The sequence below is a fragment of the Sarcophilus harrisii genome, chromosome 1 (assembly GCF_902635505.1).
Source record: "Sarcophilus harrisii chromosome 1, mSarHar1.11, whole genome shotgun sequence".
In the NCBI taxonomy this organism is placed as follows: Eukaryota; Metazoa; Chordata; class Mammalia; order Dasyuromorphia; family Dasyuridae; genus Sarcophilus; species Sarcophilus harrisii.
Genome location: NC_045426.1, coordinates 191,428,025 through 191,500,113, shown reverse-complemented (window position 1 = coordinate 191,500,113; position 72,089 = coordinate 191,428,025).

Genomic DNA, 72,089 nt, shown 5'->3' with positions numbered 1-72,089 from the left:
TTTCTTCATATTTTTTCATATTCTTCAACCAAAACAACATATCACAAAAGATTGAATGAAGCAACAGAGAATTCAGTTGTCTACTATTAAGCAAGGCATTAAAAACACTTGCAAAATTGTATAAAACAATGCTATTCTTCTCACTGAATTTTCTGTTTGGGAAAAATATAATTATATTTCAATAGAAGTATGTTATTTATGTTTACTTACAATAGATTATCATTGTCTTAAAAGAAAAATTAATATTTCCAAAATTTAGTTTTAATTTCTAATACAGTGGATATCTAATATAATAGATAACAATAGATATCTTCCACATAAATACAAGCTAAACTTTGGGGTCCTTGACAGTTTTTAAGAGTATAAAGGGGGGTTGGCGCCAATAAGTTTGAGAACTACTAATATACAAGAATCAAACTTCCTTTCTTTCTTTGAATATAAGTCTGAGAAATGAAATGTCAGCATGTTTAATTTCTAAATGAAGATATATAAGATGATAATCACTTTACCACTTAGAATAAAAAAGATCTCAATATACCACAAATGTCAATAGAATATTTGATTTCAAGATAGAAGGGGTTGCAAAGATCATCCTTCAGTCCAAAAAATTACAGATGAAAAAACTGAGATTAAGAGACTTATGACACACATTCATTAAATGGTGGAGGTGAACTTGAGCCCATGTACTCTCATTTTAAATCCTGTGGGTTTTTTCCCCAGCACCACACTAGCTTCCTTTACTTGAATGGCATGGAATGTCTATGGTTTTTCAATTGCCTATATGCATTAACCTTGTTGCAGCACTATAACCTGCCCTTGCTGTATTGAAAAGGGGTGTGATCTTAGAATAGGGAATGAGGTGAAGCAAGATAGGTGGGACTTTCCTACAATAGTGGGCCCTGAAAGTCCATCCCTAATCAGGTGGGTCTCCAGGGCAAAAGTTCCTATGTTAATAGGACTTTCCTATGTTAATAACAAGTCCAACTCTTTCAAATGATTACAGATCACTCTTTTACAGTCTAGGACTCAGGGGTCCTCAGACTACAACCTGCCAGCCAGATGCGACAGCTGAGAACGTTTATCCCCCTCACCCAGGGCTATGAAGTTTCTTTATTTGTTTATTTCTTTATTTGGCCCACAAAACAAAGTTTTTGTTTTTACTATAGTCCGGCCCTCCAACAGTCTGAGGGACAGTGAACTGGCCCCCTATTTAAAAAGTTTGAGGACCCCTGGTAGGCCATGTTTTCTCTCAATGCAGTAGCACTGGGAGAAAAGAGTAGAGATGCTATCCATTTCTTAAAAAAATACTTTGCATTCGTGAGGGTAACCTCAATATCCTTGCAAAGTATAGAGCAAGAAAAATATTTCTCTGCTCCACACAACCCTTCTGTATCCTATCAGAATGAACCCTCAGGTGCTTATTTCCCATGCGGCCCCTACTATCAGAATATTCATTGAATATTATGGAGTAACCAACAATTGACCAGAATGTCTAGAACTGAAATAGCTGACATCCTTTACAAGGTTTTCATAGGTATCATTCCACTTTGTTTTCCATTTTATTCTCAACAATTTATGAGGAAACTGAAAGTATTGTCATACTTTTTTGCCATAGTAGAAACAAAAAGGGGTTAAATGCCTTAACAAAGGTCATCATACAGGTTAATAACTTTCAAGTTCTTTGACTTTGAGCCCAATGTTCATTTCACTATACTGTGTTGTTTTTTATATGCTTGGCAAATATTTATCTAAAATACTTGGTCTTTTCAACCTTTCAAAACTTCAAAAGATTGTTGATTTTAACCATGTGAGCACTCCCCCAACACACACATACACACACACATACACACACACACACACACACGATAACTATTCTATGATTTAGTTGCTGTGTATAACTCTGAGTTGATAATCATTAGATTGTGAGTCCCTTGAGTGCAGAGACTGCCTTTACCTCTTTTTCTATCCCAGGACTAAGCACAGTGTCTGGCATATAGTAGGTAAATAATTACTGATTGACTGAAAGAGTTTGTTCATCCACTGACCAATGTTATAATGATGAATTTCTCCAAACTTAGCGAGACTTGTCTTTATTCTGGATACTAGAAACACAGTCCTCCACTGGTCTGCTCTTTAAAGCTTTTCCAGAATAGCTTCATTCTGCTAGCATAGTCTTTGAGAGATTAGATTCCCTTCCACTCCACTGATGAGACTTTTGGACAGGTGGCTAGTGCAGTTTCAATCATAATGCTTGTTGCAATTTCAGAAGTAGCTCCACATTTCAAGTCTTGAAATGGTGTTTTCTCCCATTCTGGACATTTTAAGCAAAGTCTTGGGAATTCAGCTTGAGAAAAACAAAACAATTGTCCCAAAGTAGACTGCTTCCATTTTACTGCCAAATCTTTGTGAAGTAATTACAAGCCCTATTCAAGTGCCAACAAAACTTTAATAGTGCCCTGGGAAGACTCCTTCTATCATGAATAACATTCCTTGCCTTGATTATAATTGCAGTAAAGTATTTAAACTATCTACCTTACCTTCTTATTATCTTGAATTTTTTTTCAAGATTACTTAGAATTCTATTCATGAACAAGACCAATAATTAGAAAGGAGCTATTTCTACTAGATAGATAGATAGATAGATAAATAGATGTGATCTGACTGCAGCATGAATGGTGACAAGAAGGTGCTACTAAACACAGAAGAAATTTAGAAGAGTTGTGCAAGTTGGGGAGACTCAAGTCATCTTTGTTTTCTGTCTGGACCACATAAATGAATAAGGTCATCATGACTCTTCTCAAGATAAAAACCATGCAGTAAATCATTTCACCTTCATCCAAAAATGAGATAAGACAGAAAGTTGGAGGAAAGGAGGAACAGTCGTACTTCTTTTTATAAAGGAGAGGAAAAAATGGTAGATCAGAAACAACCTCCAGAGAGATCTAGGGAAATTTGGGGCATCATAGGAATGAATTAAGATTTTCATAGGATAGATTTCCCTGTAGGACATTCAAATAAAATAAATATTGTGGGATATAGAAAATTAAATTCAGAGTCCCTGTATCATAGGAACACTGATAAAATACTCCTTTCTCCCTAACATTGCTTACTCTCACAGTGACCATTCCATCTTCTCTTCCTATCATACAATTCCTTGATGGCTGAATAAATTATGGTATATGAATGTTATAGAATATTATTGTTATGTAAGATACGACCAGCAGGATGATTTCAGAGAGGCTTAGAGAGACTTACATGAACTAATGCTAAGAGAAATGAGCAGAACCAGGAGTTCATTGTACACAGCAACAACAAGATTAAACAATGATCAATTCTGATATCCATGGCTCTTTCCACCAACGAGATGATTCAGGCCAGTTCCAATGGACTTGTGATGGAGAGAGTCATCTGCATCCAGAGAGAAGAACTGAGTATGGACCACAACATAGCATTTTTACTTTTTCTGTTATTGTTTGCTTGCATTTTATTTTTTTTCTCAGTTTTTTTTTCCTTCTTGATCAGAATTTTCTTGTTCAGCAAGATAATTGTATAAATAGATATACATATATTGGATTTAACATATATTTTAACATATTTAACATGTGTTGGACTACCTGCCACCTAGGAGAGGGGGTGGGGGGAAGAAGGGGAAAATTTGGAACACAAGGTTTTGAAAGAGTAAGTGTTGAAAAATTACCCATGCATATGTTTTGTAAATAAAAAACTTTAATAATAATTTTTTAAAAGAAAGAAAGTTCATTCAGTCCATATCTACTGCTCAATCAAAATTCTGATAGCTATTGTCTGTCTCCAGGACACACTTTTTTTAAAAATGAGATCAGTAGTTTGCTCACATTCTTTCTCTTTCTCAACTCCTGCCATTATACTAGGAAACTTCAACATACATACTGATACTTCTTCAAACATCCTAACCACATAATTACTCAACTTACATGTTTCCTACAACTCATTCTTCCACCTCACCTATGCCACACAGATATTCAGGTATTCCTGGATTATCTAAGGCATGGGTTATGATCTACATATGAATCCTGGTCAACAAGGGGACAGAATAGGGTTTGGGGAGAAGGACAGGTAGAATGACAATAGAATATAACCTTATAAGGGAATTTCAGAGTTCATGAAAATGGATGTAGTAGGTTTATGGGTGCTAATCAGATCAAGAATATAAGACTATGACTACCATTCTCTGACAACTGTGACATATAGTTAGAAAGCCTATATATATATGACATATGTATAAATTTCACACATACACGTGCACACACACATACACACAAACACACACTAACTTAAAACTCAAATGAATTTGTATCTGAGTAAAAGTTTTTGAAAGAAGGCAAGGACATTGTCCTCTACCTACCTCCCTTGTAGTCAGTGGTACCTTTATGATATATCTATAGCAAAACCTCATAGCTTGGTCTATTATTTTAGCTGGTGAAAAAATTCTTTTCTTTCTCTACATAAAGAAGGTGGAAGCAAAGGCAAATGATAGAACCTAGGAAGTAGGTTCTATTATTACCCCCATTTTTCAGAAGAGGAAAATAAGACAAAGAAGTTAAATGAGTTGCCCAGGATCATACATAATAAATTTCTGAGGTTGCATTTGAACTTAGGTATTCCTGATTCTAGGCCCAGTGCTCTATCCACTGCTATTTAACTGCCCCAAAAGAAAAAGAAACACTTAGCAAAGGGAAATGATAAAGATTACACAAGTTGGGAGGGTGGGGGGAATAGTTGTTTAATTTTTTAAGGTTTTTCTTCCATTTCCTCTGTCAAGGAGAATAATCTTTGGACTGGAAAAAAGCAAAACAAAAATGCTTTATAGGGAATTTAAGTCAAAGGTAAGTAGAAAGATAACAAGGACGTGTATAATCTATTAGATAGTTTACTATCTCAGGAAGGGAGAAAGGAAGGGAAGGAGGAAAAGAATTTAGAACTCATAATTGGGGGAAATGTTAAAATTGATTTCATATGTAATTGGAGAAAAATAAAATGTTATTTTTTAAAGGAAGAAAGAGATCAGCTGTTTTGCCAAAAGAGTGAAAGTCTAAAGTCCAGATAGACAGCCATCTCAGGTTACTGATAAATCTGGAAAATGTGATTACTTGATCATTGTAAATGGTCTTTGAAAAATTATGTTAGAGAATGGGAGAAATACTCTTAATTTGAAAAACGGTAAATGCTATCACAATTTTCAAAAAGATGATAGAGCTAAATCTGCAAACTATCAGCTAGCAAGTTTGACTTATATTTCTGACAAAAATCTGGAATGTATTTTTAAACATCTAGAAAAAGAGTCTGTCATCAGGAAGACCAGGATAGCATCATCAAGAATAGGACCTATAATAAATACATTTCCTTCTCGTTTTTTGATAGGGTAGCTACACTGATGGAATGATGTAGCTAAAATTCATTTAGATTTTGACAGAATTTACAGAAATTTCTCATATTGTTCTGGGGATGAGGATGGAGGAATATGGACTAAAGGAAATTACTTAGAATGGATTCACACTGAACCAGAAGAGTCATCATTAAGCAATCATTGTCAACTTGGAAGTCAGTCTTTATGGAGTGTCCCAGGAATCTTACTTCAAACACTTTTATATGTTGCATGAGTATGAAGAATTTACATAACACAAAATTCATAAGGATAGCTAATATCTTTGATGGAGATGGAGATTGATCATGAAGCTCCATGATGGAGAAAGTCTAGTTCATAGCATCCAGCCAAGCACTAGCCAAGCCCAGCTAGGTTAAGTGAGGTTATAAGTTCCTTCCATCTTCAAAATCTGCTTTCTCCATGCTTTTAATAAGCACAGAAATAGCACACAGAACAAACTTTATTGTCCTTGGTTCCACTTTTATTCAACAATAATCCTGAGGTTATATGTTACTGAACTGACTGACCCTGAGAAGCATGAGATATAGCTACATTCCCCTGCCTGCCCTTAATTCTCAGGGTATATATAGGCTAGATTCTTTATTGACATAGCAAAATATGGTACTGTTGTCAAGAACAGAGATAGCATGGGTCTACTTATATACGTCCCTATTGTTATCTTTCTGAATAATAACAATATCTGGAATTCACTTCTCAAATTAATTTAATTAATGATGAGACAAGATTATCTCTTGCTCCCCATTTCTGTATATCCAAATTGAAACCTTTCAACTCTTTGGTCATATCTTGTTTGTAGGTTGATTCCTTGATATAGAGCCCAGGCCTATGTGGCAAAAGTTATCTTGTATAGAGTAGGTCCCTTTCAGGAATATATTAGGAATATTTCCAAACAAGCAAAACATTTAGAGATGTATTTTTCCTGAACTTATTTCTTGTACTGGAAATTGTGGGTAGGAATCACCTGAATGGGAGATTTGTTTTTAAACACAATTAAGTAAGCTTTCTTAAATTTTAGTATTGAAGAAGGTGTTTATATAGGTAAGTGTTTATATGAATACAAAGGAATTTTTTTGAATGGGATGCTCCTCTGGAATTCCAAGGAACTATTTAAATCTTTCATAATTTGAGGCTGTTCTAACAAGCAAACTTGGGGCTGTAATTAATTAGCCATCCAGTTCAACACTGGATGATGACAAAGTCAGAATCTAAAAATACCTCAACTAGCTAGAATATGGAGCCAAGTCTAATGAGATAAAATTTTAAAAATGAATATAAAGTCTCATATTTGGATATGAGAGAGGAACTTATATAGCTAGATAATGGTTCATCTGAAAAAGATCTGGGAGTTTTAGTGGACTAAAATTTCAATGAGTTAAGACTGCAATATGGCAATAAAGTGGTGATTACTAAATTTTTAAATATAGGTTGAAATAAGAGGCCATCAAGCTCCCTTCCAATTCTGAAATTTTGTGATTTTGCAGGCTTTTATGTGCATTTACACACTCTCCTCCTCATGCCCAGAAAGGATTTTTTCTATACATCTAACAATGAATATTATTTGCTTCATTTAAGACCCAGTTCAATTCAATTTAGCAAACATTGATTAAACACCTTAAGTTTGGAGTATAACATCATAAAATCATGTAATTTCAGAGCTGAAGGAGACACCAAAGATCCGTCTAGTCCACGTATACCTGAACAAGAATCTTCTCTACAACATACCTGGAAAGCAATCAATCATTAGCTTTTGCTTAAAGATCTCTAAGGAAGAAAAAAATCTAATCCATCCAGTGGCAGCCTATTTCACTTTTGAATTATATAATTACTAGAAAGTTTTCTCTTACATAAAACCTAAATTCTCCTCTTTTGTAATTTATACCCATTGCTTCTGGTTCTGATTCTGAGGACAAATAGGCTGTCTAATCTCTCTTTTTTGTGATAACCCTTTAAATGTGTGGAGATAGCCATCATGTCCACCAGAACTGTCTCATCACTGGGATAAACATTCCCCAGTTTTTTCAATCAATTTCCATATGGCATGAATTTGAGGTCTTCCACCATTCTGGTTATCTTCTTTTGAATAGTTTCCAGTTTATTAGTGTCCTTCCTAATATTTAACATTAAAATGAAATACATTCTATGCTCCAAATATAGTGTGACCAGAACATAGTACAAAGGGATTGTTATATTCCTAAACTTGGTCAGCATAATGCCCAGCACATAGTAAACATTTATTAAATACTTGATATTTTATGTATTATATATATAGATCAATTGATAGATTGATCTCTCTAAATATAACCTAAGATTGTATTGTTTTTTTTTTCAGTTTCCATATCACAATATTGATTCACATTATGTTTGTATTTCGCTAAAATTCTCAGGTGTTTTTCAGATCTCTAATCAAGCCTTCTTTACTTTGTACTTATGAAACTGACTTTTTTAATCTAAGCGTAAGACTTTGCATTTATCTCCAATAAATTTGATTTGATTTGATTTGATTTAGCTTAGTGTTTTGAACCATCAATATCTTTGTAAATTCTGACTGTCATAGTGTTAGCTTTTGTTAGTTAATAGTTGGCCTATTATAGGGGTTTTTGAGATAATAAAATAAATTATATAGTTATAAAAATGTTTTGTTAGTTAGTTAGTTTAGTTAGTTTTTTGCCATCTCTAAATCTGATAAGTATCCCATCTAATAAGCATAGTTCTATTTGAATCATTTTCAAAAATGTTCAAAAGCACAGGATCAAGAACAGATCTTAGTAGCACTCAACTGAATACCTCAGTTCAAGTTATCTTTAAACACTTAAAGGCTATTTTTTTGATCCAGTTATTTCATTAGATCTGAGGCCACTCTGCTATTTTTTGGATTATAGAATTCTGATAGCTTTGGGCAAGTGCTCATTGTGAATTGTGATATAATAATTTAAAGAAAAGTTCTCAATTTGTGTACCTAAAATTTAGGTTCATTATATATGTAGTATTTCTCTAATCCACAATCTAGTAACTTCATTGAAAAATAAGTAAGTTTTGTTTGACTTTACCTATCCTTGGCAGAGAAAACAGAAGCAAAATTAATAATCTTTTCCTTTTTAAATCATCAGTTATTACTGTCTCATCTACCCCAAGAAGCAATCCAATTTTTTATCTGATCTTCCTCTTAATCTTCAATAAAGTTTTTTGCTCATTCTAGCTTTAGCTATCCTGCCACTGACCCTGCAATTTATACAGAACACTTCACTTGTTCCTTATAAAGTGAAGTCATTTTGGGAAAATACATTTGCTATCCAATAGATAATCTCTCTGGGGACAATTAAGAGCTGACAATTTCTAACAATTGAGTGTCATTTTATCTGTCTTTTAACAATGTTCTTCAAACAGCTGTAAACATTTCACTTCACATCAACCATCTAGTAAGGATGGCATTTTTTTCCCTAAGAGTTTACAAAGTTTAATTCCATCTACTTATGGGACTTTGACAAAGTAATTGAATTAGATTATGATGAACACAAAACTCTTTTGTACATACCCAATGTATCTATGAAAAGATCATTAATTTTGGAACCTGCATACCCAAGTCTGTGTTCTGGATCTCTAATTTATTACATAATCTTGGACAAACCCTTAGCCTATGTGTCTTGGTTTCTCAATCTGTAAAATAAAGATCATTCCTGACCTATTATAGGGGTTTTTGAGATAATAAAATAAATTATATAGTTATAAAAATGTTTTGTAAAGCAAAGTATGTTTTTCAAATGGCTATGTCCCAATTAGTAAATAACAATTTCCCTGAATTACTCAGATTGGCATTAGAAACCGTGACCATATTTAACTGCTTATAACTTCAGATAGTACAAAATAGATAAATGTGACCACTCCAAGGAATTCACTATTTGCACTAATCAAGACTAATCAATCAATTAAAAACTCTTTATTATAAGCTAGGTATTAGACTAGGTGCTGGAAATCTACAAGAAGGTCAGCTCTCAAAGAGTTTGTATTCAAATATCAAAACAATATACATATAGAAAGGCATGAACAGAAGACAGGAGACAGATATAAGGTAACTTTGAGAGAGATGGCATTAACTGCAGGAAAGATCTCATGTAGAAAATGGCACTTGAACGAACCATGAGATTTTAGGAAGTAGGGATAAGGAGGCATATCATTCCTAGAGAACAGTTGGCACAAAGGCTGTATAGTACAAAGACTGGAGATGGAATGTCACATGTGAAAAGTGATAAAATCAATGTGATGAACTATAGGGCAAGTATGATGGAGCAGGGTGTAATCATTCTGGAAAGGAAGGATATGTCCAGATTGTGAAGAGTTTAAAGCACCAAGCAGAGGGGCTTAGATTTGGTCCTAGAAGTGATGGGGAGCTACTGGAGCATGCAAAGTAGTAGGGTGACGTAGTCAGATATGAACTTCAGGAAAATCACTCTGGAGATTATGGGTCCAACTGATTTTATTGTTCCATTCCAATTAAGACATAGTTGTTTTCTTTATGTACACTAAGAGCCTCTCTAATAGCAACCCTTGACATATCTCCTCCCCACAAAGAGGCAAAGAATCAGGAATATCAGTAGAGTCAAAATACTACAATTAAGGATTTGGGATCCTTGTAGTCTCTTCAGTCTGTCTATTTAGATATTTATTAGCCAGTAGATAAAGAAAACAGACAAAATGATTGATTTTGTCAATCCACTTATTTTATACCAAGTTGATGGGACCAAAAGTTGTTGTTATTCTTTGATAAAGGAATTCAATACCATAGAAAGCAAATTTTCTCAGTTCTACTCAATTTAATCTTCTACTACTACTCAATTCTGAATCTTTTTCAAAATATGATAAATTATATACATAAACAGATGAGGCAAAAATGCTTTTTTGCTTCTGTTTCCAGGACAGTCACCTTTATCATTAGGTTGATGATATATGTAAATAAAGCCTTAGTGTAAATGATTCATTTTTGAGTATACTATATTTACCTCTGGAAGAAAGAAAAAGAAAAGAAAAGAAAGAGAGAGAGGAAGGAAGGAAGGAAGGAAGGAAGGAAGGAAGGAAGGAAGGAAGGAAGGAAGGAAGGAAGGAAGGAAGGAAGGAAGGAAGGAAGGAAGGAAGGAAGGAAGGAAGGAAGGGTTTGCTGTTATAATGGTACACAGAGGCCATCCAGTCCAACCTATACTTGAAAAAAATTTCCTTTACAACAAACCAACAACAATATACCAGCCTTTGTGTAAAGACCCTTAATAATTACAAACCTACTTTAGATTAGTTCTTGTTTTTAAAAAATATTTCCTCAAAATTAAATTTTTCTATCCTTTTGAGCTCCCATCCTTTTTAGTTCTAAAGTTTTCTCTAAAAAATTCTCTCTAGTTTTGATAAAAAAGAATCCATATTGGCACTGGTTTGGAACTAAAATGATGGCTCTTCAAAATTTTGATTTCTGCCTCTGTGATTTTTCTGAACAAATTGAAAGTGTTCAATGAGATTTTGAAAGGACTATTGTTTGAGAGCATTCAGTAATGATGGAAGAATGTTTCGTTTAATCCCTAAATGAGCTTAGAGTTATAAATTATAATTAATACCACTTGGATCCTGGCCAGTCTAAAAGGCCACAATTTTAGGGTATGAAAAAATAATTAAGAGATTTAATTGCAAAAGGAAAAAAGGGATAAATTCTGTCTGAAAAAAAGGAACTAATTTTCTTCTTATTTTTGGACAGTGACTGTGTTTATTTTGTGGGCTTAATCAGAATACCAAGACCACATGATAGAATCTTTTTTGGAGATAGTAAAAGATTTTTAATATAAGGAAATGAATTCATTTTGGCAAGTTTTTTCTTTTCTAAAAAGAAATATCATTATAAATATAAAATTAACAGTCCACCATCACAATCATCCACAATCACAAATCATCTCCTGTAAATTCCTGTGGAATAAGTACAGGTGCCCTTTCCCATCCTGATGCCCCTTTTGTCTGAGTGAAATAACTACATGACCTCATTTTACTTACACTTCAGTTGAACTTGATAATGAAATCTACACACTAGAATGATCAATTGTAGTTGGGGTTGTTTTTTTTTTTTTTTTCCTGGCCTCATTCAACATCAAAAGCTTACTTTCAAATGCTGACTCTGTAAAACCATTAAGAAACACTTAAACTAATCTGAGTATTTCTTTAAGCATGTCCTCCCATTCTGATTCTACATCATTTTAAAAAACAATAAGAAATTTTGAACTCAAATTTTGGGGACAATATTTTCTCTCTGGTTATTTCACACTTAATTTTTGCCAATAATGATTGAGAGGTTAGTTATTTTTAGCTAGTCAGAATTAGCTATTACAATTCATAGATTTAAAGTCAGTCAATAAGCATTTATTAAGCACCTACTATTAAGCACAGTGCCAAGCACTGTGTTAAACACAAAAAAGGACAAAAGACTGTTCTTAAGGAGCTCCATCCAAAGTGGGGAAGATAACATGAAAACAATTAAGTTGCACACCTGGCTCTGACCTAGTTTTTTTCACCTCCAGCCATCCCCAGGTTAGAAATCAATACAGCAAAATTCTGTTAATAATGCAAACAAGTTATGTTGTTTAGTCATGTCCAATTCTTCGTGATCCCATTTGGGGTTTTCTTGGCAAAAATACTGGAATGGTTTGCCATTTCCTTCTCATTTTATAGATGAGAAAACTGGGTTTGAGTGACTTGCTAAATGTGTCACAGGTAGTATGTATCTGAGAAAAGGTTTGAACTCAGGAAGATGATGAGGCTTCCTGATTCCAAGCCTAATACTCTATCCAATGTAAAACCTAACTGCCCACAAACAATAGGAAAAATACATTGGAAGAAATTAATAGAGGGAAAGTACTAGGTCAAGAAAGACTTCTTGTAGAAGGTGAGATTTTGGTTGGGACTTGAAGGAAGTCAGAGAAGCCAGAAGGTGGGGATGAGGAGGAAGAATATCCCATGTATGGAAGACTGCCTGTGAAAAAGCCTGAAGATGAGAGGTATAGTCACTTGTTCTAGAACCCTGGAAAGATGGCAGCAGCTCAGGTTATGAAGGGGGAATGTGTCATTTACTATGTTGTAGGCATTGTACCAACTGCTTGGCAAATATAATTAGCAATAGCCCTGTGAAATAAGTGCTAAAATTACCTCCATTTTACACTTGAAAAAACTAAGGCAGATAGTATTAAATAAAAGGTTTTAAATGCCAGATAGAAGATATTATATTTGATTCCAGAGGTGATAGGGAGCCACTAGAATTTATTGAGAGGGAGAGGATAACATAGTCAGACCTGTACTTTCAGAAGCCTAGTTCAATAGCTGAATGGTAGATGGATTGGAGTGAAGAGAGATTTATAGTAGAGAGAGCAAGACTACTGCAATAATTCAGGCATGAAGTCATGAGGGCTAATCCCCCACGGTGGGGGTGGCAATGTCAGAAGAGAGAAGGCTAAAATTATCACCTCCTTTTTTTGGAGATGAGCAAACTAAGGTGCAGGGAGGTTAGGGATTTACTGGAGATCACACAGAAGCAGGATTTGAGTACAAACCCTCTGACTCCAAAGTTAGGAATTTTTTCTCCTATTTTTTAGTCTATTAGGGCTTCTTTTGTCAGAATTAAGCAAAAGCATGGGAATACAAACAAAAGAGGCCCTAATAGGCTGACTCAGAATTCTTAGTTTAAGACCTGGGCCTGGAAACAAAGCTCTAGTGCCTGGCAATTAACTCTTTTTTATTTATATATTAAATATTTGCTATTTATAGATGTATATATCACTAATGTAGCTCATTAGAGATTAACTTGTTTTATTAAAGGGAAGAGGAGGATTCATAGATGAGTTGGGGAAAATACTTTATAAACCTTGATATATTCCATATCATCACTTCTTCCTTATCAAATCAAATTTATGTTTATTAATAAGACAGGAACAGGAAATGGGATTTCATAAGGATAGGGAGCTCTCAATCTTTTGATATTAACATTTTCTCTCTAATTTATTTTTCTTGGGTTTCCTGGAGCACTGAGAAATTAAATAATTTGTCCAATGTGTGTCAGGGTCAGGAGTTGGATGCAGGACTTCCTGGATTTGAAGCTAGCTATCTTGGACTAGTAATTAGAGAACCAGTCTTAGATTCAGGAAAACCTGAGTTCAAATCCATCCTCAGGCACTGACTAGCTTGTGACCTTGGGCAAGTCACTTAACCCTGTTTGCCTCAGTTTCCTGGAGAAGGTAAGAGCAAACCTCTTGAATCTCTTTGCCAAGTAGGACATGACTGAGCAACAGCTCTATTCAATATAGCTTGTTGCCTTAACTAGATATTTAAATTTTGAAATAAATCAGACTTTCAAATTATATATTTAAATTTACTGCTCAGTCTTCTCTATCTCTACAAAGGAGATAAAGCTAAATGAAATTATTCTTTGTTATTTGCCTATCATAAAAATAAATAAATAATAACTACTTGCCCTGGTTACAAAATTTCAGATAAGTCATATGAAATAGTTACACAATTATCCCTCCCACATTGCAACTTTCTCCATCACAGTTTTGATATATCATAGGTTAACATTAGAAATTGAATGGGAATTTGGGGGGGAGTTTTGCAGAAGTTGCAGAGGACACACTAAGGCTAGCAGACAACAGAGAAAAAATTTAGAAACTCAAAAATGCATAAAATATAGGTGTACTTTTGTATAACATCAACATATTTTATCTTTTAGTACTACAATAATTCAGATTTTTTCTCTGGAACAAAAATATTTTATGTAAGTTTTTCCAAATTGTGAGGTTTTGATATCTCCGCCCCCCCATGATGTAGAAGGGATAATTGCACTTATTTCTTTCATTAAATCAGTGTGATTTGGGAATCATTTTTTTCCTCCTCTCTCTCTTCCATCTGATAGAAAATATGGGAAAGGATTTTGGGAAGATGGTACAGTAGGTCAGAAAATTCCAAGCTCTCTGGATTTCCCCCACAAAGAAGGGAAAATTGCACCACAGGATGAACATAGAGCAGTTAAAAACAAATAAGAATTGGGACATAACTGTGGTGCTCCTAGAACAATTTGAGATGATCTGAAAAAAAGATAGCAGGATAGAGGTTTGGCCAGTGATAAGTGTAAACACCTCCAGGCTAGTTCCACTGAAATGATAAGCAGTGAGCACTGGGGCTAACTGGGTTAGGAGGTAGCTTCAGGTCCAGCCACAGTAATTTTCATCTCCCAGACACTGTGAGGAGTCTGTGTCTGAGTCTAGGAAAATTGAGGGAACCTTTGCTGATAAGGAATGCCTGGCTCAGCTGCTGGCAGGCCCAGTACTATCAATCAGTCCTGGACAAGAAGGTACCAGCATATGTGGTATATGTGCAGAAACGGGGGGCAAAAACATTGCTGTTTGTGGGTACTTACAGAAGGGAAGAGTTCTTAGGTTCCAATTCCTAGCTAGAGAGAACTGATGAAGAACCTGAGACCAGAAGCACCATTCCCCCCACCCCCACCCCATTACCATCACCACCACCACCATGACCACAAGACTACAAGCAATTACACTAACAAGCTCTTATAAAAAAAAAAAAAAAAAAAAAAAAAAAAAAAAAGATAGGCAAAGGAGAAAGAATTATAGAAAGTTACTATGGTAATGGGGAAAATCAGCGTTCATCTTCAGAGGAAAATATTGAAGTAAAAAATAAAAAAATATCCTACTCCAAAGAGTAATTTTAAATGGTCATCTGCCCAAAAAGAGTTCAAAAAAGGACTAAAAGAAGACATTAAAAATCAAATGAGAGGGGCAGCTAGGGGGTGTAGTGGATAGAACACCAGCTCTGAAGTCAGGAGGATCTGAGTTCAAATCTGACCTCAGACACTTAACACTTCCTAACTGTGTGACCCTGGGCAAAATCACTTAACCCCAATTGCCTCAGCAAAATTTTAAAAAAAAATGAGAGGGAAGGAAGGAAGGAAGGAAGGAAGGAAGGAAGGAAGGAAGGAAGGAAGGAAGGAAGGAAGGAAGGAAGGAAGGAAGGAAGGAAGGTAAGGGAGGGAGGAAGGAAGGGAAGGGAGAGAGGGAGGGAGGGAGGGAAGGGAGAGAGGGAGGAAGGGAAGGGAGAGAGAGAAGGGAGAGAGGGAGGAAGGGAAGGGAGGAAGGGAGGAAGGAAGAGAGGGAAGGAAGGAGGGAGGGAAGGAAGGAGGGAGGGAAGGAAGGAGGGAGGGAAGGGAGGGAGGGAGGGAGGGAGGGAGGAAGAAAGCAAGGAAAACAAGATTATGAAAAGAAAGTCAACCAACTTGAAAAGGAGATCCAGAGTTTTAAAAAACAAAATGATTCCTTGAAAACTAGAATTGGGTAAGGGGAAGCCAGCAAACCTATGAGAGACCAAGAAATAATAAAACAATATATAAAGAATGAAAAAAAACAGAAAAGAATGTAAGAGATCTTATAAGAAAAACAACAAATCTGGAGAGCAGATTAAGAAGAGAAAACTGTCAGGATTTGGTTGCAAAAAACTCTAAATTTAATAGAAAATTTGTTATATACGATCCAAGAAAAATATAAAGTAAACATCAAAGACCATTTCAAGATTTTTAATAAGGATAAACTGTTTATGTTTTATACCTGAAAATGTAAATCCTATGTGTAAGATTATTATTAGTAATTGGGTTGTTCAATAAAAAGGAAGGGATCCTGGGGGAAGGAGAAAAGAATAGATTAAATCTTAGGTTAAGTAATAGCGAGGAAAGGGAGTAGGTAGAAATAAAGCATAAGAATCAGTAGGAATAAGAAAAAAGAGATATTCACAAACATAATAACAATGATCAGTAGTAGAACTTAGTAGAAAAAAAGCAGAGATAATAATCATTGATATAGGCAAAGTTAAATCTAAATTAGATTTAATTAAAAACGAAAAATAGGGAAACTACACTATTTGCTAGCCATATTTTCCCTATTTTTTTTTACTACTTACTTTTTACTATTATATTTACTATTTACTTTTTACTATTAATTAATAGTATTTTAAAACAATTTAAAATAATGAGAAAATACAAGGTTGGAATATCACTATGGAGTAGGACATGATGAGTTGGTAAATTTAGAAAAATATGGAAAGGCTTGGACTTATGAAGAATGATGCTATCAACCTTCAGACATCAGAGGACAAACAATCATAGTACCTGTACATAAGGTACATAATATCTTACCTGAAAATGAATGTACCTTTGTATATATGTGTATGATTATAGATATTCATGTATATGTAACGTGTATATATATGTGTGTGTAAGTATATGTAAATTTATATCTGCATTTAATTGAAGCTTCCTTGGGGAATGTAGAGAGTAGGGAACAAAGGGGTAAAAAAGAATAAAGTAAAAAGGACATAGCAGAGAACAAAAGAAAACCTACAAGGAAACAAAGAAATGATAGACAGCTCTTTATATAATGTATAATATTTACTTTAAATGCTTTCTTGAAATGGTAATTTTTCTCTCATATTTTTAATCCTCTCATGTTCTAGTATGCACATGTCAATGCTTTTTGTTTGTTTGTTTTTCTATTTTGAAATTTAAAAAAAAAAGAACCATGGGAAAAAGGAATATAAGGACGCAGGCAAAGTCATACTGGTAAATCCTGGGCCCCTAAAAGTACCAGAGATCCCAGATTAGAGGAGACTCTGGCTCAACAGATGTCTTGGGTCCTACTTGACTGTTTCCAACACTACCACCCCCAGTCTATTTTTCCCTAGGCACTGTTATATTGAAGTCTGTGGGTAAAAAGGTGAATGATTAATAAGAACTTTCTAGCAACACCAATTTAAGCTAAAATGGTAAATGCTTTTAAAGCTAGTTGACATGTGAAAATGTGTAAACATCCCTGAGCGCTCAATAATGTAATAAATGCTGCTGAAATCTATGAAGGAACTGGATAACTATTTCAAATTAGGACAGGGATATGGAAATAAAAAAAAAAAACTTAGTGTGAAAAAAATATCTCTCAAAGAACTCTGATTAATTCATCCTTTAACAAATATTATGTGCCTACTGCTAGGTATTGTTAAAAACATAAAGTTTATATATACCTTGAAGCTGCATTCATGGGGTTTTTAATCAATAGAATGAGAAACCCAGCAAAGATTACCATGATAAATAATATTTCATTATGGAAAAATATAAAAACAAAGCATTATGAGAATTCTATGGGAGAAACACCATTACTGACTAGAGAAACTAAATCATGGCAAGCTTTTCTGGGTAGGGCTTTCAGGTCCATGAAATGGTTTCTTTCCACCAATTTTATACAGAGCAGGAATACCTCTCTTTACTTGAGTACAAAAAAGACCAAAGAAATACATGCATGTTCTCTTGAAAGTAATTACATTAAGAAGATTACTTTAGAGCTGCCAGCTCAGAAAAGTCAATAGCAAGTAAAAATGTAGACAAATATTTTAAAAGCTATTTTATGTGATCTTGTTAATTCAACTATGCTTTCTCTTAATTTTTATTTCTATTACAGAAGAAGCTTTATTTATATGGTGTAAGTTCTATCCCCTAGCTCAAAATCTGCAGCATTATGCTCTTACACAATTGGCACAGGAGTAAAAGGCAAAGTATTTCTATGATAATAAATATGAATTACAGTGCTTTATTTGTGTTGGAGTTTTTTTCATTTTTAAAGTATTTTTATAAATATTAACCTATTAGTACATAGAAAATCACTTTAAAATGAGGAAAGAGAAGTTGAAAGTTGGTTAAATGATTTTCTCCACAAAGGGCGTTGGTGTCTAAGTTTGGACTTTAGATCTCTTTAACATGAACAGTTCAGAGATTCAACCTGTGTAAATACCTACAAGGTCAAATACTCATCAGTTGCTTTTATAATAATAACAAACTCACTCTTAGGAAGTTTCTTCTGCCAGAGTTCTAGATACTGAGGACCTGTTGGCATTAATAATTAACAATTTTAAAAGACTCCAGTTCAGAAAATGTTTGACAATCCTGCTTAAATTTCAGGCTAGCCAGAAACTGGTTAGAGGTTCTAATGTGTAAAGAGTGGGCTATGAATATGGAAATTAGGTTAGAAATTCTCCCATGGTAGAATTGTCCCAGTTCTCTCCCAGTTTTAGATAATTCCAAAGAAGTGAAAGAATCATCTATATGATGAAATCCATATTCTTGTGCTTCCTACAGATAAGTACCAACAATAAAATTAAATCTGAGCAATCCCCTCAAAAAACTCATGAAATTTGGCCAAACATCTGGAAGGTAATACTAGTTTGAGCTATAATTGGCAACTCAGACTATACCTTTCTATTAAGATTTTGGGACATTTGCTTGTCTTCTCCATCACTTAGCCACAAATGCTTTCTAAATGAACACTTTTTGCAGTAAATCAATGACAGTACTAGGAAATAAAAGATAACCCATGAAAAAGAACTTGTGTATCTAAAGCCTGATTTATTGGAATGAATTGTTAATGGCAAGCAAGCTGCAATTTTGACCTTAGATAGGCAAAAACATAGCTGGTAGGGAGTCTGAGAGAGCTTCATGCTTATGATATATTCCTCTAGGTCTGGAGGCAATCTTTGGTTCGGGGACTGCTCACGATCCCTACAAGTATTCATAATGAGAATGCATATTCTCAAAGATCCCAAAGATGTGGCCTTTCCTTATATATAGCATAAGTATCTTTCCTCCTCAAATTTGCTATTTTGTTCCTATTAATTTTCCCCTCTTCCAGCATCTATATTTTGTGGCTCATGGAGATGGAAGCCAATATTAAAATTTAGCTTTAAGAACAGGCCATAGCCTTTTTGTAGTGACAAAAAACTAGAAACTGAGAGGATGCCCATCAATTAGAGAAGGGCTAAAAAACTTATGGTGTATGAATTTTATGGAATATTATTGTTTTATAAGAAACAATCAGCAGGATGATTTCAGAGAGCCCCAGAGAGACTTACATGAACTGATGCTGAGTGAAATAAGCAGAACCAGGAGATCATTATACATGGCAACAGCAAAACTATACAATGATCACTGCTGATGGATGTGGCTCTTGTCAACAATGAGGTGATTCAGACCAGTTCCAGTGATCCTGTGATGAAGAAACTCAGAGAGAGGACAGTAGGAACTGAGAATGTGGACCACAACATAGTATTTTTACTCTTTTTGTTGTTGTTTGCTTGCATTTTGTTTTCTTTCTCATTTTTCCCTTTTTGATCTGATTTTTCTTGTTTATGGAAATATGTGTAGAGGAATTGCACATGTTTAACATATAGTGTATCAGTTGCCAACTGGGGAAGTGAAGGGAAGGGAGGGAAAAATTAGAACATAGGGTTTGTAGGGATGAATGTCAAAAATTATCCATGTGTAAATTTTGCAAATAAAAAGCTTTAATTTTTAAAAGAATAAAAAATAAAAAAGATAGGTCATGATCCCAGATCTATAAAAAAGATATTATTTCTGCCTGCAGGCTCTAGGTATAAAGGAATATTTTCAGATTGGTGTTTTACCTAGGAGTGCATAGTTTTTGCCAACAATAGGAACACAGAGAAAACAGATCAGTCAGAAATTCAAGATAAAGAGGTTGAAGGAGAAACCATTTGCTGTGGCATTATTTTAAACTATGGTGAGAGAATAAAAAAATACAGATGAATGGATGGATATATACATCTGTGTGTTTCCCTATTTTCATACATTCATTCCCTTTTCTGATGAAAAATCTTACAAAAAATGCACAGTATCTGGAACACAGTAGGCATTTAAATATTTATTCATTGATTGGTACAAGATATTCATGAATACAATACATAGCAAAAAAATCTATATGCTTTTTATCAATGCTGGTAAAACATGTTTGTTGATCAGTCCTTCAGTCATGTCTGACTCTTCATGAGTCATGCTAGACCTTTCTATCCTGCATTATCTCTTGAAGTCTGTCTAAGTTCATGTTCATTGTTTCCATGACACTATCTATCCATCTCATCCTCTGTTGGTTCCTTTTCCTTTTGCCTCTAATTTTTCCCAACATCAGGATCTTTTCCATTGAATCTTGAATTCTCATTATATGGCCAAAGTAAATAAGCTTCAGATTCAGTAGTTGACCTTCCAGTAAATATTCTAAATTATTTTCTTTAAGTATTGTCTGATTTGATCTTCTTCCTGTCTAAGAGATCTTCTCTAGAACCAATTAAAAAAATTTTTATAGTCCAACTCTCAAAGCCACACACTGCTACTGAAAAAAACATAGCTTTGACTATAAGGACCTTTATCAGCAAGATGATGTCTTTGCTTTTTGATATGCTGTCCAGATTTGCCATAGCTTTCTTTCCAAACAGCAAGTCTTTTAATTTCATAGCTGTAGTTACAGCCTAAAGTGATCTTTTAGTCCAAGAACATAAAATTTGACGCTGTTTCCATTTCTTCTCCCTCTATTTGCCAGGAAGTGATTGGACCAATCATCAAGATCTTAATTTTTTTAAATGTTAAGTTTCAAACCAGTTTTTATATTCTTCTCTTTCACCCTCATCAAGAAGCTTCTTAATCTTCTTTCCTTTTTTGATTTTTTAATTTTTTTTTATTTTTTTTTATTTCCTTCACAAGCTAATTGTACAATATTTCAGAGTCTGATTCTTTTTGTACAGCAAAATAACGTTTTGGTCATGTATACTTATTGTGTATCTAATTTATATTTTAATGTATTTAACATCTACTGGTCATCCTGCCATCTAGGGGAGGGGTGGGGGGGGTAAGAGGTGAAAAATTGGAACAAAAGGTTTGGCAATTGTTAATGCTGTAAAGTTACCCATGCATATATCCTGTAAATAAAAGGCTATTAAAGGAAAAAAAATCTTCTTTCCTTTTTGCTATCAGATTGGTATCATTTGCATGTCTGAGATTGTTGATCTTTCTCCAAGCTTTTGATTCATGCAGCATGATATTTTACATGATGGACTCTGCATATAAGTTAAATAAATAAGGTGACCACATACAGGCTAGTTATATTCCTTTTCTAATATTAAACCAATCAGTCGTTCCATGTTCAATTCTAACTGTTGCTTTTTGGCCCACATATCTATAAGTAAAAGGAGTGATTAGTCTTGCTTTTATCATCCTTTGGATTTGAACTAGTTTGACAGAAAGCAAAGAAAGATTTTTTTACACAATCCAGTAAGCACAGAAGTTTTTGGTTTATGCTATTTTTTTGCATGCAGAAATAGGGAAGTGGTGAAGGATTATCTGGCAAGCATAAAGAAAATAAAAAGAGACTCCTTAACTGGGACAAAATTTCAGATAACAGATTGATAGACTGGATAAATAAATGGATAGTTTCCATCTTCCCAACCCTCTTGATGAAGTGACAAAATATAAGGGGCAATAACAGAGACGAAATAGTATAACATTTTGCCCCTTTCTAAATCTTTTTCCTTTTACAAAAATAGATGTATATTTTTTAGAAAAAGAAGAAAAAGCTCAATCAAGAATGAACTCTGGAATACTTGGATGACTTTCGGTTATACATGTGTTACCTAAAAAATAAGGGAAGCAGCTGTATGAATGGCTGAAGAATATGGAAGTTCTTCTGGGTCTTAGTACCCCTGACCAAATTTTAAAGCCTAAGCTCTCCACCAGGCAGCTATGAATGGCTGGTCTGTGTAAACTACTAACCCTGGTCATGCCTTGATCTTATTCTGTGCCCACCCCCCAGAACAGGAACTACATAACTTCCACATAGGCAAATGTAGGCAAGTTCCTCAACACCTCTGGCAAAAAGCTTTTCCTCAAAGTCACTGGACAGGTCGGAGCAGTAATACCCATACCAAACAATGAATCTTTTGAGGGGCGATGCAGAGTCTTTATAGCAAGGCTTTTCTTCTTGTTGTTCTGCTTAGCTTTATTCTTCTTAATGAAGTTAGCCATGGGGCCTGCTGTCTCTTCTACTCTCAGAGCAGTTGATCTAAGTCCTCTTCAAATTTATTTACAGGTGAAAGGATTAGGAAACACAGACAATGAGATATAAAGTTGAATGTTTCAGATTTTGAAATGGCTCATTTATACATTGCAAAAGATGTGCTGGCTCCTTGACTAGCTAGAACTGTTTTAAGAGAATGTAAAGAAGTGATTTTTTGAAAAGACATCAAGATCCTTGATCAACTAGAAAGAATTATAAGATCTTAGCTTTGAATAAAGACAAGAGATACCATAAAGGAAACATTAGGAGCAGAGGTTTTCAAGCTTTCTGTGTATGATGGAAAGTGTATGGACTCCTCAGAATAATGTTTCCAAATGTATAAAATAAAATATATATAATTACAAAGGAAATCAAAGAATAATGAAAATAAAGATACAATTTTTTTTTCCTATCTAACTTCACAAATCCCCTGAAGTCTATCTGTGTGCCCCTTGGGAATCATTAGGCCCTCAGATCAAAAAACCCTGATTTGATTTAGTCACTGACTGAGAGGAGCCCCGTGGATCTATATAAAAAGGCAAGTCAGTCAGCTCTGGAGAAATTCAATTATGGCAGTCAAGAAATAAACTGGAACAACAACTCAGATCCGCAAATTTTCACTTTCACCTCTTGGAGAATTCCTTGTAGAGGTAGGGGAAGGAGAAAGAAGAGAATAAGGAAGAGGGGAGAGAGTGAGTGAGAGAAAGAAACAGACAGACAGAGGCAGAGAGACAATTAGAGACAGAGACACAGAGAGAGTGAGAGTATTCCTTTTTTCTCTTTCTTCTTCCTTGGAAGTGGTTTCTTACAATAATCATATAGGTTTATCATTGCTATAGACAAATAGAAGAGACTGGGTTTAAAAGAAATGGGGCTGAGAATCCTAGAGGACACAGGTGTGAGTCCAGTGAGTTGGCAAAAAGAGTTGAGAGTGATAGCCAGAGATAAAACTTTGCTCAAAATATAGGAGAAAAAGTCAAGAGTCCTTCTGAAGGGAGGGCATTGACTGCAGGCATTTTGGCAAGAGCACAGCAGTAGCTGAATCCAGAACCATGTTCCCTGAACTTAAGACTAAAGTTAGTAAAAACTGTAACCAATCAGTAAAGCAACATTCAGTAGAGACTGTAAAACTAAAATAAGCAGGAATAATGTGCAACTCAGCAGCATCAAAGGTATAGTCGCTCTTTCTGCCACAAGGTGCCATTCCCCAAAGTGAAGTATCTCATTCCCTTGTTACATTTTTTCATGAGGTAAATGCAAAAAGGTGAAGAGCAAATTAGAAGGCTAAGTTCTTACTCCATAACTACCAGAGTTCGTGCTTCTGAGAGCTGGCTGGCTTGAGTTTTTTTTTTTTTTTTTTTTTTTAACTAAAGGCTCAAGGGGCATGGCTGATCCTCTGATGTCAACATTAGACATTTCCTGTCTTTTCAACTGCCTTCATCCAGCAGTCTCTTAGGTTGATTAAAGAACCCTTTATACTTCTTAGGAGAGTAAAAAAATAAAGTATAAATGGTACTTTACATTACAAAGAAAGCAACTTTGAGATATGGAAGAGTTGAAATTTATTGCCCCTGTTATTTTTCCCTCAAATTTAAGAAATTATAAGAGGTAGGTTGCTGTACTCAACTGATCATGGTTCCCTGATCAACCAATACCTTTACTGTGTATGTTTATTCTGGTTTGAATTTTGCCTCTAAGACACACTAGCCACAGAGGCTAAGCAAATATATCTTACTAATAAATTTCAGAGCAGTTGCTGCACTGGAAGAAGAAAGATTCTCACTGGAAGCTCCTTATATCCCACTAAATCATTGGTTCAATCTAAAAATTCATAGATAGATAGACAGACAGATAGATAGATAGATAGATAGATGGATAGATAAACAGACAACTGTTGATAGATAATCAGATAATTCATTTTTTATTTCTAAGAATTAGGATAGTACAAGTGTATATTTTAACTGATATCCTGGTTTTGTGGCCAGTCATTTTAATATATTCCAATCACAGGATCCAAGGGACCAATTAGGAGTTATTGAGTTGCCAATAGTCAGTTAACAAACATTTATTCAGTACTGACTATATGTGAAGCACTGTTCACATGGACTGAGGATAAAAAGAAAGGAAGAAGACAGTCTCTGTCCTTGAGGATCTCACAATCTAATGAAGCAGACAACATACAAGTGTGTGTAAAATCAACATATACAGAATAAATTGTCCCTCCTTCATTCTCAGTGAGGATCAATGACATCAAAAGGGTGATGTCTTGTCTTGCAAGCCAATTGGATTTAAGTGATGCAAAGTCATCAACCACATGGTCTCCTCCAGGGACGGCTGAGTCCAGTGGCAAGACCCAGGTCTCCCCTGATGCAGAGGAAGACCATAGCCTTTTTAAACCAAGGTCTTTTCCAGGTCTCAATTTGTCTGAGCCAACACTTATTCAGTGATTAAAGTCTAGATAAGACTGAGGCTAAAGAAGGCCTAATTGCCTTCTCAAAGGAATAAATAAGAAATAATTAACAGAGGAAAAACAATAAAATTAAAAGGGATTAGAAAAGACTTCTCAAAGAAAGTGGGATTTTAGCTGCTACCTGAAGGAAGACAGGGGAGCCAGAGGAGAGATGAAGATGGAAAGCATTATAGGCAAGGGAGGACAATGAGAAAAAAAAAATGGAGTGTCTTATTTGAGGAACAGCAAGGAAGCCCGTGTCACTGGATCAAAGAGTAAATTATGAAAAGACTGAAAAGGGGAAGGTGGAAGTGAGAGAGAAGTCTAGTTTATGAAAGACTTTGAATGCCAAAGAATTTTGTATTTCATTCTGGAGGTCACAGGGAGCCCCTGGAATTTATTGAGTGAGAAGGGAGAAGGCAGGGTGACATAGTCAGACTGGCAATTTAGGAAAATTTCTTGGATGGCTGAATAGATATAGAATTGAAGTAGGGTGACTGTGGCAGGTAGACCATCCAGCAGGCAATTGCAGTAGTCAAGAATGAGCTGAAGAGAACCTCTATCAGGATAGTGACAGTATCAGAGGAAAAGGGGAGTAGATTCATGAGATGCTACAAGTGTGAAGTGAACAAGCCTTGGCAACAGATTAGACCTGATGGGGTTGGGGAAGGGGGCAGGAGAGATGGTGAGGGGTGGAGAATGACTCCTAGGTGTGAGCCTGGCTGACTGGGAGAATGGTGCTATAATAATGGGGAAGTTTGGAAGGAAGGAAGGTTTAAGAGGAAATATAAATGGATTCAGTTTTGGCCATGGTGAGTTTTAAATATACACTTTAATTTTTACTAGTTAGAAGTTTCCAAGTTTGATTTCCATAGCATTCCAGTGTCAGCCAGGATTATGAGTCAATGAATTCAAACCCAAGAGAAAGTATAAACATCTTCAAATTAGATATTCACACAATTCATTATTTCTATTGTTTGTGGCAGGTTAATCCCTCTCTCACAGTCTCAGGCAGATGTCCCCTATACTCTTTCCTCTAGTTTTGGCATCATAACTCTTTTCTTACCTTGTATAGCTTTTTTCCCCCCCACAAAACATGATTTTAGATTTAGGATTAAAAGAAACTTCAGAAGACATATAGTCTTAGTTCCACTTTGTTGTGGAACTAAGATGTGGAAACTAAGATCTAGAATAACATGCTCCTGTCAACGTCATCTTTTCCATACTTGGAACCCAATAAATAGTGAGGGTTTTTCTTTATATTCTCAAATTTGTCCAGTTTGGGTAGGGGTTCATCATATGGTCATAGATGCCCCTAAATAATAATCATTTAGCAAGGGGTCAGAACACAGAAAAGGCCAGCTCCACAGGAAGCTTCTATCCAGCTGATCAGGAAGTCCTCTGATTACCTTATTACACAATTTTAAATAAAAGCCTTTGTTTCTCTAAGGCTAACAGTTGAGAGTCATTTGGAATCAATTACAAAAACCTATTTTAATTCTATATTTAGGATGCATCTTGGATCTATGATAGATAAACAAAATAGTAAATAGTCTAAGAAAAGATTGCAATTCACTTTGCCTCTAAACTATGGACTTATTGTTGAGGATCTCATGTTTAACAAAATTCTCTCTAACCATGTCAACCAGGAATATATTCCCAAGTGAGAGTACAGTGATTTAGGAGGAAATAATTTGTTACTTTAATTCTAGCCATTCTTTTTATTTTTAGTTATATATTATAATTTTAGTGTATTACATAATTCATATTAATTATATTTATGTAATACATTATATAGGACACATAATATGTTTATACTTCATTTATATTTATTAAATCGTTTATGTGTTATTTTCATAGTTATTATTTCCTGGCTGATTTTAATTGACAAGGGGCATAATGAAAAGATTGTCTCACCTCAGTTGCATTCAAATTCTTTGTAGTTTTGCTAATCTTCTTATGATGTTTTGCAGAAATCCCAGACTAACAATAAGGAGAATAATAGAAATTAAAAAGGAATTTTCTGCTCTATTTCAAATAAAAGTTTAGACAAGGAATGTCTATGTGGCAACAGAGGAATACAGAAAATCACATAGTTATCTAAGAGCTTCTCCAGTTAGTTGGTCATATTCTGAAATCACAAAAAGGATTAAATAACAAAAAACGATCCTGTGAATAGGAGAGAGTGGAAGACCAAAAGATGGCAACATGGAGAGAAAATTAGCTATTATATAGCAGAAATTTTTCCAAAGAACAAAAAGAGAGAAGCTCAGCAGGAATGCTAGCAGAGAGCAACTCAGCAGAGATATGCACTATGATCAAATTGGTAAGAAAGTAAACACTATTAATATTTGCAATAAATTAAATGTCTTTTGTTGTGAACTAATCTATCTTCTGGTTGACTAGCAAAAGGAAGAAGGAAGTCAGGAGCTATGATTGGAGTGGAAACTTCTTGACAATATTTCTTGAAACTGGGTTAGCTTTTACAAAGTCTATGTGCCTGGCTTGGGGAAAAGGAAGTACTACAGGAGCATTTTCTCTTTGCATTCAGCATAAAAGTTCTCAAATATAATTTAAATATAACAACATATAAAATTAAGGAAAGCTTTCTTATTAATTTTTAAAATAATCCATTTAGGGAATGATGGTTTTATATCATTTTAAAACCTGTCACATTTTATAGTAGTCATAGCAATTAGAGAATCTTACAAATAGATGAAATTTTAGAGATCTTCTGGTTCCAAGGCTTCTTAAACTTTTCCCTTTATGACCCTTTTTTTGCCAGAGAAATTTTTACATGGCCCTGGACAAATAGGTAAATAAGATATACAAATCAAACATTTACTAATAATAAATCACAATTTCGCAACTCCCCACATTCAGTTACATGATCCCATATGGGATTGTGACCCACAGTTTAAGAGACTTTGATATAGTATAATCATATCATATTTAAATGTTTTTCATGAATTTGGTGTTTAGTGGATAGCACAGGAAAATTAACAGACAAAATTTGAAACTCTGACCCTGCCATTTACTTGTTAGGTTAAGTTGGGCAAATACTTAATTCTGTCTGCATTTTATTTTGTCTTTCTTCAAACATAAAATTTGGTTAGGGCAGTATTTTATATAATTCATACACATCTAAATCACCAAGCTGGATGGTTTAATTTGGAAAATTTTTTATAAAAGCTGCATAGTTTGTATTGTATATACCAACTCCTTCACATTTATATCCAGATTTTTCCTTCTTGTTCAAATCTGCTCTATTCCCAATAGACTTGTATTCTATTTTTTAGAGCAAGAAAAGAGGTTGTTTTTTTTTAACCACACAAAGTTATATAGAAAAAATATAGGACTGATCAGATATTTTATCTCCCATCTTTAAATACCTATTACCAAAAATTGTGGGATATGGAATATCTGTTTGAAATTCCAAAAAATCAAAGGTTTCTGTATAAAATATAAAGTAGGAGGAATTAACCAATTATTGTAGGACCAAAAGAAAAATGTTTTTAATAATGTAGTGAGATTAATAAATCATGGGACTTCATGGGACTTCTGTTACATGACATAACATAATTAACAGGATCATCCTCTTTGTTTAGAGTTTTTAAGGGAGCCTCTGTGTTCCAATGTGTGCTCCCAAGGATCTAACAAACAATGATTTTTTTTTTCTTCTAGGCATTCCAAGAAAAGAGACATACTTACAATTAGGTACTTTATTTTAAAGCTCTCTGGATTGGTTCTAGAGTCTAGAAGAGATAAAATGATTGTACAAGTCCTTTGTGTTTTAGAAGGACCTGTTCATACTCATATTACCACACAGCTAATAAATGTTAAATGTCTGAGGCCAGATTTGAATTCAGGTTCTCCTGACTCTAGGATTGGTGCTCTATCCACTGCACCATCCAACTACCCTTGTTCCTTTCTTTCAATCAGTAAGTCAAAAAACATTTATTAAATAACTATATTACAAACAGTTCTATGGTGGATGATATTGTTTAAGAGACAAATAATAATAATTGCTAATATTATTAGATAGTCCTTACTATGTGCCAGGTACTTTGCTAAGCACTTTATAATTTTGATTTCATTTGATCCTCACAACAACCCTGGTAGGTAAGAGCTATTATTATTCCCATTTTACAGATGAGGAATGAGGCAGTGGTTCCCTGAGCTTAGAAAGATAGTGAGTATCTGAGGTTGGATTTGAATTCAGAATTTGAACTTCTGACACTGACCCCAGAATTCTATTCACTGCATTTTCTAGCTGCCTATATAACCTTAGCTACCTCTACTACACCTTTATCACATGGGCAGTTTGGTAGTGTAGTGGATAAGAGTATTAAGTCTGGAGGCCAGCAAGGTCTCAGATATTTACTAGCTACGTGACCCTGGGAAAGTCACTTAACCCTGTTTGCCTCAGTTTCCTCATGTGTAAAATGAGCTGGAGAAGAGCAATGGCAAACCACTGTATTATCTTTGCCAAGAAAACCCCAAATGGGGTCACAAAAAGTCCTGAACATAAATAAACAACAGATACAAGGCAAATTCAAAGTCACTTATCCATTATCCCTTAATGAAGTGAGGAGTGAGGAAGGAGCTTAAAGTTAATGGTAGCCCTGAGATGTACCTTGAAGAAGTCTGGAGATTCTGAGATGCAAAAGTGAAAAGGGTGTATAAACTTCAGGTGTGGGAGATGATAAATTATGAAAAGTTACCTTGAAATCTCAATTCATGTTAGTTTGTCTCTTTTTAAGAAGTCCATACATTCTAATTTTTCTTTGCTTTTTGTTTTTTTTTTTTTGTCTTCCAATAATAAAGAAAAATGTTTAAAATTCCTTAGAAATTAAAATTTGTATGCTTTCTTTTTCACCAAATAATAAAGAATCGTGGCATCTTCACAGTGCCACAATTCTCAGTTCTGTCTGAGAACTGAGATTGTGTATAGCAGCCCTATTTTATTCTGGCTACCTGAAAACCCTAATTGTATTTTTTAAAGCTATATTTTAAGAAGTGAGAGAAGGGAGCACTTTTAGTGCTATGCAGCAATCCCCAAATTTGACAAAACCTAAGCAATCAACTTTGTGTCCAATCATATTTATTTAAAAAATATAGGCTTTCTAGTGAGACCTCAAAGGAGATCTAAGTGGCTAAAGATCTGAGAATTGTATTTCTTCCAAGCTCAATAAGAGGACACTCTTAATAGAGAAATTAGATCTGGGACAGAGAGTTTTCAGTATAACAAGAGTTTAGAAAAAAAAAATCTCTCTGGAGAGGGACAAGAAGAATGATTGAGAGAACAAAGGAGCAGTAGTAGCATTAGAAGCATGGCAGGGTCAAAGAGATGAACTTTCTCAAGAGCCTTAGAAACTTCCCCATAGCTGGATCCTTTATTTCTTTCTTAGCTCATATTTTGGATTGTTAAAGAAGCTCACAAAGTGACTGCAATCCATCTTCTTGGAGAAACAACTGGAGCAATGGTGAATCTACTCCACTCTCAACTCCTTTTTGTTTCAATGTCCCAGTAACAAGCATCAAGGTTAATCACTAAGAGTTTCTTGGTCATTTAAACATAGCATCTACTAGTTATTTTTTAACTATGGTTTGCTGGACATAGACAAGGCAATTTTCACTGCATATTGAATGATTTTGCTACTGAGATTAAGAAAAGAGAAACCTGTGAATTTTAGGTTGAGCTAAATCCAAGAAGTTTCTGAAAAGTTCTTAAAAAGTATTGAGGGTATTTTGATGAAGCTCTTTCATTATCTCTAACCAAATAGAGGAATTTGCAGGGGATTTTCCCTTTTCGTTAGAGAGAAAGGAGAAGAGAAGTAAAGGATGGTCAACAACTAAATAAAAGTTACACCTGAAGCCAGCTACAGTGACACTTGTATAGCAACAGATGTTAACAATGATGCTATCTTTGGAGGAACAAAGCCACAGTTTGAGAAATGAAACTAAGGCTCTAAGACTTAACAACTCATCTAAACCTGAGAATAGTGATCTGTATTCATACCTGGCCTAAAGTAAAGTTGTGAAGTAAAGGGTTTTTTGGTTTGGTTTGGTTTTGGTTTTGTTTGTTTGAAATTTTTTTTTATTTTTTTGTTTTTAAAGCTTTTATTTTCAAATCATATGCATAGATAATTTTCAACATTTACCCTTGCAAAACCTTGTGTTCCAATTTCCCCGTCCCTTTTCCTCCCCTAGATGGTAAGTAATGCAATTTATGTTAAACATGTGCAATTTTTCTATATGTATTTCCACAAATATCATGGTGCACAAAAAACAATCAGATCAAAAAGGAAAAATTGAGAAAGAAATCAAAAAGCAAGGAAACAACAAAAAGTGAAAATTCTATGTTGTGATCCACACTGAGCTTCCACAGTCCTCTTTCTGGGTGCAGATGGTCTCTCCATCATAAGACCTTGGAATTGGCTTGAATCACCTCATTGTTGAAAAAAGCCATATCCATCAGAATTGATTATCACATAATTTTGTTACTGATGTGTACAATGTTCACTTGGTTCTACTCACTTCACTTAGCTTCAGTTCTTGTAAGTCTCTCCAGACTAAAGGTTTATTTTTGATACCTTCCCATTTCTTCTATTGTCAGTCATTAAATGTCAATAAACACTTATTTAAAGCCCTCTATGCACCAGGCACTCTACTAAGTACAGAAGATACAAATACAATTAGAAATAGACAGCTCCTACCCTCAAAGAGCTTAAAATCTAATAGGGAAAGACAACACAAAAGGAAGTTGAAAATGGAGGAAAGGGGAAAATAGCCAGCCTGGGGCATGTTAGAGAGTTCCAGAGAAGTCCCAACTCCTTGTAACCAGTAGGAAATAGAAAAACAAAAAACTGTGTTGAGATACTCCCCACCCCCATTTAAATAGAGGTCCTGGAGCCCAAGGCTTTGCCTTCCAATCTTAGGGCCCAATTAGAGGGGAGAGGATACTGATAATATGTGAGAACCAGAAATATTCAATCTTGAAAGATGATGAGAGTTCCCAAAGATAAATCTCCTATTGACCAATAAATATTTATTAAGCTCCTATTATATGTCAGATACTATGTCTAGGAATATGGAGAAAGGTTAAAAACTCTGCTTTCAAGGAGCTCAAAGTCCAAACAAGGAGGCAACATTCAAGTAGTTATGTACAAAGAAGCTATACATGAGACAAATAGGAAATAATGCATAGAGAGAAGACACTAGAATTTAAAAGGATGTAAAAAGAAAATGGAATTTTAGCTGGGATTTGAAGGACATCAGGAAAGCCAAGGAGTAGAGATGGGGAGGGAAAAAATTCCCACCATGAGGTTAGGGCCAGTGAAAATTCCTGGAGTCTTCCCCAATTGATAAATGGTCAAAGGATATGAACAGTTTTCAGATGAAAAAATTAAAGCCATCTATAATCATATGAAAATGCTATAAATCACTATTGATTGGAGATATTTAAATTAAAACAACTCTGAGGTAGCACCTCATTCCTCTCAGATTGGCTAAGATGACAGAAAAAGATAATGAGAAATATTGAAGGGAATGTGGGAAAGTTGAGACACTAATGCATTGTTGATGGCGTTGTTAAATGATCCAACCATTCTGGAGAGCAATTTGAAATTATGCCCAAAGGACTATAAAAATTATGCAAATCCTTTGATCCATCAGTGCCATTACTGAGTCTGTATCCCAAGGAAATCATAAAAGAGGGGAAAGAACCCACATGTGCACAAATGTTTGTAGCAGCTCTTTTTGTGATGGTAAAGAATTGGAAAATGAGTAAACAACCATCAATTGAGGAATGTTAGAAAGAGGAAGGAAGGAAGGAAGGAAGGAAGGAAGGAAGGAAGGAAGGAAGGAAGGAAGGAAGGAAGGAAGGAAGGAAGGAAGGAAGGAAGGAAGGAAGGAAGGAAGGAAGGAGAGGAAGGAAGGAGAGAGAAGGAAGGAAGGAAGGAAGGAAGGAAGGAAGGAAGGAAGGAAGGAAGGAAGGAAGGAAGGAAGGAAGAAGGGAGGAGGGAGGAAAGGAGGGAGGGAGGGAGAGAAGGAAGAAGGGAGGAAAGGAGGGAGAGAGGAAGGAGGGAGAGAGGAAGGAGGAAGGGAGGAAGGGAGGAAGGAGGAAGGAAGGAAGGAAGGAAGGAAGGAAGGAAGGAAGGAAAGGAGGGAGAGAAGGAAGAAGGGAGGGAGGGAGGAAAGGAGGGAGAGAGGAAGGGAGGAAAGGAGGGAGAGAGGAAGGGAGGAAAGGAGGGAGAGAGGAAGGAAGGAAAAAGAAAAGAAAAGAAAATGCCTGGAATCAGAAAATGAAGTATCTTATTCAAATAACAGCTAGGAAACCAATGTGTGTATGGGGATGGGGGGAACTAGGGACAGCATAGAGAGATAGGGGTATAAGGTGTAAAAAGACCAGAAAACTGATCCATTCTCATTCCCATCCTCCACTTGTAGGTTACACTTTGAAGACCAAACAGAGGTTTTATATTTGATTCTAGAGAGAAGGAATTACTGGAGTTTATTGAATGGTGGTGGGGTAAGGGGAGAATGGTGGCATGGTCAGATCTGAGATTTGGGTGATCACTTTAATGGATGAGTTGAAGATGGATTGGAATGAAAAGAGATTTTTGACAGACAATCCAACTCATCAGCTATTGAGATTATCCAGGCATGAGGTGACCAGAGTGATGATAGCATCTGAGGAGAAAAGGAGATATTAGAAGTATCCTCAAGCTTTTATAATTGGCTATGGGGAGTCAGAGAGAGAATAGAATATTCTCTCACTAGAGAATAACATCTATGTTTCTAACCTGGTTAACTGGAGACTTTCCATAATAGCAGAGGAATTAGAAAGAGGAGGTGGTTTGGGGACCCTCCTTTATTCTCTTGGGTGAGAATTGGATGTTACATAACTTCAGTTAGAGAAATTGCAAAGAAATGAAATTTAAATCAGAGAAATGAAACTGAGACCTAAAGGTTAGACTGACATGGAACAAAGGAAACAAAACTTAGAGGAAAGGCATATATTGGAATAAGAAACATGCTATGAGATATAATCAGGAGGGGGACTCACATTCATGTGGGGGAATAGGCATTCTGAATAGACTATAATCTCTGTAGTACCCAGTCAGTGGAGAATCAGGGTTAGGAAGGACTTGCATTTCAGGGACAATGTATAAAAAAGCATGTGTTAAAGAATTTAAGTGTGTGACTTTCCAGATACCCAATCTTACAAAATTGTAAATAAAAATCCTTTCCTGGCTTTTTCAGCAGGTCTGTAGAGTTCTTGGTAAAATGCTTATTTCTTACATTTGTGATATCACAATTCTCCTTCCTAAGCATTTATTCTATTCTCCATTGTGACTCAAATGGACATGAAATAATTCCTGTAAAACCATAAAATTTGATATAGCATTAAATATGGCTAATAATATATCAACCAGTTAATTCTTTTTAAGCACTACAATTATGATTCAAAGGGGCTGCCAAATGAACTCCTGATGATATGTAACAAGTAACTTTCTTCAGACATGACTATCTGAGTTTTAAGACATGTTTCATTAAATAAAATGTCTATTTCTAAAAATAAAACATTCTTAAAATTATAGGATAAAATACTTAACTTTTATACTTTGAAAGATTTGCTATTTCATCAATATGGGTTCTTCCTCTACCTCTGTACATCACACATCTTTCAGCTTGATTTCATCCTGTGTGTTTTCCTAGAACTTTTCATACAGAATGTACCCAATATTTCCAAGGCCTTTTTGTTATTCCTTTGATATCTTAGGGAGGGCTTTTTATTAATTAAAAACTCCTGAGAATACTAGAAATCAGACTAGAAGAAATTAAACAGACTAACATTTCAGTCTTTATTCCATAATAAATTCAAAATATATATCTGAATTAATATTGAAGGTACTATAAAAACTTAGGAGAAAAGGTGACAATATACATTTCATACCTATGAAGAGTAGATGAATTCTTAATGAAACAAGGGAAAGAATTATAAAAAATAAAATAGATCATATTATTACAAAAAAATTGAAAAGCTTTTGCACAAACAAAAGTAAACTACATGTAGAGTAAGAGTGGAAAAGATTGAAAAAACTTTAAATCAAATATCTCAGATAAGGATTTATTATCTAGTGATATTTGATATATAGACAACTTAAGAAACATTTTATAATATAATCCATAATTCTTTAATATATTCCATAATAGATAAGTGGTTAAAGGATATAAATACATAATTCTCAAAAGAACAATTGCAAACCATTAATGATCATACGAAAAAATTTTCTGTATTACTAATTAAAAAGAAATGTAAATCAAAACAGCCTTGAAGTTTGACCTTTTACCCAGAAAACTAGCAAAGAGAACACCTCACCCCAAATTTTTTCTCTAGTTTTCTCTTCATTAACCTTAGAGATGGTAAAATTTTAGAGGGGCAATTGTCTCTTCTTCCTCTTTGAATACATAACCACTTGACCTTTATTTATTCCTTTCATTTCTCCACTCTCTTCTGTTCACACTCAAAAATTACAATCAGATTTAGTTTTCTCAAAAAGGATTCTTTGAAGACTTTGATTGTAATAAAAGGTCCATGTTCTCCTGTAGGATTAGACTCATCTCTAAAGATGAATTATTCATAGTTTTTTTTTCTTTTGCCTTTTAGAGTACTGTATTCCAGTCTTTTCCTTTATTTCTTTCACATTTGCTGTGAAATCTTGTGTGATTAAGAGGGAGGTTCATTATAGTACATATATAGAAAGAAAGGGAGAAAGGGAGGGAGAGGCTTAGCACTGAAGACAAACTAGGCAAGTTTTGCCAGAAGTTTGAAGGCAGGGAATAGGTGTCTTGTGGTGGCTCAGTCCTAGAGATGGTCCTGGGTGGGGCCCCATGCAAGTCAGAAGGGGAGTAACTAGTGTCAGTATACAATGACACATGGTGCTAATTCATGTTATGAAGGCACTTAATTTTTAAAAAATCATTACCAGAACTATATAATAAACCCCCTTCTCTACCATAGTAACCACTAGTTTCCAACTGTAGTCTCCTTGATCCTTACCTGGAACCCACAGTTCTCATGAAGACTATCTTCATATTTATAAAAGTCTTTTATATAAATCATGATTTGCCTCTTCTTTCACACATTTCTTGTAGAAATATTAAAACTTAACTACAAGATATTTTGATTAGTTAAATAATGTACTTATTGACAGTGATACTAGGTTTGAATGGAACTATAGACATGTCTATAGCACAATTGAATCTGTTTTTTCCCATACAAATTGCTATTTATATAATCATTTCAATTAACTGTGCTGACCCTAGACAATCAAAACAATTAGATCAACTATATCATGAATAGTTTATTTTAATAATTTAGACATAACTTGGGTAATTAAACACTAGAACTGGTTACTGATAGAAGTTTTGGAACCTCCCTCTTAGGAATTATTGAAAAATTAGCAAAATAATCCTCTTTCCGAGACAGTTTGCCTGAAATCTGGGGGATGGAAAAGGGAACTAGCTGACTTCTGCAAATGCCTTCCAGGACCCAGATACTGCGATTACAGCTAATGCAATATAGGTGCTAGTCAACTACTCCATGTTACCTACTATTCTCCACTAGTATTTAAAAGGAGGAGCTACAGAGACTGGTTTGCCACAGGTTCACAGAGAACAGACAACCTTTCATATAACTCTATTTAAGAGCAACTCCAGGGCAAAAGACAGGCTCAGCAAGAAACCTTGGTGGGGAGAAAAAATGATTCAAACCACACCAAACCACACCAAGTGCTCAAACCAGCATTCCCCATAGCCATGAAGCTGAGTCGTTTTGTTTTGTTTTGTTTTTTTCTCAAAAATGCTACCCCTATGAGAAAGGCTGACACAGGAGACTGCCTAAAAAAATAGTCACCGCACCCTGTCCTTGGGCAACCACTGTGGCTCCCAGCCAGAGTCCCAAACAGCAGGTAGAAGTAACCATCCGAGGCAGCTAAATATAGTGAGAAGGGTAGCACACAACTTTTTTTCATGACAAGCTGGACCTTGTAGGAAGCAAAACAAGCTTCTGGAGTTGTTGCTAGATAATTTATAAACAGCTGTCAAAATGATTTGTATGGCTTCATTAACTCACAGGGGACAATGTCCAATGGCTAGAAATATCCTAACTTGATGTCTTTGTTAAAGAAGAACCTCTAGTATTCCACAAAAAGAACAGTTTGAGTGTGTATTTGTACATGCATGAGTATATTCATGCATGTGCACAAGACTTTTAAGAATTCTCATCATGTTCAATATGTTATGAATCTTTGAACAGAGACATGGAGCTGGAAAGGACTAAGCCACTTGGCTTAGCCCACTCATTTCCCAGATAAGAAAACTAAGTTCCAGGGACTTTCCTAAGGTCACATAGATAGTAAACAATAGAATTAGTATTTAAACCCAGATCCTCTTACTCTTTGCATTGCATACTGGCCATGTCCTTATTCATTTAATAGACCTACTATGTGTGGAACACTAAATTCTTGGGGAGTTATAAAGCTTATTCAGGATATTGTCCCCATCCTAATAGAGTTGACATGGGAACATAATATGAATAGTTATCCATAACTATAATTATAATTAACACAAAACTATAATAGAAAATAATATATGTATAATAAGTATCATGTGAGGTAGGGAGGAGAATGAAATAATTACCAACTAGAAAAAGGATCAGGGATACTATTCTAGAGGAGGTGAGATGCCTTCTACTTCAGCAAATTAGAAATAAGATGCTTTTTGACAAATTAAATCTTCTTTTTAATCCTCTCAGTAGGAAGAAATATGTCAGGGATGAGATGAAATATCAGTGGGAATCCAAAAATGTACATACTTGTACTGCTGATGGAGATTTTCAAACTCTGATTTAAAAAATACAAAAATGTCATCAAGATCTTATATTATTAATAGAAATGTTTTCAGTTTCCCTAATGAAATTAGTAAAGGTCTTTCATTGGTGTTTTCTTTGTCAGTTGCATGAATTAAAACTACTTATAACAACCTGTTCTCAATGCCTAAATCCTTTGGAAACAGAGGGTTGGTCAAGGTAACCAGACTATTAGTCAAAGAACAAACATTCCAAACAAGTAATTTTGTTTTCTCCAAAGGACTGAATACATCCCCACCTGTGATGCTTAATGGGCTCCAAGGGAGCTTTCTCCATATATTTAACAGAAAGATAACTAAGTGGCAAAGTCAACAACAATCAAAAAATCAGGTGCAAAGAACCAACTATTTTAAAAATAAATATTGTTTTTCCTTGTAAAGAATTAGACATACCTCCAATAACTTACTACTACATTTCTGCAACCTAAAACAAGATAAAAGTTGTGGGAGGCAGGAAGGATGCCAACCAGAAATAGATTAACTAAAACTCCATTTCCTGGCAGGAAATGGAGTTAATCTTCTCTCTGTCACCCAAGCTCAAAACTTTGGTATCAGTTTTGAATAAGCCCCCATCTTCATCCTTCTATCAGTATTTGGCACGTGGTAGGTGTTTAATAACTGCTTATTGATTGATTGCATCTAGCTATCATATATTTTGTATCTTTTCCTCTCTCTGTCTTCCTTAAACCTAATGTAACCATACTCTAGGAATTCACCATTTCATGCTGAATTACTACCATAACATTTTAGTTTCCCTGTTTCCATTCCCTCTCTGCTATAAATCAATCCTAAATGTCATTACTGCTAGGGTAATATTCTTTAAACTTTGCTTTTATCATGACACTTTTATATTAAAAAAATCCTATGAATTCTTATTGGCTACTCCATGTACAAACTTTTTCACCTTGGTCTTTAATAACCTCCATATTCTTATCCAATCCTTTGTAGTCAGTCTTCCACGTCCTGTCCTCTTCCCATCCTTCAAAATGAATGCTCATCTCCAATCGTGCTAATTTTCTCCAGATCTTTTGTTTGCTCTCCTTAACCTATCCAAATTCTAACCACTCTCAAGATCCACCTATCCCTTGAAAACCTCTCTGACTATTCAGGTCCTTTCTGATATCATGCTTTGAATTCCTATATCTCTTATAGTTTGCACTGCACACTTTAACATTTAATTACTATCCTGTTCACTAATTGCTTTATTTGTTTTAGTCTTGTCTTCCCAATAGGACTGTAAGTCTTTGAAAGCAGAAATAAGATTCTACTCATTCTGTATCATCTACCACAGTACAAAAAGCATAGAGAGCTCAAATATAATTGTTAATGAATATAAAGACAATTTATAATTAATTATTTTGCATATTTCTTGAATGGACAGAAAAACCTATTGTTTATGAATGAATAAATGAAGTGAATAGGTACTATTATAATACCTTTCTTATTTTTCCTTGATTGAACATACTTTTCAAAAGATTAGACTTGTCACCTCTTCTTAATTCCTTTAGATTTTGAATGACTCTCAGATATTTTGCCCACACAAACACCCTCCCCAAAAAAGAGAAAACAACAGACTTTTAAACCTTAAAGATAAACTAGAAAATCTGTTCTACAGTACATCAGAGATGATTTTTTTCTTCTCCAAAGAGGGGTGGTGGTGGTTAAGAGGTTCTTCTGCTGTAGGGAAAAAAATGATCCAGGAATTTCTTTTAATAATTATACTATTCAAAGGTATTGAGAAAAAATAGGAGTAGTTCACTCTCAGCTTTTAAATGATAACATTTAAAAATCGTAAGATTTGATGATGTTCTTATTTCAAATATGGAAGAAACTAGTTGATTTTCACTCATGAAAGCTGACTTACAAAAAGACAAATTGTTGTGCCACAGTTCCCTTTTATTATCCTGCCTCAGTTTCCCTAATTATCCTGCCTCAATTTTCCTAAATTGCCCTGTTTCAGTTTCCCTAGATTGTTCTGCCTCAGTTTCCCTAAATTGTCCCGCCTCAGTTCCTTGAAAGGTTCTGCCTCAATCCCCCTAGTTGCAACCCCCCTTCCTGACCTTAGGACTGAGATAATTAGAGCTGGCCCCTGGCACTCCAAAAGATAAAACTCAAGATGTCCTATCTCAGAAACCTAATTGGTATCCTTTACCTCTATCTTTTCAGACTTCCTGGCTCTAGCTGGACACCTCCTTTACTCCCAGTTTAATCAGAATTTATGGTCCTACCTCCAACCTGTCATAATCGAATTGATGGTCCCTGCCTGGAAATTCCCTTTTACCAGAGTTTGGACTCCAGCCCCCTACCTTTGTCTATCCTGACCTATGGAAACACATATTTCATTGGAAACTCACATTCGATGCTGATGCTAAGGCTGATACTGAATGCTTTGAAACATCAGCCCTGGGACCAAAATGGATCCTTTGGTCTCAGAAAATCTCTCCCTCTCAGAAACCCAAATAAAATATTAAAAACTCTCTAATCTCTATCTTGCCTCAGTTTCTCCAGCATTACAAAATCGCAATAATAAGACATTGTAACTGAAATTTTTTAAAAGATGTTTAGAATTCTTCAACTGTGTTTTTAATCATTTAAACATTGTTTAAACAGAAGCCTAATTGCCTTGAATGTCATGAAGATATGTATGCATTTATATGTGTGTGTTCATTCTCTATATATAGGCACACATATACTAAAATAGCTCCCAAATTAATTCCATATGGGACAAAAATATAAGCATCCACATTGCTTTTCAGTATAGATCATAGCTTTTGTGATTTATATTTTCTTTTTAATCCTCTTTTGCATTTCCAGACAAATACCATAGCATTTTCCAGACCATTAACATAATAAAAAAACAAAACAACAGAAAACAAAATACATAAAGTCTAAAAGGTCTTTTAAGGACATCTAGTTGAACTTTCTCTTTTGCAGATGAGAAACTCCAACATTTCATGACTTCATCCACAGGGTTAGTTAGTAGCAGAAGCAGAGTAAGCACCAGGCCCCATATGCTTTTTCCAGTTCATCATACCAGATTTGTGACTCTCAAAAGTTTTTATCTAATTTATATCCAGCTTGAAATAAGTAATTTTGGAACTAACAGAATGAGATGCTAAGTCACTAAGGACCTTCATAGTACTACAGCAATACCTACTGCATCTTTTATGCCTTTATTCTGGGAACCTCGCAGCTATGAAAAAAACTTAGTTTGAAACCAATTGTTAATGGTATGGCCAAGTAGCCAAGAACCTTTTTCCTAACAGTAGCTCCCACTGGGAGTCTTCCACTTCTCTCTAGGGGAAGAGGTAAACATCCAGTGGAAAGAATGAAGAAATGAGCAACCAAAGAAAAACTACCAGTGTAATGAATAATAGATAAATATGGAACAAAAGAATCCCAGGATATACTTAAGAAGAAAAAATAATTCTGTAACATCTTGATCTCTAGGAAAGTGAATGGAATTGTCATGAGAACTATAGGAGTCATAGAAAGATCTAATAAAAGAGCTGAACTAATAGATAAGGAATAGAACCGATAGCCATACAGAAAGAAGCTGAGAAACTTTACTAAAGAAAATTGGAACTTAAAAATTCCAATGATATTTCCAGAAATATTAGTAAAGTTTTAAAAAGATAATTAGAATACAAGAAATGTCTCCCATCAAAAATAAGTGGTATGAAAAACAGAGCACAAAAAGATAATTTCAAATCATTAGGTTTGCAGAAATACATGGCAAAAGAAAAAAATTTTGAATTCTTTATTTATAGAAATCATAAAAGAAAATTATTCAGGAGAATTCGAAACAGAAGGCACAGTGCAATGAAATAGAATTCATAGGCTATCACTAAAGAGAAAGCCTAATAATAACTCATTCAGAAATGTGACTGATAAGGTCTACAATTCCCAAGTGAAAGAAAAAAAAATATTACAATTGCTTAAGAAGAGAAGGATCAAGAAATATGAGTCATGTAAACTGTTTAATTCAGCTATGAAAAAGAAAAGATTGAACTATGACGTGCTATATAAAGTAAAGAAACATGGCATGTACCAAAAACAATTCATGTTGAAAGATTAAGCATGACGCTACAGAAGAAAAATGGATTTTTAACAGAATCAATCACTTCTTTACATCACTGTTGAAAAAAATACAGCTAGAAAGTGTCTTCAAGAAACAGGGACAACAGATAAAAGAAATTTAGCAAGTTTTAAAAGTCTGTGTGGACCAAATAAAGATCAAGCATTTAATTCTTTAAAGAGTGAGAAAATATTACTTAGCCTTTTGGTGTTCCTTTTCTTTAAGGATCAATGAGGAAACAAGAAATGCATCTTATAGAAATGGGTGTTCAAAAAACAAAAAGGAAAAAAAATTCCTCAGGAAAAAAAAGATAAGAGAAGAGTTATTTCTTATAGTTAAAGAGATAAAAATTCAAAAGTGGTGAGAAGTAGGGATCTGGTGAATTTCATTCTTCTCTGGACCAAACAAATTAAAGCTTTTAGAAATCATAATGATAATAAAAAATTATGAAGTAAGCATCAGATTAGGCTGAGACAGGAAGAATAAAAGGAAAGGTTTGAGAAGGAGGATATAATCTAAGATTTAAGGAGAGAAGATTAGGAAAGAAAAGCAAGAAAAACACAGCAAAGAGTGAAAGGAAGTTCCAGTGATCTGAATCTGGGCTTGGAAAGAGAGAAATCAGATTTTTCTAAGTAACTATATTTTATACACACACACACACACATACATATATATATATATAAGCTATAGATATTTAGGTGACACCAAGGACAACAATAATAATAACTGTTATTACTGATGGTTACAATATGTCAGGCATTGTACTAAGTGCTTTACAAATATTATTTCATTTGATCCTCACAATAGCCCTGAGAGGCAGGTGCTATTGTTATCCCTATTATACAGATGATGAGATTGACAAGGATTAAAATCTAGTCAGTATTGGAGCCTGATTTTGAATTCAGGTTTTATGAATTTTTATCCATCTCTATCATCTCTATCCATGTTTTTCTGTGTCAACCATATGGAAGAACTAAATGTAACATAAAATTAAAAGCTCTGTATAGGCTTGATGATTTCTAAGGAACCTGCAAGATCTAATTTCATGCTACAAGAACTGCTAGTCTCTATTAACTCCTATGTCTACATGGACATTTCCATATGAATTAATGCTCCTCATAACATCCTCTCATTCACTAATGTCCTATTCTGATGAACTACTCTCTTAAAGAGATGAAGCTGGGCTCTCAAAGGCTGTGTCAATAGAGAGCAAATCTTACCAGTCTGAAAAGGCTTTAAATATGACATTGGAGGGGCAGCTAGGTGGTGCAGTGGATAGAGCACCAGCCCTGAAGTCAGGAGGACCTGAGTTCAAATCTGACCTCAGACACTTAACACTTCTTAGCTATGTGACTCTAAGCAAGTCACTAAATCCCAATTACCTCAGCTAAAAAAAAAAAAAAAAAAAAGTATGCTGTTGATGAGAAATTATGTTTGTTACCTGAGAATCAACCTAGATAAATTGGAATAAATTAGCTTTTTACTAGGCTGACAGGATAATTAATATTTTAGCCACAATTTTCAAAAACTATATACCAAGTTATAGATGAGTTCCAATCTATTTGGGGGAGGGGAATCACCCATCCTAGCAGAATCCTTTCAGGTTTTAAAAAAAATCCTTGAGGTTTTAAAGTAATAGATTTTCTTACCAACTTGGGCCCATTTGTCTGTTCACAAATGTGTCCAAAATTGACTAGTAAGTGTGGATGGATAGTTAACTGCCCCCCAGCAGCTCAATATTCATTGACCTCCCTCAGAGCAAAGCTATCAAATCTCAGGATAAATGCAATAAAATCCTAGTGCAAAAGATAACTGCTAATAAATACAGTTTCTTAGTAAGATAACTAAACTCAGACCTTAAAAAGAAAAGAATTACTTTTATCCTTTTTTCTTAACAAATTGCCGATAAGCTTACTTTCTCTATGAAGCCAATTGTCTTTTTTTATTCTTATTTTTTAAAAGACCAGGTTTTGTTAATTGCCCTCATATTTATCACTGACACAATTATTTCTTCAAAAGACCATTTTTCATTTTCTTTTTTTCTTTTCTCTTCTCTTTCTTCCTAATCCCAAGTCATTAAATATTATCTTTTTTAAAAAAATTAAGATCATCAAGAAAATAAAGTCTCAGAAGGGGGGAAAAGAAGCAATGAGTTAACATACTGACTGGAGTTGACAGAGCTGCAATAAATAAGAAAATGGTAAAGATGTGTGGAGAAGGTTGTAATTGATGACAGTTCCCAGAAAGTCTAAAGGTGTTCACCAGAGAGAATAACTATTCATTATGTTGTACAGCAACTAACTTATCCTCATGCTAGCCTGTTATAATTCAGTGGGGAAATAGTTTGAATCATTATGCCATTAAAGAAAAGACTTTATTTTGGTTTTCAAAATGAGAAGTCATAAAGACAAAAATCAGACTAGATTCAAGAACCATAGTTCACTGTCAGAGAATAGATGTTACCTTAAAGGGGAATGGCAAGTCCATCATGCTTTAGAAAAAGGAAAGAATTCATGTTGTGACTGTAAACAGAATTCTCTCTAAGGAAGGCCATAGATCAGCAAGCACTAAATAGAGACCTAAGTGAAAGAGGAATTTGAATCTTGTATTTTAAAAGTAAAACAAAACAAAACAAAAAACATCCTTCTTTTTCCCCTATCCTCTTCTAAATGTAAAGTTGTGATTCCACTCCATCCAATTAATCATAAAATGGCCAATCATTTCAATTGAATCAAATAATCACCGATTAGAAAAGATCATAGGAGGTGAAACATTAGATGAAAATAGGTGACATAGGAAATATCTTGTGAGTGGTTGAAGAAAATTAGTGATGTTCTTTAGGGCAATGCATAAAACAATTTAGTGGTAAAAGAACTCCAGCCAAGGCCCTAAGAGGAAATTTCCCCAAAAAGAGGCACCAAGTGATCATATGAGCTTAGGAGAGCCATCAGAACCAGCTAGGGTCCCATTGGAGGTAGAAGCAATAATGGTGTAGCTGAGGAAATACATGTAGATGGATATGGGAAAACTATAACATGAAGACAGCAAGAGTTTTAGGAGTTGAGACCTTTGGTGGCAGATAGGATTGCTTCTAAAAAGATAGCAGTCCTTGGAACCCAACAGAGAGCAATACCTAAAGGGAACTTCATGAGATCCCTAAAAAAGGAAGAAAAGGACTTCCAGTAACCAGGACTTGCCAGCTAAGTACTTGCTTGACCACAGGTATTCTTTATTAGTTGCTTACTATTTATTTTTGCTATAAGTTTGCATAATAGTGACTCACTATTTTTACCATAAGTTTGTATAATAGCGACTCACTATTTATTTTTACTATAAGTTTGAACTCACTATGTCCAGAGATCTTTTTTGTATGCAAAAAGACAGAGTAGCCTTGAATATTCTTTATTAGTGTCTCAATATTTATTTTTACTTAAGTTTGAGGCCAATATCCCCAGAGACCTTTTTGTGTATGTAAGGAAACAGTTTCTATAACAACTGTCCTTGCTTAGTTAATAATTTTTCTAAAAGCTAATTAAATCAGAGTGATAATTAATGAAAAGTACACTAGTGGGTACTCAAGGCAACAGCCCTAGAAACCCCTCAAGATTACCCCCAAAGGTGGTGTAGTGAATAGAATGCTAAACTTAAAAGTCCAATTGATAAATGGCAAAGGATATGAACAGACAATTCTCAGATGAAGAAACTGAAACTATTTCTAGCCATATGAAAAGATGCTCCAAGTCATTATTAATCAGAGAAATGCAAATTAAGACAACTCTGAAATACCACTACACACCTGTCAGATTGGCTAGAATGACAGGAAAAGATAATGTGGAATTGTTGGTGGAATTGTGAATACATCCAACCATTCTGGAGAGCGATTTGGAACTATGCTCAAAAAATTATCAAACTGTGTAAACCCTTTGATCCAGCAATGTTACTACTGGGCTTATATCCCAAAGAAATCTTAAAGAAGGGAAAGGGACCTGTATGTGCACGAATGTTTGTGGCAGCTCTCTTGATAGTGACCAGAAACTGGAAATTGAGTGGATGCCCATCAGTTGGAGAATGGCTGAATAAAATTGTGGCATATGAATATTATGGAATATTATTGTTTGGTAAGAAATGACCAACAGGATGATTTCAGAAAGGCCTGGAGAGACTTACATGAACTGATGCTGAGTGAAATGAGCAGGACCAGGAGATCATTATATACTTCAACAACAATACTATATGATGACCAATTCTGATGGACGTGTTCCTCTTCAACAATGAGATGAACCAAATCAGTTCCAAGAGTTGTAAGGAACTGAGCCAGCTGCACCCAGTGAAAGAACTCTGGGAGATGACTATGAACCACTACATAGAATTCCCAATCCCTATATTTTTGTCTGCCTGCATTTTTGATTTCCTTCACAGGCTGATAGTACACTGTTTCAAAATCCAATTCTTTTTGTACATCAAAATAACTGTTAGGACATGTATATTTATATTATATTTAATTTATACTTTAACATATTTAACATGTATTGATCAATCTGCCATCGGGAGGAGAAGATGGGGAGGAAGGAGGAGAAAAATTGAAATAAAAGATTTGGCAATTGTCAATGCTGAAAAATTACCCATGCATATAACTTGTAAATAAAAAGCTATAATAAAAAAAAGATGAATGGGCAAGATCTCTTAATTCCTTTCCTCAAGTCACTTGTCCATATATTTAGATATCCAAGCAGATATACATATCTTATATGGGCAGCACATACCTTATAGATGTTAGATCATTCTTGGGAATAAGTAGCATACCCTGGTTTATATCTCAAATTCAAATTTTTTACAAGAGTAAAAGGCAAAATTTGGCAACCTTTAGTGATGAATTACAAAATCATCTGTTCTATTTAGCAATCATTTGCCTGGAGAATTGATGATGATATGTACTAGAAATTGGGGCAGGGAAGGAAGGAGAAGAGCTATCATTGTATAAAAGCTAGAGTGAGGAACTACTTATTTCAGGGCAGAGAGGAAAGCAAGTGATCATAACTATGATTGTTTGCACAGAACATGTTTTTTAAAATTTCTGCCCATCATGAAGAGAACTATTGAAATAGGAAATAAATATGCAGATGTAGAACCATATGCCATAAAGTCTTAAGTCACTTGGTTCTTCCATAGCTCTGAGCATTTTAAATGTTTTTGTGAGGGAAACATAAGGCCTAATAAGTGACAAAATGCTGACTAATTTCCTTGTTTTTTCCAATTAGTAGCAAAGATCATATTGTTGAGAGAATCATTGTTGATAGCCATTTTGCCTATCTGCAGATTTATTCAGATATATAAGTACAGGTTTCCAGGGCTGACACTTATCATTATAAAAATTACAGGGCTGGCAAATGATGTCCAATGTATGACTGTCATTCTTCAATTTCTGAGGTCTAATTTGGTTGAGTTTTATATGCAGCTTAAACCAGTTTGATAGAGTTTGCTATTGTTCAACAGACATCCCACTTATAGATTGACAAGTTCACTTCTTCTGTAATTGCTAGTTGTGCTCTATTGAAGGGATGGGGATAACAGTAAGAACTGGACCAATGATGTCATCTATATAAGAAAGTCAGAGATGAAAAAATTTCCTCTATTACTGCAGGTTAGCAGTTTCTCTTCAACTTACAATCTTAGAAAGCTGTCAATAGTTCTCAAAATGTGATTCAGGGATCTCAGGGAACCCTTTAAACCCCTTCAGGTAGTCTGCAAGTTCAAACTATTTTCATAATACATTAAAATATTTTCATTTCTAATATAGTAATTATCAATAGATATAACCCATATGAACAAGAGTTCTCTTGGGGAGAATCCTCAATAATTTTTAAGAACGTAAAAAGATTCTGAGATGAAATAGTTTGGGCACAGAGAGGTCATAACTTGCCCAGGCTCAGATTGTTAGTGAGAGATAAAACTTAAATTCAGATCTTCCTAACTCTGTGCAGCTCTCTATCCACTATGCTGCCTCTCATATCCTATTGAAATCCCTTTTAAATTCCCTGAAGAGATAGAATGGTACAGAGGAAATAGCTCTGAATTTGTAGATAAATAACCTAAGTTTGACTTCTAGGTCTGTCATTTACTAACTGTAAAACTGTGAGCAAATGGAGTTAATTTTTCTAGGTCTCAGTTTCCTTATCTGAAAATTTAGGTTAGTAGGTAACCTCTAAAATCATTTCTAGATCTCAATGTATGAAGATGTAAATGTTGGCACCATTCATTATGGAGCTATTCTCCTTTCTCATTGATTGAGATTGATTGGTAGGTTTTCATTAGTCAGTTACCCTGATAATAAAAAAAAGTTTTAGAAATTTGACCTTCAAACTGCGTCCCAAGAACTCAATATGAATAGTTACAGCTCCAGAGTACCTGGTTGCCTATTTTCTATCTATCATAACTTAAGAAATATAGCTAATAATTAATTAGCTTTATATGCATGGGCTAATAATTAATAATAAAATAATAATGTAGTAACAATAGTGAGCAAATAGTAAAAAGAATAGAAAAAATTTTTAAATCTCTTCAGATCTTTAATAAGGGAAATTACAATATAACAACTTAAAATCTAGCTAAGAATACATCATATTTGAACTACACTAAAATATATGTAATAATTTTTAAAATACAGGCAAAAAATTTTAAAGTCCCAAGAGCTCAATATGAATAGTTACAGCCCCAGAGAACCTACTTACCTATTTTCTTGTCTACTATAACTTAATTTCCAGTATAGAAAATAAAGCTAACAATAGTGAGCAAAAAATAGAAAGATAGAAAAATTTTTTTAAAAATCTTCGCTCCTTAATAAGGGAAATTATAATATAACAACTTAAAATCTGACAAAGAATATATCATATTTTAACTACATTAAAATATATGTAATAATTTTTAAAATACATGCAATAATTTTAAATTAAATACATTTAAATAAATATAAATAATTATGACTCTATTACTTGTATCATTCAAATGTTAGTTTTATGAGTACTAGATTTAGGGTAATCTGGATTCAAATTCTATCACTATTATTTACATCCAAATCCCCACAACTCACTTCTCCTCTAAAAGATAGAAGTAAAGAGGGAGAGCATTTTAGACATAAAAGATACCTTCTACAGAGCACTTAGAAAGATAAATTAGAGGTAGGCTTTATTTGTTTATTAGAATTTTAATTTTTTAAAAAAAATTTTCTCAATTACATATAAAAACAATTTTAAATATTCATTTTTAAAATTTTTGAGCCCAAGATTCTTTCCCTTCCTTTCCTCCCTTCCCACCCCTTGCAAAGGCAGAAAATCTGTACTAGATTATACATGTGCCATCATGCAAAACATATTTCCATATTAACCACATTGAAAAAAAAAACAGAAAAAATGTTTTGACGAAATTAGGTTTTAAAGGGCTTTCAATACTAGAGGTGTTTATATGTGATACTAGAGATAAGGGAATCATTGGAATTTATTGATCAAGGTAATGATATAGCCAGACCCACACTTTCATAATAATGCTAAATCTATGACATTTTGATTTTACCCTTGGGGAAATCTTCATAGAAACTGCAAGTTACAAAGATCAAACACTATAAAAATGATAAACCAAAAAACACATTAACCAAGTCTAACAATGAATATAGTAATTCCTATCCTTATCAACCTAGAGAATACAAAATTTAAGTATAAAAACAATATTGAAGTTCTATGAAATTGAGTCATCTGGTTCAATTAAATTGTTATGAATTAAACTGTTGTTACTAGAAGTAGGGAATCAGTCAATCAACTAGCATTTATTATGTCCCTAGGCAATGTGCTAAGTCCAAATATAATAACACAGAGAAAGAAGCAAAATAATCCCTGCCCTCAAAGATCTTGTATTCTTGTGGGAATTATATTTAACATATAGTACAAATATGAATGTTTATAGTCAGACACACATATATTATATATTTATATAAATATTAAATATTCATATATGGATTATGGATGTGATACATACAAGATTGTGGATTGTGTTACAAGATAACCTTAGAAGTTATAGGGACTAGCAACTGGAAAAGCCTCTTGTTGATGGTGACATAAGAAATGAGTTCTGGATGAAACCAAGGATTCTAAGAAGCAGAAGGGAGAATGTTCCAGGAGTGGAGCAGAACCAGTACAAAGGACATAAACAGGATTGTGGCAGCATGTGTGAAAAACAGAAAGCAGGAGAATATGGCTGGCCACATGGCTCAAATGAAGAGGAATAATGTGTGAAAGGATTGGAAGCCTGGGAAGGAACCAAGTTGTGAAGAGCTTTAAAAAGATAATAGAGTTTTTAATTCAATTCCAGAGACAATTAGGAACCCCTGGAAATTATGAAGTGTAGGGTAGTGGGAGGGTCTGATATAGTCATATCTGTATTTTAGAAACATCACTTTGGTGATTGTGTTGGTTACATGAGGAGAGATTTGAAGCAAAGAGATGAATTAGGAAGTTAGAGCTAATTATTCCAAATAAAAATCATTGTTTGTACAGGAATGGTGTCTGTGTAAGTAGAAGGAAGGAGACAAATATGAGAGATGTTCCCGAGATAGAAACAAGAAGATTTGGCAATGATTGGATATGTGAGGTTGGGACAGTGAGGGTTCAAGGATGAAAATGAGATTGTAAATATGGGTGATTAGAAGGATGGTGGTATCTTCAACCATAAAAGAATAGTTCAGGAGAGGGGAGGGTTTAGAAGAAAGACAATGAATTCTGTTCTGGTCCTGTTGAGTTTGAGATATCTCTGACAAAGAGATCCAGTTTGCAATAAACAGTGGGATATATAAACTTGAGATTTAAACATCCAAACAAGAAGCAGTTTGTAGGACTGCTAATATGCATTTTACATTTCCCCTCAACTCTGCTTTGTCCAAGCAGTCCACACTCCAGGTCACAAGAAGAGTTCACAGGCCTGTCAGGAGTCTCATTCCCTCCCATAAATGCCAAAGTGGGAATAGCAAGGACATTTCCTCTAGAATAGCTGAAAACTGACTGGAGACCTGGCATCCTTTAACTTTTCAAACTCACCAGACTTTCTCCAAAATAAGTTATATCTATCTTGGGAACGCTGATTAGGTACCCTGATCAAGAAAAGAAACTCAAAGCAAAGAAGGCAGTTTATAGAACACTTGCCTTAACTGCCATCTTCCCTAATAGCCATGCTTCTACTTTTTCCTCACCCCTTAGAAGTCCCAGAGTTACTTGATAAAATTTAGAGAGTTGAAGGAAGGGAGGGACAGAAAGCAGACTTATTTTCCTTTTAAGGTCCATCATGGGGCACTACTCAAGGCTTGATGACTAATGCTATTTGATGCATTTTCCTTCAAGAGACCAGCTAGGCTTTGCTTCATTGTCCCAAAGTAATAAATTACTGAGGGGAAATTATTTCCCCAGAAGTGGCCAGGTGAACCCAATATACATTCCAAGGGGTACAACTTTCACTATACATATATAAGTATATAAAGAATGTGAAGAAAGTAAACAGACATTTATTAACCACCTTCTTTGTGCCAGGAACCATGATAAACTTTTAAAAATATCATCTGGGAGATTATTAATTATAGCACTAGTTGTGCTATTATTAAGCCCCATATTACAGTTGGAGAAATTGAGGTTAAGTAACTTGTCCAAGTGTCCAAAGCCAGATTTGAATATAGGTCTTCCTGATTCCCATTCAGGGGCTCTATCTACTGTGTCATCTAATTGTCTATAAAATACAAATCAATTTTTGAGGGGAAGAGTACCAGTTGGAGGAATCTGAATAATGTGTAAGAAAATATTTGTTACTTATTGTGGTACATAGTTTAAGAAGACAGTAAGATGTTGGAAAGATAGAAGAAACCTGTGTTTCTCTCTCTTCCTCCTCCTCTTCTTTTTCCTCCTCCTCCTCCTCTTCCTCTTCCTCCTCCTCCTCTTCTTCCTGTTCTTCCTTCTCTTCTTCCTCCTCCTCTTCTTCTTTTTGTTCCTCTTCTTTTTTTCCTTCCCTCTCTATCAACTATTGAGATATGTCTATATCAATTTTCCATACAGTATTTATGAATCTACAAAGATATCTGTAGATATATATCTATTCATCTGTCTATCAAGACATCTATATCAAGTTTCTATTCAAGTATTTAAATATTTATAGAGATATGTATCTATCTATCCTTCCATTCTCTACTATCTCTATTGTATCTCTACTATCTATTGTATGTATTCCTTTATTTATTTTGAATGGAATTTCTTTTCATATATTTTCTTTCTGATTTTTATTGATACTAGGGGAGGAGGACCTCAACCAAATTCATAATATATGGGATCCTACTCCAGGGTTTAATATAACATCTGGCACATAGTATTCACTTAATAAATACTTGTTGATATGATTTGATTAGAATATGAAAAAGCACAGGATGTACCCCCTCAAAAATGAATGACAAGAATTTTTAGCTAATTCTAACGGGGAAATATTAACCAATGGAACACTGAGTTATCTGTCTTTCAAAATCACAAGCCTCGTCCAGGGAAGTAGAAATGGACCTCATCTATGGCAGGTACTGCAAGGTTTTAATTTCTTAACACTCCACAGACTTGGAAGAGGAGATAGAAGGGGAGAAGGGATGGGTAATTATCCAATGCCATCACTGATTTTCTCAAGTTAGCAGCCAGCACTAACACTATGCAGTTTTCCAGGAAATAAATAGTTTTTCCTTGCATACTAGCCCAGAGATTCCAGACAGAAGCAAGAACAACAGCCAAGAGCTAGAAATGCTCCACTAACTCATATTTGCTCCCCTGAACCTCAAACAGTAGCCCTTTTTCCTATTAAGAATGCTGGATTGACTGTGTGCTCCTTGAGAGCAGGCTCTGTCTCCTGCCTTTCTTTGTATCCTCGGGGCTTAGCATAGTATCTGGCACTTAGTAGCTATTTAATAAATATTGTTGACTGCCTAAATGGTTTCCTGTCTATATAATTCCCTTTATAAGGACAGGATAGGTCTGGTTGAGAGAAATTATCCTCAACCAATGACAAAGTAACTGTCATCTTCCTAAGGGAAAATCAGGTAGATTTTCTTTTAATATGAAGTTATGGGGTTAATTCAGGCACAATGAAACATTAATTTTGACCCCACTTAATTTGGAATTTGAGTTAACTTGGACAGCAGTTCAACTAAATGATACCTTTGGATTATCGATGCCCTATATATTATTGAAATTTGATAATAAAATAAATATATTAATGTCTCTTAAAACACTGTTCTTGTGTCCACATTATTACGTACTTTTAATGGCAAATTCTTTTTAAAGTATTTTAATTTAATTTAAAGTATTTTAAAAGTTCTTTTGGACTAAGTCTTCCTATTGGTCCAAGTTATGTCTACCTTATATAAATTTCTTACAAATGAATAATATTGATGTGAAATTTTACTATAATGTTATTAAAATTGTAAAGGATAGTGCTAAACTACTTTTAAAAATACATTGTTTTCTAGCACTTGAGAAACATTCATTTGCCTATAAATAAAAAATAATTACAAAGCATTCTTACCTCTTCATTAGCTTAGCTCTAAACTCCATTAGACAATATTTTGTTGATTTAATGTGAATCTACATGTACTTCAAAATAGTCAAATAATATTCTTTAATTTATATCATCATCATTAATTCATGGTGGGCTTCTCCTTCCCCCAATACTCTGAAAATGAGATCATCATATCTATGATGTCTTTTCCCTTGGTCTATCCTGGAGATCATTTGTCAATCTTACACTCATTTTGCATACAAAAAAAATTAAAATAATGATAATAGTTCACACTTATGTAATGTTTTAAGATGTTCAAAGCATTTTACTAACAATACCCATATGTAATTATGTATTATTCTTGTAGTATTTGATGCACTCTTGCCCAAACTCTCAATCAATAGCCCAGATGAAAATACTCCAGGAGTTTGGTTTTACTCATCAGCCAAAGAATGCAATTAGTTCAAAGCTTTGGCATTTTGTTCAACAGCAAAAGAAGAAAAGCAAATATACTTTGGTGGGAAGAATGGCTAAACATAAGGGGCATGCATGGAGGGCACACACTTTGAGGACATATGTAGCTAAAGTGCACATATAAGTGCACATGTTTCCTACAAAAGTAGGAAACATATGGCCAATGTATAGGGATGAATAGCACACATGTAGGGAATATATGTGGCCAAGGTACATGCATCAAAGGAGCACATAGCCATTTGACTGCCCAAATACTATTCCCATATTCCCTGAGGGAAAGGAGAGGAACCCTGACATTCACAATGGATTTTCAGACAAAGCCATAGAGAGCCCCCATCGATTTGTTTAGTTTGATTAGTCAGCCATATGACAAAACTAATTCAAAGCAAAAATTGGTTTTTTTCTGTTTTTTAAATAAATGGAAACACTTGAAAAAACATGAATGATCAAAGGATATATAGAAGGGAGACATACATAGAAAAAACAATACTTATCTTTAACACTTCAGGGCTGTCTATGTCTTCTGGTAATAAGATTGCATGGTTCCCAACAGATTTGTAAATTATTGGTCTCATTTGGAGATATCTCTTTCCTTGGTTTGTAGTCTCTGCCCAGTGTATGGGTATGTAGTATTTGCTGACTGTTGCTCTCTATTTACCTTAGAAGCTACTGTCTGATGGTGGTCCTTCAGGTATTGCTTATTCCCAACTTTCCTATGTATAAAGTTATAAAGATTTATCCTTCTTCCAGTTACTGTATTCAGTTGGAGTCCTTTTCTAAAGTACTTCCCCAAAAGAGACTGAACCCTGCCATTTTAAAATTTTACTTAAAGACCAGGACTTAAGCTACAGCTGTTTTAGAAAGACAAACCCTAAAATACCCCGTCATTAAATTAGGGGGGAGGGAAACTTTAGTGGCTTTTCCTTCCATACAGAAAGTCCTCTGTTAACAGATCCTTGGCTGAAATAGACCTTTACTTTTCAAAAGGAGATTCCTTAGTCCAGGTGCCAAACTCTTTGGAACAGAGAATAATCCCAACTAGCTAGTGCCCACAAGCCTAAATCTATTTTTTCATCTCTGCTTTCTACTCACCAAGGCAGGATCTCTATTCGAAGCCTCCCTCGGATTATTGTTAATAACTCCTTGTGAGCCCTACTTAATGTCCAGTTCCCAAACTGTACCTAGTTTATATCACTTTAGAGACTGCCCTTCCAACAAATTGCTGAGGGGTATCTGGGTTTTTCAAGAGCCAAATTTTGGGGATTACCATACAAATTAATGCAAGGAGGGAAAAACACTGAGACAAACATGAAATCCAGGGGGAAAGATCACGGTCCTTTCTATATATCATCATTTTTAATAATGACAATAACAAGAAAATAATAGTATTTTATATAGTACTTCAAGTTTATAAATATTATTATTATCATCTTGTAAATATTATCTTATTTCATCTTCACAACAATCTTGAGAGGTAGATCCTATTATTTTACCCTTTTTATAGATGAGGAAAGTCAAGACAGGGAGAAGTTTCATGGCCTAGGGTTAAACAACTAAGCATTGTAAGTTATGCTATTTCATGTGGTCCTCCCAATAACCCTGTGAGGTAAGTACTAGTATTTTCCTTATTTTACAGTTATGGAAAATGAGGTTAAGTGACTTGCCCAGGATTAAACTGGTTGTTAGGGTCTGAGGCAGGATTCAAACACAAATTTTCTTGATTCTGAGTCCTGTGTTCCATCTGCTGTGCTACTTACTTAGCATTCTGTGTAAAGTACTTTGCAAACGTTAAAATATTATATAAATGCTAGTTTTTATTACTGTTTTTGTTCTTTGTAGCTGTCAATAAGTTGCACTAAATGAAATGCCCTCAGTCATTTGACTAATAAAGTGTTAGAGCTAGAATCCACATCCAAATCATGTTATTCCAATGCCCTTTTCACAATGAGAAATACAAAGGTGTTACTTACCAGAAGCTATTCAATGAAGAGCAAAATCCCAAATTCTGGCAAAGCCCGGGCTAGCCAAAGTCAGCAACTGGTCTGAGTTTGCCCACAAACCACTGTGGTTGCAAAATAACTGAGCCAAAGGTACTAACACCTAGAGAACTCCAAAGTTCTCGCTGTTGGTTTGCATGGCCCTGTAGGATGTGTCACAGGCGGATTCCTGAGGGCTGAAATTTCAATGTGCTTTTTCATTTAGAATCCATAAAAATACAGTTATTCACTGGGAACATTATATAGAAATTATCATTGTGGTTAATGTATATTATGAATACTAATCATTTATTGCAGGACTTTCATCACGTGTATACTGCAAAATATATTGAGTTTATAATCAGAAGAAAAGTTAAAATCCTGATTCTGTCACTAACAAGCTATGTTAGCTTGAGTAAGTCACATTAATTCTGTGACCTTCATAATGAGCTATAAAATGAAGATTAGATCACTGGATTATGGGATTACAAAAAAATGATTCTGCTAGAGCTGGAACTTTCTTTGCTCTCATCAAGGTCCCAAAACACTGTTTTGCCTTGATGTCTGCTGACTAAATAAATTAATGTAGTCATTTGGTGACATAGATTTTCTATGGTTTTAATGTACTTCTAAATTTAAAGTAAAATCTTATTTTGACTAAAAAGTCATGCATATATTTTACTGTTCTTTTGGAGCCAGACTGGAATAAAGGTGGATCAGAGTTTTGTACATGATTCTGAAAACTCCAGGAGTTGAGAAGACAGAATCAATCAAGGGGAAAAAATAGGCTCAGGATAATAAAAACAACAACAAATATTAATATGGCATTTCCAGACATTTTACAAATTGGTCCTTATAATTCTGAAAGTTGTGTCATTATTATGCCTATTTTGCAGTTGAGGTAACTGAAGTTAACAAAGATTAAGCAACTTGTCTGTGGCAGTACCATAAAGTACAGCTAATTAAGTGTCTCAGAGGAGATTTGAACTGAGGTCCTCCAGACTCCAGGTTCAGAACGGTTTGCACCTCACCAAGGCAAGATCTGACTGAGGATGAAAATTTGAAGCTTCTCCCTTTCCTTCCATTTCCTCAAGCACAGTATATTGCAATATAGTAGTAAATATAAATATAGATTACATTAAATTTATCAAATATTTTAAATATCCCAAAATTATTCAGTTTTGACATCTGCCCCATTCTTAATCCTTAGGATTCCTCAATCTAGACAATCTAGAAGCATTCTGAAGTTATTTTTACCCCTAAATTTAGACTATTTTACTGTTCTCTTATCTGAATAATCCCAAATTCCTAGATTAGGAAAAAGAGCCCAGGTGAGCCTAAACTCCCTATGATAGTCCCATTTATTCCATTTCTGTCAATTTTATTTCTCAAAAGACCACCTCACCCCTCAAAACTATGCAAGATTTTAATCTTGCTCCAACAAAGCTAGTGCATATACATATAAAAAGTCAGAAATGCAAGTAGATTGACTGTAGATTAAAGCATAATATTTTCATCTTTTTTTGTTTGCTTGCTTGCTTTTTCTTGTGTTTTTTTCTCTTTTGGTCTATTTTTTTCTTGCACAACATGACAAATATGGAAATATGTTTCAAGTATGATACTTGTTTAATATACATCAGATTCCTCTTTGGGAGGAAGAAGGGAGGAAAGGAGAAAAATTGGAATACAAAATCTTACAAAAATGATTGTTGAAATTTATCTTTACATATATTTGAAAAAGTAAAACACTAAGGAAAAATGTGTACACTCTAAGTTTATGAGGAAAATGTTTTACTGCTACTTTTCTTAAGTTTTTTTGTTGGTTTTTGTTTTTGTTTTTTACTGTGCTTTTGCATTAACTAATAAAGATAAGCATACTGGTGAGGGCTCATAGGTTATGATTTTGATTGTCTTTGAACCTATAGAGTACCCTGAATCTAGTATCATCCTGTCCAAAGAGAGCCAGTAATATAATTGGATGTGGAGGAAGTTGCCTGAGGTGCCATACAAAATTCTACCGATTTTTGGAATTTTAAATGATTACTCTGGCCATTTAAAAAATATTGCTTCTCTGATGTTGGTTTACTACCAGTTGCATAAGATGCATCATTGTTTTATCTACCATCATCAAAGGGAAGCCATATATCTAAGGCTGAGATTTCATTGTAAAGTCATTTAGGGAAGAGGCACATTAAAATTCAATATGTGGCAATTGACATACTGCATTAAAATGAAAATGAGACTGGAACCCAACATGTTGAAACAACAACAACAACAAAAAAAAAAATCAAAGCTCATGCAATGTACCCTACAGGCACTCATCTTGCTGAGCAATCAGTGGGACCCTGCCCAAAAAATCTAATGTGGTTTGTACTTGGGCTGAACATTCTATTTCCCTGTATGGCTAGTCCTTTTTTTTTTTTTTTTTTTTTCTTTAATACATCTATAAGATAGTAAAGAAAAAAAGAGAAAGCATTGTTATTCTGGGACTGGTTTTGACTAATGAGAAACTGTTTCTTAAGGAGAAATGATAGGAAGCCAGTATTTAACAGACTATACCATTTTAGAATTCATGCTAAAAGAGAGGAAAAAGCCATAGATAATGTAACATGCATTCAAGACTGGTAGTAGAGATTTTAAAGAGTTTTGAGAAATAAAAGAATCCTAAGGCCTTAAAGTGTTGAGGGAAAAAAATCCAAAGACAGATAAAAAGATGTAAAGAATGAAATTCTCCTTAAAAACATTTAATTTAGACCCTTTGTTTTTTATATCACAATTAATTCCTATTATATTTCCCTCTCCCATAGAATACTCCACTATTATTAAAAAAAAAAAAAAGTAAAAGCAACAAGTGACATATTTACAAATGTATGCAACAGACAGTTATCCATATTATTGCTCCCTTTCCTGCTCCTCTAGAGACAGGAGATATATATATCATCATCTCTACTCTAGAATAAAAAATTTCATTGATTTATTAATATTATTAAATTTTAGTTGCTTATTTTGTTTCCACTTACTCCAAGTAGTAATTGTGTACTTCATTCTCCTGGATCTATTTTTTTCACTCTGTACTGCTTCACATAAATATTCCTATGATTCTTTGAATTTTTTATATTATTTATTTCTCATATTGTTCATAGCACACCAATATATCCATGAGGTTTTCTTGGAAAGATACTGAAGTGGTTTGCCATTTCTTTTTCTAGTAGATTAAGGAAAATAAAATTAGGAGTCACATAGATAATTATGTCTAAGGTCAGATTTTAAACTCAGGTTCATATAAATGCAGATATATAGAGAGAGGCACATACAAATTGGGAATGTGTAGCTAGGGCAAATATGTCAAGGAACAAATTATGTTTCTGACTCCATGAGTGTTTTTCAATGATATCATTATGCTGCTTCTATTGGGTTGACTATCCTCTGGTTTTATGTCACACATAACCCTGTAAGTCATTGCTTTCTGCCATTTTCACATGGCTGACTAGAGACCTAGTACTCTATCCATTGAGCCACTTAACTGTCTCATTTCTTATTTTTGTTGTTGTTCAGTCATTTTCAGTCATGTCTAGTTTTTCTGACCCCATGTCGGTTTCTAGGCAAGGATACTGGAATGGTTTGCCATTTTCTTCTCCAATTCATTTTATAGATGAGGAAACTAAGGGTGAAGTGGTTTGCCCAGGATCACACATCTAGGGGTAAGTGTCTGAACCAAAATTGAATTCAGATGAGTTCCTCATTCCAGCTTTTACACTCTTTCCACTGAGCCACCTACCTGCTTCATTTCTAATAGTACAATAAAATTCCATTTCATTGATATACCACAACTTATTCATCTATTCATCATCAATGGATACCTGATTTGTTTCCAGTTTTCTGCTTCAACAAAAAATGCTGCAATAAATATTTTAGTATATGTAAGTTTTTTTTTTGTCTCTGACCATTTTGGATATATAATTAAAATGGTCACTAGCTCAAAGTGGATGAATAGCTTAGTAATTTTTTTAACATAATTCCAAATTATTTTCCAAAAGAGTTGAACCAATTCATAGCTATAGCAACAACATATTAAACTGCCCACTTTACCACAGCTTCTCCAGTTTTATCATCTTTGCAAACTCTATGGCTATGAAGTAAAATCTCAGAGCTATTTTGATTTGCATTTCTTTTATATTTTAGCAATTAGATAATTTTTCATGATTGCTGATGGATTTGCAATTCTTCTTTTGAAAATTATTCCTATACTTTATTCATTCATCTATTAGTGGTGCTTAGTCTTATGTAATTGTGCCAGTTCATTATCTATCTTAAAAATAAGGATTTTTTCTGGGATATTTGACAAGAATATTTTTTTCCCAGTGACATTTTTCTTGTATTCATACAAAAACTTTAAAATTTTATAAAATCAAAATTGTCTACTTTGATTTTAATCACATTTATCACTTTGGTTATGGTATTCCTCTAACCATATTCCTAAAAGGTAACTCTTCCTGCTGCAAACATTCATTTTTAAATTGCTTATCCATATGGAGCTTAATATATGTAAGGTTATGTTCTAACTCTTTATTTCTGACCAGTTCCTCTCCAGAACTGCTTTGTCAGTAGTTTCTTTTGAAAAGGGAGTTCTTTTTTCTCCACATAGTTTATATTCTTGGATTTAGTGGACACTGGGCTATTGTGTTCATTTTCTTCTGGGCCTCACTTATATGCTTTGTTCTACTCATCTGTTTTTCTGTTTCTTAACCAGAACCAAATAGCTTTTTTTTTTTAAATCACTTTATTATATACTTAAATTACTTATTATATACTTAATCATTTAATGAAAAACCTTCTCCATTCTTGCATTTTTACTCGTTTAGCTTGAAATTGTTGATCTTTTCTTCTGAATGAATGAATTTTTGATATTATTTTATCTAATTTTACAATTAGCCATTCATTGATATGATGCTAAACTTATAAATTAAGTGGTAATTACAATGCACAGTTCAGTCATGAAAAATGAATTCCTACCCAAATATGTAAATCTTCCTCTATTTCTATAAAAAAAAAAAAAGTTTCATAGTTGTATTTATATAGGTATTAAATGTGTTCTGGTAGGTCAATTTGCAGATATATATATACACACATATGTACATACATATGTATATGTATATGTATATATACATATATATTAGTTACTTTGAATGGAATTTCTTTCTTATTTCATCTCCATTTATCTTAATTTTTTTTCAGAAATACTGATTATTTCTGCTGATTTATTTTATACCCTGCTACTTTCCTGAAATTATCAATTATTCTCTAGATCTATTTTCACTGTTCCTCTGGGGTTTTCTAGGTGAACTATATTATATGTACATAAAAGAATCAAAAATAAAACTCAAGACTCTCACAAAAATGTTCATTTAAGAAGACTGCAAGCTCCAATAAAAGCTAAGTCAAAATCTTCACTATGTCAAGATAAGGTCCTGCTCAGTAGATTTATACATCCAATTGAGGAGGAAATAATCACTTTGCATAGGACATGTTGACTGAAATCACTGGTGACTGAAATGAAGAAATGGAAGAGACTCATAAGATATCAAGTGGCTCAATGAATAGAGCACTAGGGCTGGAGTCAAAAAAAAAAAAAAAAAACTGAGTTCTCCAATTTCAGTCACTTCCTGTCTCTGAAACTTGAAGGAAAGTTATTTTACCTCAGTTTTCTTATAAATAAAATATGAATAATAATAGCACCTACCTCTCAGGATTGTTATGAGAATCAAATGACATAGTAATTGGAAAGTGCTTAGCACATAGTAAGTGGTATATAAAGGTTAGCAATTAATAGCAGGTTGTAGTCTAGAAACAAGAAGACAGCCTGTGTCTGTGCAGAAGGATTTTGCCAATTTGAACATATGTCCCCAGGAAGTCTCAAGGGCAACTGCCACTTTTCAATGACCTATGGAGCAGATGGTTTAATATATGAGCTTATAGAAATGTTGGTGTACCTGGATGACCTAATTGTCTTTGGAAATACCAAGGAAGAAAATGATAAAGGACAGATAAAAATGTTATGTCAACTGGAAAGTTCTGGTCTGAAGATGTCAGTTGACAAGAGTTGGTTTGTAATTCTTTGTCAAGTATATGGGTCACATAGTTTCTCAATATGAAATAAGCACTGCTCTAGAGACAAGAGAAACAGTCATCAGCTGGCCACATTGAACTAATCTACATGAAATGCAGACTTCTCTGGGATTTGATGACTTTTGTTAATAATTTATGAAAAATGTATACTATTATTGTATATTATTACTAAAAATGTATACTATTATATTTTTCATGACTATAGGTAGGAGATATATTCTTAACTAAACAAGGGATAAAGACCATTACAAAAGATTAAAATAGAATATTTTACTTATATATAAAGTGAAAGGTTTCTGCACAAACAAAAATCAACACACCAAAGATAAAGAGGAAAGTGAACTTGAATGAGAAAAAAAAAATTGTATCAAATTTCTCAGATAAGAATTTTGGAATCATATGTATAAAGAAAAAAAAAGTGCATATGTATGTGTATACACACACCTATCTCTATAAACATAGATTTGTGTATTCTATACATACATATAATATATAACATAACATATAGAAGCTTTGGGGGATACATATGTATATGTTGTATGTTTCCAAAAGAAATTTCTTTTGCATATACAGAAAGACATAGATATATAAAAACATATATACATTCATATATACAATATATATGTACACATATCTGTGTATATGGGTATGTATGTGTACATGGACGTATGTGGGTATCCAAAAGAAGTTACTCCCCAGTTTACAGGTCAAAGGAAATGAGCATATAGTTATTGAAAAAAAAAGAATGTCCCAAATTACTGAAAATAAGACAAATTAATCAATCAATATTTATTAAGTTTTTATTACATATCAGACATTTTGCTAAATCCTGAGGACACAATTATAGCCAAAAGGCTGTCCTACCTAGGTCACAAGAAATTTACAATCTAATGGGGAGAGAATGCACATAAATATATACAAAGCAAATCATATATATAGAACAAATAAGAAATTAAAAGAGGAGAAGCACTAAAATTAAGAAGGGTTGGAAAAGGTTTCCTATAGAAGATAGGATTTTGGTTGGTATTTAAAGGAAGTCAGGGAAGTCATTAGTCAGAATAAACAGAAGAGAATATTCTAGGCATGGGGTCAAGCAAAGAAAATGTCCTGAGTCAAAAGATGGAGTGTCTTGTTTATTCCTTGGAATAAAGGTGGGGGATAAAGTATAAAAAGACTGGAAGGTAAGAGGGGGCTAGATTATAAATAGAATTTGTTCTTGGAAGCAATAAGAAAGCAATGGAGTTTATTGAGTAGAAGGGTGACATGATCAAAATTGTGCTTTAGGAAAATCCCTTTGACAGCTTAATGAAGGATGCATTGGAGTGGGGAGAATCATGAATTAGGCAGATTGGCCAGTAGGTTATTACAATTGTCCAGGCACGGGGTGATGAAGCCTTGTATTGAAGTGGAGTCAGTGTTTGCAGAGGGAAGGGAATATATTTGAGGAAAATTACAAAGTTAAAATCAATACAAAGGCAACAGATTGGGTATGGAGACTGGGTGGAACGAGAAATAGTGAGGATTCCAGAATAATTCCTAGGTTGCAAGTTTGAGGGATTGGGGAAATGGCGTTAGCTAAAATGGCATAGAAGAATAATTCACTGAAGTTGAGTAGGCTGAGAGATACAAATAAAAACAATCCCTTGCCAGTTTTTAGAATCTAAGGTTTCAACTTACATCCTGAAAAATGACAAAAAATGATAAAATATAGAAATAGTCAATGTTGTTAGAGCAGTTGTAGAGATTAGGCATCCTCAAGTTCATTGCTAATAAAGTTATAAATTAGTACAACCATATTGGAAAGCAATTTAGAATTTAGTGAATAGAGTGACTGAAATGTCCATACTCTGATCCAGAGATTCTATTACTAAACATAAGAAGAAATTCTGCATACATCAAAATATTTGTGATAGCTAACAATTGATAATAAATAAGTGCCTACTAATTGAGAAATGTCTAAAATTGTGGTACATAAACATAATGGAATATGACAGTACTATAAGCAGCAATGAATATTATGAATATAGAGAAGCATAGGAAAAATGTACGTAAACTGTTGCCAAGTAATCAGCACCAAGCAAACAACATACATGAGTACATCAAAATAAATGGAAAGACAGTATCATCAATGATGTAATGATGATCAACTGTAAAAGAAGTGGCTATTCTATTTAATGATCCAAGACAATTCCAAAGGACTCATGATGAAAAAAATACCATCCACCTCTACAGAGAACTGATGAACTCCGAGTGGAAGCTGAAGTAAAATTCTCACATGCTTTATTTTTCTTGCTTCTTTGAAAAATGACTAATATTTAAAAATGTTTTGCATAATTTCACATGAATAATCAATATATTGTTTGCCTTCTTATTGGTTGTGGGTGAGTGAGAATTTAGAACTCAAAATTTAAAAAGAAATTAAGTTAAAAATAAATAATAAATTAAAATGCTAAAATAAATAAAATGGAAAGAACAATCTCCAAAAATTGAATATTGCAAAATTACAAAGATAAACCATAACTCCAAAGGAGACATGAGAAATCACTCCTCACTCCATCCCTCTGAAGAAGTAGGAGATCCACAAATATAGTATATTGAACATATTTTCAGACTTTTTCAATATGTTAATGTTATGTTGATTTTTTTCCCCTTTTTGTTTTTTAAAAATATTATTTGTTGCATAGGATTGCTCTCTGACAAGGAAACTAGGGGTAATTATGGTGAGGTTAAAATAAAATATCAAATAATAACTTTTTTAAAAAGGAAATACAAATTATGCAATCATTTCTAAAACTCTAAATGATCTCACAATCAAAGGCAGAAGAACAATTTGACCTAACCCTTTCAACGCTATTTGGAATTGGCTAGAATGAAAAATATTAACTGGTTTTCAGTCATCATCAACTGCTTCACAAATGCACCATTCCTACCATATATAGACTTGTTCAGATCTATTTTCCCTTATGCAGATTGCTTTGTGCTGCATACTAATGCTAAGTCTTTGGAAGTCTAGGAAGCAAATGCATACCAAGATAGTAATGATCACTAGGAATCCAACAATATAGGACATAACTAATGGTTCACAAATTAGAGTGTTAGGTTTTGGTATAGCTCTTCATTGAGAAAGTCAGAGGCTTTCTGGGTAAATCTCAATTTCTAGTATGTTGCTGAGTAAATAAAATGACTTATTAATTAATAAATGGTATTTTCTAGACATAGGACAAAATTTGGGTTCCCCCCCCCCGGGGCTGTACATTGGAAAGGGGGTCTAAAGAGCTCTTTCTTTTAAGAGGTCAAACTTCATTGGAACTAAATACAGTCTCTGTCTAAGTGGATGAAGAAATGGGTTCATAGTGAAGAAGATCAGAGGTGGTGATTCAAAACAATTCCAATAAACTTGGAATGGAAAATGCCAGCTGCATTCAGAGAACCTGAATGTAGATTAAAGCATAGTATTTTCACCTTTTTGTTTGTTTGCTTTTTTCTTTCTCGTGTTTCTTTTCCTCCTTTTGGTCTCATTTTTCTTGCATAATATGACAAATATAGAAATGTTTAAAAGGATTGCACATATTTAACCTATATCAGATTACTTGTTGTCTTAAGTGGGGGGGGGCGATAAGGAAGGGACGGAAAAAAATTCAGAACACAAAGTTTTGCAAAAATGAATGCTGAAAAGTATCTTTACATGTATTTGGAAAAATAAAATACCATTTTTTTAAAAATGTGATCTGCTTAAATTATCATTAGCAAAACTTTTTTTTTCCAGATTTTGTTAATATCTTTGATATATTCTCTGGAAATTTTGTAATAATAAGAAAATGGCCTATGGATTAGTTTTATTGATATTATTACAATCATCTTTTGAGGGGGTAGTAATAACATGTATAATTTTTTTTCTCAATTGTTCAGAATCTTCCTTTCTTTCAGGTACCTTGAGAACTGATCCTTCAGATTTTGTATGGTCCCTAGCAAAGACCACTTTGGGCCTGGTCTATCTACTCTTGCTATTTCTGCTTTCTTTAATGATATTTCTACTTCCTAACATAGCATTTTTCAAATGATGACTGTAAAGTCCAACAGGTTCCAAAAACTAGCAACTAAAAAAGGACAATGGAACTTTAGGATGATCCAAGAGAAAAGTAATATGCCTAGATTGAAAGAATGACATTTCCCCTTTTATTCTGTCCTGATCACATCATATCTAGTTCATTTTGTTCTGTTCTGGTAATTACTTTTACAGAAGGCTATTTGATAAGCTGACAATTACACAAATATATGTGAGACTAGCAATTCTCCAACTTTTTGGACTCAGGATCCTTTACACTAAAATATTATTGAGAATTTCAAAGAGCTCTTATTTACATGGGTTATATCTATGCATATTTGCTGTATTAATAAAAATTAATAAAATAAAAGTCTCTACTTCATTAATGAATGACCACTTCTTGATTTTTCAAGATTTTGTGATTGTTTTCCCTTATAGAATCACTAAACTTTCAACAAACTCTGTATGTAAGGTCATTTTAATTGACATTTTTGCATCCAAAATTTCAAAAGTAAATATACAAATCCCAAAATTCTGGTTTATTCTAGCTATGTTAATCATTTTGCAATATTTGGGTACAGCATGATCTTAGTTTTATAGCAACTATGTTCCCAGAACACTGTGATCAGAGCAAAAATATGTATATCAAATTGTACTTTTCCACATATTGCAAGGAAAAAATTAATTTGAGTTTACAGTTTAACAGTTACATTTAAGAATGCTAATATTCTGTTTAAGAAACTTTATACCTTTTTGCAATATGTGTTAAATACAGTCTATTGACACATGAACTTAATTCTCCCATACTTACCCAGCAAGTAGTTACAAGTCAACAATCAAACCACTTGATCTTTGTACACTCATTAAAAGCACACATACATTTAAATTAATTAATTCCTGATTCACTGGTAGTTCTTTTAAATCCAATGGGATTTCAATGCTTAAGCAGCCAAAATGAGTTTCATTGCTCTAGATCTCCAACAAAATTTATTACATTACTGGAAGAATTAGGCAGATTCAGTCTAGACCAGTTCACAACTGGCATCAGTAGTATATTCTATTTTGTATTAAAATTACTTCATTAATTCAAATTCAAGTCTAACTTACAGAATATTAACACAAGCTATAAACTGTAATCTTAGTATAAGAACAATGAAAGTGATAAAGACAGGGACATCAGGTAATATTAAAAATTAACAAAATAACTTTATTTAAATGGAAAGTTTTTTAAAATCCATATTCATATGATAATTGTGTAGGTAAATCATTCCTCCCCCATCTCTTTATAAAAAATAAGTTTCCTTCTTTTCATAGATAATTTTATTGTAGGATGTTGAGATATAAGACAACAAGACAAAACTCAAAAAGGTTGATATTGTAATGACAGCATAGATTTTTGCATTTACCAGGTATTTAGACAGGGTCAGACTATTTACTCTGTAGACAAAGAAAATAGTTTTAGAATGCTCATAAGGCACTATGGAATTCATAGTGTTCCCATCCCAGGCAAATCTGAATGATTTGAAACTAAGGGAGGGAGTCTCCCACCTACCTGGGAAGATCTGAATGAGTTTCGAACAGGAAAGAGTGGAGAAAATGGACATAGCAGTAGCAGCAGCACTAGCAACTACAGTGGAAGATGCTTTGAATGGGGATTGACATTAAGGATAGAGAGGCTAGACTATCTTCCCTGTCCTTTGCTCCTCTGCTCAGTGAAAAAATCCTGATCAGAAGCGATGGGACTGCTCCCACAGAGAAAAAACCCCAAGCAACTGGTGAAGTTCTTTTGTGCTCCTATTTCTGTCCAAAAGGTTGACGGTTTAAAGCCTATCTCTATTACCTTTTAGATTGTTATTCAGTATAATACTTTAAAGATGTCTTTCTCTAGATAAAAATAATTTTATCTCAATTATTTTGGAGTCCTTAATTGAATACAGAGAGCAAATGAGGAAAGAGCAGTGACTAACTTAATATGCAAGAATTAAGTAGGTCAAGAGCTGTCTTAGCAATCAAAAATTATTTTGATCTCAAGTTCTGAGCTTTTATAATTTTAAGATAATAACCTGTATATTTAAAAACTACTTTAAAAAATAGAAAAAGAGCAGTAATATGGAAGCTTTCCTCTACTTAAAAGAATAAAATTCCTACTTTCCTGGGAAGAAGAAAAAGAGAAGGGGATACAAAATGGAAAAATGGGGAGTAGAGAGAAGCTAGTGATCAAAAGAGAAGTTTAAACCCCAACCAAATCCTATGAGAAGGGATAGGAAGGAGTGGTTCTGTCTCTATTCTGTTTGGGGAATGGGAGAGAGGAGGCTTTAGAAAGCCCTACTCAATCAACACTTAGTTGATTATATATAGTGCTATGAAAACTTATAATGAAGGGCAAAGAGTTGTGAACTGGCAGAAAAGAGAACTCCCCAAGAGATATATTGAAGAATCCAACAGCAATTATTAACAAGAGAATATTCAGAACATTCTAGTACTTTTGTCAAAAGTGGATTTGGGGAGAACATTAAACTGACTACATTTTGCGCTATATTGGGGATTATTATATTTCCTTGTTTTTCTGTGTTGTACAATGTACTGGATATCTTCCCCATAATCACTTTACAAGTAAAAAGAAAACTCATAGGATTTTGAAAAAGTTCGTAAGAAATTCTTCCCTAAAGGTGTCACTGCCTCCTTGAAGCCTGATCGTCCTCTTTCCCCAACTTATCCTCTTTCTCTTTTGCTGGCTCTTGGTACCTCTACTTCCAATGATGTAAATATACATCATCCAAAATTTTATCTTCAGCCCTCTTCTCCTGTTATGCTCTCCCAATTGTTGATCTAATGTACTATCACAACTTCAATTATTATCCCTTTTCTCTTCTCTCTACCACCAAAATAGTTTTAAATCCTCATTACCGCCCCTGAATTATTGCAATTGTCTTATAAGTTTCCTTACTGCCAGTCCCTCCCTACTTCAGATTCCACTATATGTTTAAATTTCCTAAGGCAATACTCTAAAATCTTCAACACCTCTCCATTACTTACCCTCCATTCAAGGTCCTCCATAACTTGGGTCAAACCAATCTTTCCAGCCTTATTTCACATTTCTCCCTTTCAAGTACCTTATGTTCTCAGAAAATTGGTTTACTTGCCATTCTCCCAAACACATCCAGAACTTTTAAACTCTGTTCCTCTGTTTAAGATCTTTCTTTATGCTTTCCCCATCTCTACCTGCTAAAATATTACTCAAATGCCAGAAAGTCTTCCCAATTTCTTTTCATGAGAAATTTTTTCTCCTTTCCCTGAATTCTCATTTATTTTCATTTCCTACCTATCATATACTATTTTAGTTTATATAGTTATCTTTAGATTTGCTTAAAGGGCAGAGAACTTGTTCCATTCATCTCTGTAATTTAATTAGGGCTTTAGCACAAGGTTTTACACATAGGAGGTACTTAAATATTTATTGGAAAAAATTAACATCTTGAAAATAGACATCTAATGAATCATACTGAATCATTGTGCTCACTGATTTAGACATGAAAAGGATAACTGAGAGAATTGAGGATAATCTACAGATAGGTCATAAATACCCATTATACTGACTTCTGGGTCAAAGTTACTCTGCTATCATCAATTGGGGCCCTTGTGCCCTGAAAAAAGTCAATGTGCCTTCTTGAGTAATTAACAGTACCAGTGATCAAAGAGGTTTGGGATGCACAGAGTCTGGATCCCTCCTGTCCCAGAGTAAAGATTTCTTAAGTGTTTATTTTCCCTCTTCCCTATTTTTCGATTTCTCTGTTCTCATTAGGATGCTATAAAGGTCAAAATAATCTTTAAATTTATAAAAATTCTTAAATTTTAGCATACCCTTTCATTTCTTCAAGGCTCACATTAATATTGTATTTATAATTTTAAATCAACTGCTGCATTGAGGCAGCTTTCTTTTAAAAACAAAAATGAATAGTTGAAGCCCAAAAAGAAAAAAAAAGAAAAGAAAAGTACCTGGTTTGCTTTATTTATGGAGGGGTAGAGAAATCCATTCAGCATTTCACCAAAATAATGTTTAAGCTTTCCCATTAATCATTCAGTGAGTACTTGAGACTGAAAATTATATGCCCCATTTTAAAAGTGAAATGAATGGTTTTCAATTCTGTCATGCAACAGTGAAAAGACATTAGTAAGTTTTTTCTATTTTCCCATTCTACCCAATGCATTCCTTCACACTTCCACCTCCTCCCCCCCCAAAAAAAAAAAATCCCTTTTCTCTTTAAATTAAGCATGAATTTTATTAACTCATCCCATGGTTAGGAAGAAGTTTCAATAGTTATAGAGATATTCAAAAATGAATGGGAATAGTTATTCTCTTAAATAACAAAGATATTTTAAAAGGATAAACCTTAAGCCATCTAAAAAATAAAACAAAAACTATGTTTTCTAAGTCTAATTTGCACTGGGGATGGAAGTGGTACTATTAAAGTGATCTTAGCTATTATTTAGGCAATAGAATCTAGGACACAGAAATTAGAAAGGAAATCAGTTAAGGTTACCAAGTGCTGAGTTTTTTTTTCCTTTTAGAAAACTTGACTCTAGTTATAATATATCAGTAAGAAATAACCATATTCTAAGATTCTACCCGAATTGATTAAATATCAGTCAGATGGCAAGGCTTGCCAACAATAGGAGGACAGGTGAACTTAATTGAAGTGATAAGAATAATGGCTCGAGTCTGAATCAAACAGAAAAAAAAAATAAAAGATAAGAAGAAAAAGAGAGGTAGTACAAGAAGCTCAGTCTCAAAGCTTGGAAAGGATTTTATGAGAAGTCAGGAATGTGGTTAGGTGGGGTAAAAATAATAATAACATTGCTTCCTGGGCTTAGTGTTGCTCTTGAGCCTTTTCCTTCTACTCACGTACATAGGATGACAAAAGTTTTGGAGTTGAAACAGTGATGAACCCCAGATTCCTAGAAGTTTCTGAAGGATATATCTTAACTGCTACTTTTCCTATTACACTGTTGTATTAAATTCCTTGAACTAATAGTGCATTCTGGTTGACTAGTAAAAACGAATGCATCCATGAGGGCTTGTAAGATATGGTTTTGAGTAGGTGCAGACTTCCAGAATACTTGTTACCTGCAGTCTGGTGAGGCAGTTACTCTTAATGGACACATATAATAGTTGGTAAGGTCAGGGGAGTACATTATTAGAGGTATTGTAGTGGGCAACATAACTAATGAGCTTTGAGCTTTATAGTTGAATGTACACAAGGCTGCATGGTTGTTAAAATAACTATAATAGTGATTAACAAGACACAGTAATGCTAGAAGCAGCCAGTAAGAAGTTGTATTATGGATAAAGCTAAAAGCTACATTAGAAGTCACCTAGTTGGACTCCCTAATTTTACATATACTATTTATAAGGGAGTGTACCTTTGTTTGGGACTTTATTCACATCTCCTTAAACAGCGACAGCGACGCCCTTGAAAAAATTTGTCTACTTTCTCTCCAACTTTCTATGGAGAAGAGACTCAAGAAATGACATCAGAATTGGAGGAGCAATGACTTAAGCCATAATATATGGAAAACATTTTGAGTAATAATGGATTTTCTCTCCTAGCTTTTCAACAGAATGCTAATAAATAGAATTTGTGTAACTGCCTGAAAAAGGCATTCTAAGGAGCACTGATAGATCACCATTTCTATAATCACAGTATCCTCTCATAAAATTATTTTTTATCAAGTTCTTTACTATAAAACTTTAGATCTCTAGTTCTCTGGATGATGTAATTTGACCTGTCATATAGACTTCCAAAAGTAGTATTAATCACAAACTTATTTTCCTTCTCTTACCAGATGAGGCACCTATGGAGGGAAAAGCAAAACAATCCAGAAACTAAGACTCCATCTTTTGCAATGGTCCCTAAATATGATTTCAACTTGACTATTGTCCACCCCCTTAGGTTTTGGATCATTAATTCCAACCCATACTAAACCTTAGATACTCTAGTCTATTGGCCAACAGACAATATAACACCAAAACAAGTTGGTGCCAAAGAATTTGGGTTCAAAGCTTGC